General features: G+C 34.3%; 2 protein-coding genes across 5 annotated transcripts; both read left to right on the top strand.

Moving 5' to 3' along the window:
* The first annotated feature begins 13906 nt into the window (after window positions 1-13906).
* LOC129748281 (uncharacterized) lies at window positions 13907-46653 on the top strand. 3 transcript variants are annotated; one of them, XM_055742821.1, is made up of 5 exons: window positions 13907-14148; window positions 14209-14285; window positions 45893-46186; window positions 46260-46370; window positions 46437-46653. In XM_055742821.1, exons 3-5 carry the CDS (start codon window positions 45923-45925, stop codon window positions 46557-46559), a joined length of 498 nt encoding a protein of 165 aa, XP_055598796.1. In that variant the 5' UTR covers window positions 13907-14148; window positions 14209-14285; window positions 45893-45922; the 3' UTR covers window positions 46560-46653. The 3 variants fall into 3 exon arrangements, with proteins under 3 accessions (XP_055598796.1, XP_055598795.1, XP_055598797.1); XM_055742820.1 differs by lacking the exons at window positions 13907-14148; window positions 14209-14285 and adding an exon at window positions 45013-45204; XM_055742822.1 differs by lacking the exons at window positions 13907-14148; window positions 14209-14285 and adding an exon at window positions 45330-45459.
* A 12987-nt stretch (window positions 46654-59640) lies between these two features.
* LOC129749180 (uncharacterized) lies at window positions 59641-62936 on the top strand. Of its 2 annotated transcripts, none has more exons than XM_055744104.1 (4): window positions 59641-59759; window positions 60935-61228; window positions 61283-61393; window positions 61467-62936. In XM_055744104.1, the coding sequence occupies exons 1-4, from the start codon at window positions 59661-59663 to the stop codon at window positions 61548-61550; spliced, it is 588 nt and encodes a 195-aa protein (XP_055600079.1). In that variant the 5' UTR covers window positions 59641-59660; the 3' UTR covers window positions 61551-62936. The 2 variants fall into 2 exon arrangements, with proteins under 2 accessions (XP_055600079.1, XP_055600080.1); XM_055744105.1 differs by having other exon boundaries at window positions 61283-61397.
* Window positions 62937-63670: the final 734 nt, after the last annotated feature.

Here is a 63670-nt window from a genome sequence, read left to right as displayed (position 1 = left end):
TAAAAATGACAAAAATGACAAAAATGACAAAAATGACAAAAATGACAAAAATGACAAAAATGACAAAAATGACAAAAATGACAAAAATGACAAAAATGACAAAAATGACAAAAATGACAAAAATGACAAAAATGACAAAAATGACAAAAATGACAAAAATGCCAAAAAGGCCAAAATGACAAAAATGACAAAAATGACAAAAATGACAAAAATGACAAAAATGACAAAAATGACAAAAATGACAAAAATGACAAAAATGACAAAAATGACAAAAATGACAAAAATGACAAAAATGACAAAAATGACAAAAATGACAAAAATGACAAAAATGACAAAAATGACAAAAATGACAAAAATGACAAAAATGACAAAAATGACAAAAATGACAAAAATGACAAAAATGACAAAAATGACAAAAATGACATAAATGACAAAAATGACAAAAATGACAAAAATGACAAAAATGACACAAATGACAAAAATGACAAAAATGACAAAAATGACAAAAATGACAAAAATGACAAAAAATGACAAAAATGACAAAAATGACAAAAATGACAAAAATGACAAAAATGACAAAAAATGACAAAAATGACAAAAATGACAAAAATGACAAAAATGACAAAAATGACAAAAATGACAAAAATGACAAAAATGACAAAAATGACAAAAATGACAAAAATGACAAAATGACAAAAATGACAAAAATGACAAAAATGACAAAAATGACAAAAATGACAAAAATGACAAAAATGACAAAAATGACAAAAATGACAAAAATGACAAAAATGACAAAAATGACAAAAATGACAAAAATGACAAAAATGACAAAAATGACAAAAATGACAAAAATGACAAAAATGACAAAAATGACAAAAATGACAAAAATGACAAAATGACAAAAATGACAAAAATGACAAAAATGACAAAAATGACAAAAATGACAAAAATGACAAAAATGACAAAAATGACAAAAATGACAAAAATGACAAAAATGACAAAAATGACAAAAATGACAAAAATGACAAAAATGACAAAAATGACAAAAATGACAAAAATGACAAAAATGACAAAAATGACAAAAATGACAAAAATGACAAAAATGACAAAAATGACAAAAATGACAAAAATGACAAAAATGACAAAAATGACAAAAATGACAAAAATGACAAAAATGACAAAAATGACAAAAATGACAAAAATGACAAAAATGACAAAAATGACAAAAATGACAAAAATGACAAAAATGACAAAAATGACAAAAATGACAAAAATGACAAAAATGACAAAAATGACAAAAATGACAAAAATGACAAAAATGACAAAAATGACAAAAATGACAAAAATGACAAAAATGACAAAAATGACAAAAATGACAAAAATGACAAAAATGACAAAAATGACAAAAATGACAAAAATGACAAAAATGACAAAAATGACAAAAATGACAAAAATGACAAAAATGACAAAAATGACAAAAATGACAAAAATGACAAAAATGACAAAAATGACAAAAATGACAAAAATGACAAAAATGACAAAAATGACAAAAATGACAAAAATGACAAAAATGACAAAAATGACAAAAATGACAAAAATGACAAAAATGACAAAAATGACAAAAATGACAAAAATGACAAAAATGACAAAAATGACAAAAATGACAAAAATGACAAAAATGACAAAAATGACAAAAATGACAAAAATGACAAAAATGACAAAAATGACAAAAATGACAAAAATGACAAAAATGACAAAAATGACAAAAATGACAAAAATGACAAAAATGACAAAAATGACAAAAATGACAAAAATGACAAAAATGACAAAAATGACAAAAATGACAAAAATGACAAAAATGACAAAAATGACAAAAATGACAAAAATGACAAAAATGACAAAAATGACAAAAATGACAAAAATGACAAAAATGACAAAAATGACAAAAATGACAAAAATGACAAAAATGACAAAAATGACAAAAATGACAAAAATGACAAAAATGACAAAAATGACAAAAATGACAAAAATGACAAAAATGACAAAAATGACAAAAATGACAAAAATGACAAAAATGACAAAAATGACAAAAATGACAAAAATGACAAAAATGACAAAAATGACAAAAATGACAAAAATGACAAAAATGACAAAAATGACAAAAATGACAAAAATGACAAAAATGACAAAAATGACAAAAATGACAAAAATGACAAAAATGACAAAAATGACAAAAATGACAAAAATGACAAAAATGACAAAAATGACAAAAATGACAAAAATGACAAAAATGACAAAAATGACAAAAATGACAAAAATGACAAAAATGACAAAAATGACAAAAATGACAAAAATGACAAAAATGACAAAAATGACAAAAATGACAAAAATGACAAAAATGACAAAAATGACAAAAATGACAAAAATGACAAAAATGACAAAAATGACAAAAATGACAAAAATGACAAAAATGACAAAAATGACAAAAATGACAAAAATGACAAAAATGACAAAAATGACAAAAATGACAAAAATGACAAAAATGACAAAAATGACAAAAATGACAAAAATGACAAAAATGACAAAAATGACAAAAATGACAAAAATGACAAAAATGACAAAAATGACAAAAATGACAAAAATGACAAAAATGACAAAAATGACAAAAATGACAAAAATGACAAAAATGACAAAAATGACAAAAATGACAAAAATGACAAAAATGACAAAAATGACAAAAATGACAAAAATGACAAAAATGACAAAAATGACAAAAATGACAAAAATGACAAAAATGACAAAAATGACAAAAATGACAAAAATGACAAAAATGACAAAAATGACAAAAATGACAAAAATGACAAAAATGACAAAAATGACAAAAATGACAAAAATGACAAAAATGACAAAAATGACAAAAATGACAAAAATGACAAAAATGACAAAAATGACAAAAATGACAAAAATGACAAAAATGACAAAAATGACAAAAATGACAAAAATGACAAAAATGACAAAAATGACAAAAATGACAAAAATGACAAAAATGACAAAAATGACAAAAATGACAAAAATGACAAAAATGACAAAAATGACAAAAATGACAAAAATGACAAAAATGACAAAAATGACAAAAATGACAAAAATGACAAAAATGACAAAAATGACAAAAATGACAAAAATGACAAAAATGACAAAAATGACAAAAATGACAAAAATGACAAAAATGACAAAAATGACAAAAATGACAAAAATGACAAAAATGACAAAAATGACAAAAATGACAAAAATGACAAAAATGACAAAAATGACAAAAATGACAAAAATGACAAAAATGACAAAAATGACAAAAATGACAAAAATGACAAAAATGACAAAAATGACAAAAATGACAAAAATGACAAAAATGACAAAAATGACAAAAATGACAAAAATGACAAAAATGACAAAAATGACAAAAATGACAAAAATGACAAAAATGACAAAAATGACAAAAATGACAAAAATGACAAAAATGACAAAAATGACAAAAATGACAAAAATGACAAAAATGACAAAAATGACAAAAATGACAAAAATGACAAAAATGACAAAAATGACAAAAATGACAAAAATGACAAAAATGACAAAAATGACAAAAATGACAAAAATGACAAAAATGACAAAAATGACAAAAATGACAAAAATGACAAAAATGACAAAAATGACAAAAATGACAAAAATGACAAAAATGACAAAAATGACAAAAATGACAAAAATGACAAAAATGACAAAAATGACAAAAATGACAAAAATGACAAAAATGACAAAAATGACAAAAATGACAAAAATGACAAAAATGACAAAAATGACAAAAATGACAAAAATGACAAAAATGACAAAAATGACAAAAATGACAAGAATGACAAAAATGACAAAAATGACAAAAATGACAAAAATGACAAAAATGACAAAAATGACAAAAATGACAAAAATGACAAAAATGACAAAAATGACAAAAATGACAAAAATGACAAAAATGTAATTTGAATCATCGACGTTTTTCGGCGGATTTTAGAATCAAAAACGTTATTACCAGTTGTCCAGACGTTTCGAGCTACTCTGGCTTTCGCTCCTCTTCAGTGGACACTAAAATTATATTTTAAACAATGAATTTTTATCTAAATTTACAATATTTAAAATCTTACAAACTACTGGCCTTCGTCTATACTAGTTTGATTCGGGACATTTTGTTTTGATTTTCGTTTACATTTGTATGTTAGTGTTTGTGACAATTTTTTGATTACAGAGTCGTAAGCTGTCTTAAAATTACAGGAGTCTATCTGCCTATTGACTACATTGTTGTCACCTCTAATCTTAATGTAAAAAGTTTCAGCTGTGATTCTTGCATTATAGCCTGTAACTTTTTCTAAAATGTTTGTATTATCGAAGTCAAAAAGGTGACCAGTTTCCAAACTGTGCTGTGCTAGTCCAGTGCTTATTTGTTTTGTAGATACATTCGTTTTATGTTGTTTTAATCTTTTTTCCAAGAACTGACTAGGGTAACAGACTTATTTTGGACCGGGTACATATTTTGGACCACCTTGCAGCTTTTTTTCCAATATTTCTCTAATAAATCTTGTTGATCATGAAAAATTTTGAACAAATATAAGCTCCTTCTTATGATTCTAATTATATCTAACATTGCATTGAAATAAGTTAATAAGGGAGAGAAAATTGAAAATAAAGTTTTGGTTTTTCACAGTTGGGCCGAACCAAGGCCATTTCAGGAGGACGTACCATTATTGGAGTCAACTTTCAAAAGGTTTCCTGCATAGCTGTGATGAGTTTAACAACTACAAACATGTTCACAGCTATGATAAAACATTAAAAACTAGTTTGCAAGCTCGAAGAACCAAAAAAACTTGTTTTAATAGCTTTTGGACCCATGTCGAAAATAGGTCCTACTTAATTCTTGAGGGACTTATTTTGGACCACTCAACATAATCTGGGTATTAAACTGTTAAATGTTCATGAACGTAATAACACGCAAATGAAAAGGATTATGCACACTATTTCAATCGCTTATTAAAAATAAAATATAGGATTTATTTATTTTTTTTGGCATTATTGTATTTAATCAACTCGCTGTAGCACAAACTCGCCTTAAGACGGGGTTAAAATCGACATAAAACCAAGCCAATCATTGTTTTAACTTACTTTTTGTGCACTATGCTTTAAACCACTTTATTCTTACAATCCAAATTAATGGCAAGCAGTTGTCAAAAACTACAGCTTGAAGAAGCTTAAAAACATGATAAAACTGGACATGCACCAATTTTCAGGGTTGATTTTCGGGAAAAAAAAACGAAGACCACAACCAAGACGAAATATAAACCCCGTCTAAAGAAGGGGTTGGGAAAAAACGACAACAAATCGGCAAATATGCAACGAGTTTAATTTATGCAACAGTTGAAATATCTCAGTTAATATTAGAACAATTTTAACACAAAATGTATTCAACTATAGCTATACATGTTTCAAAAATTGGGAAAAAATTGTTGGAATATGTAAGAATTACAAGCGAAAAGGTAGTTAAAATCTAGTGTTGTTGTTATGTAATTATAAAACAAAACTGTTGAAAAATTTACTCCAACGATAATTGCTTTCCTAGAACAAAAGTTGTTTTATAGATAAAACTGATGTTTTGGGAATTTTATCTTTTTTAATCTATGATTTCTACAGAACTGAAGCCAAACCAAATCCACTAAGGTTTTGGAAGTCAAAATGCATCAATTGATGTCGCGGAGTTCATGATGTCAGACTTTCTTAACTTATGATTGGGTCACCTGAAGGAGATTTGCGTTCTGAAATTTAATCCTAAAGATAAGCCAACTGGCCAGTATTTAACACTGCAGAACAATTTCATCGAGATTGCAGTGTGCTGTTAGAATTTTCAAAACATTTGAAACACACTATATAACGGAGGAGTTTTTTTTGCTTTTGACTCTATACTTATCGAACAAACGAAACTCTACTACAGAAATAAAAAAATACAAGATTAACTGAATAATTCGCATAATTGGGCATCAATCGCTGTTGCAAAGCAAAATACAGAAGAAAAAAACCTTTAAGTTTAAGGGTGGTCCAAAATAGGTCCAAAGGGTGGTCCAAAATAGAAACCTGATGGTCCAAAATACCGACGGCAGTAATAATCGAAAAAACGCGGATTTGGGCTTAAATCTTGTTACATTGCAACAAACGACGATATGTTTCGATAGAAAAAGCCTTGTTCTTCGCAATGGATGGATAAAGCAGTCAAAATTTGTAACATGTACTATTTTATTTCAAAAAATAGCATAGCCACTTCCCAAAGCGGTCCAAAATAGGTCCGTTACCCTAGTTTCACCTATGTATGATTTGTTACATTTACCACAATTGATTTCATACACGACGTTGGTATTTTTGTTTTTGGGGATTTTGTCCTTAGTTTTTGTTAGGATCAGATTTTTAATTTTATCTAAAGGCTGGAAGGCGACATTAATGTCAAATTGCCATAAGTACCTTGAAAGTTTCTCCCCCAATCCTGAACAATACGGAATAGTTACAAATTTGCTTGAATTTCTATTGGTTATACTTAAAGTGTTATAAATTTTATGTGTTCGTTCTTTGACAATACTCGTAACAAAATATTGTGGATAGTTGTTTAAGTTCAAAATGTTTCTAACTGTATTAAGTGTTTTTCCCCTATATTTTGCGTGTGATAATCTTATTGCCCTGTCTACTAAAGCTATGACAGTATTCTTTTTGTGCGAATATGGACTTAACGAATTAAAGTCTAGGTAGAGGCCTTTTTCGTCTTTTGGGAACCATTCCGTTGTGATGCCATTTCCTTCCCGCCGCAAAATTGTATCGAGAAACTTGATTTCTCCATTCAATTCGCGCTCGATAGTGAACTGTAACCGTTGATGAAATCCATTGAAGGTGTCGACAGTTTCAGTCTGAAAAAGGCCGCTACCTAGACTTTAATTCGTTAAGTCCATATTCGCACAAAAAGAATACTGTCATAGCTTTAGTAGACAGGGCAATAAGATTATCACACGCAAAATATAGGGGAAAAACACTTAATACAGTTAGAAACATTTTGAACTTAAACAACTATCCACAATATTTTGTTACGAGTATTGTCAAAGAACGAACACATAAAATTTATAACACTTTAAGTATAACCAATAGAAATTCAAGCAAATTTGTAACTATTCCGTATTGTTCAGGATTGGGGGAGAAACTTTCAAGGTACTTATGGCAATTTGACATTAATGTCGCCTTCCAGCCTTTAGATAAAATTAAAAATCTGATCCTAACAAAAACTAAGGACAAAATCCCCAAAAACAAAAATACCAACGTCGTGTATGAAATCAATTGTGGTAAATGTAACAAATCATACATAGGTGAAACTAGTCAGTTCTTGGAAAAAAGATTAAAACAACATAAAACGAATGTATCTACAAAACAAATAAGCACTGGACTAGCACAGCACAGTTTGGAAACTGGTCACCTTTTTGACTTCGATAATACAAACATTTTAGAAAAAGTTACAGGCTATAATGCAAGAATCACAGCTGAAACTTTTTACATTAAGATTAGAGGTGACAACAATGTAGTCAATAGGCAGATAGACTCCTGTAATTTTAAGACAGCTTACGACTCTGTAATCAAAAAATTGTCACAAACACTAACATACAAATGTAAACGAAAATCAAAACAAAATGTCCCGAATCAAACTAGTATAGACGAAGGCCAGTAGTTTGTAAGATTTTAAATATTGTAAATTTAGATAAAAATTCATTGTTTAAAATATAATTTTAGTGTCCACTGAAGAGGAGCGAAAGCCAGAGTAGCTCGAAACGTCTGGACAACTGGTAATAACGTTTTTGATTCTAAAATCCGCCGAAAAACGTCGATGATTCAAATTACATTAAAGCGCGGCGATAAACAATATTCCAAATGACAAAAATGACAAAAATGACAAAAAATAACAAAAATGACAAAAATAACAAAAATGACAAAAATGACAAAAATGACAAAAATGACAAAAATGACAAAATAGACAAAAATGACAAAAATGACAAAAATGACAAAAATGACAAAAATGACAAAAATGACAAAAATGACAAAAATGACAAAAATGACAAAAATGACAAAAATGACAAAAATGACAAAAATGACAAAAATGACAAAAATGACAAAAATGACAAAAATGACAAAAATGACAAAAATGACAAAAATAACAAAAATGACAAAAATGACAAAAATGACAAAAATGACAAAAATGACAAAAATGGCAAAAATCACAAAAATCACAAAAATGACAAAAATGACAAAAATGACAAAAATGACAAAAATGACAAAAATGACAAAAATGACAAAAATGACAAAAATTACAAAAATGACAGAAATGACAAAAATAACAAAAATGACAAAAATGACAAAAATGACAAAAATGACAAAAATGACAAAAATGACAAAAATGACAAAAATGACAAAAATGACAAAAATGACAAAAATGACAAAAATGACAAAAATGACAAAAATGACAAAAATGACAAAAATGACAAAAATGACAAAAATGACAAAAATGACAAAAATGACAAAAATGACAAAAATGACAAAAATGACAAAAATGACAAAAATGACAAAAATGACAAAAATGACAAAAATGACAAAAATGACAAAAATGACAAAAATGACAAAAATGACAAAAATGACAAAAATGACAAAAATGACAAAAATGACAAAAATGACAAAAATGACAAAAATGACAAAAATGACAAAAATGACAAAAATGACAAAAATGACAAAAATGACAAAAATGACAAAAATGACAAAAATGACAAAAATGACAAAAATGACAAAAATGACAAAAATGACAAAAATGACAAAAATGACAAAAATGACAAAAATGACAAAAATGACAAAAATGACAAAAATGACAAAAATGACAAAAATGACAAAAATGACAAAAATGACAAAAATGACAAAAATGACAAAAATGACAAAAATGACAAAAATGACAAAAATGACAAAAATGACAAAAATGACAAAAATGACAAAAATGACAAAAATGACAAAAATGACAAAAATGACAAAAATGACAAAAATGACAAAAATGACAAAAATGACAAAAATGACAAAAATGACAAAAATGACAAAAATGACAAAAATGACAAAAATGACAAAAATGACAAAAATGACAAAAATGACAAAAATGACAAAAATGACAAAAATGACAAAAATGACAAAAATGACAAAAATGACAAAAATGACAAAAATGACAAAAATGACAAAAATGACAAAAATGACAAAAATGACAAAAATGACAAAAATGACAAAAATGACAAAAATGACAAAAATGACAAAAATGACAAAAATGACAAAAATGACAAAAATGACAAAAATGACAAAAATGACAAAAATGACAAAAATGACAAAAATGACAAAAATGACAAAAATGACAAAAATGACAAAAATGACAAAAATGACAAAAATGACAAAAATGCCAAAAATGACAAAAATGACAAAAATGACAAAAATGACAAAAATGACAAAAATGACAAAAATGACAAAAATGACAAAAATGACAAAAATGACAAAAATGACAAAAATGACAAAAATGACAAAAATGACAAAAATCGCAAAAATGGCAAAAATGACAAAAATGACAAAAATGACAAAAATGACAAAAATGACAAAAATGACAAAAATGACAAAAATGACAAAAATGACAAAAATGACAAAAATGACAAAAATGACAAAAATGACAAAAATGACAAAAATGACAAAAATGACAAAAATGACAAAAATGACAAAAATGACAAAAATGACGAAAAATGACAAAAATGACAAAAATGACAAAAATGACAAAAATTACAAAAATGACAAAAATAACAAAAATGACAAAAATGACAAAAATGACAAAAATGACAAAAATGACAAAAATGACAAAAATGACAAAAATGACAAAAATGACAAAAATGACAAAAATGACAAAAATGACAAAAATGACAAAAATGACAAAAATGACAAAAATGACAAAAATGACAAAAATGACAAAAATGACAAAAATGACAAAAATGACAAAAATGACAAAAATGACAAAAATGACAAAAATGACAAAAATGACAAAAATGACAAAAATGACAAAAATGACAAAAATGACAAAAATGACAAAAATGACAAAAATGACAAAAATGACAAAAATGACAAAAATGACAAAAATGACAAAAATGACAAAAATGACAAAAATGACAAAAATGACAAAAATGACAAAAATGACAAAAATGACAAAAATGACAAAAATGACAAAAATGACAAAAATGACAAAAATGACAAAAATGACAAATATGGCAAATATGACAAAAATGACAAAAATGACAAAAATGACAAAAATGACAAAAATGACAAAAATGACAAAAATGACAAAAATGACAAAAATGACAAAAATGACAAAAATGACAAAAATGACAAAAATGACAAAAATGACAAAAATGACAAAAATGACAAAAATGACAAAAATGACAAAAATGACAAAAATGACAAAAATGACAAAAATGACAAAAATGACAAAAATGACAAAAATGACAAAAATGACAAAAATGACAAAAATGACAAAAATGACAAAAATGACAAAAATGACAAAAATGACAAAAATGACAAAAATGACAAAAATGACAAAAATGACAAAAATGACAAAAATGACAAAAATGACAAAAATGACAAAAATGACAAAAATGACAAAAATGACAAAAATGACAAAAATGACAAAAATGACAAAAATGACAAAAATGACAAAAATAACAAAAATGACAAAAATGACAAAATAGACAAAAATGACAAAAATGACAAAAATGACAAAAATGACAAAAATGACAAAAATGACAAAAATGACAAAAATGACAAAAATGACAAAAATGACAAAAATGACAAAAATGACAAAAATGACAAAAATGACAAAAATGACAAAAATGACAAAAATGACAAAAATGACAAAAATGACAAAAATGACAAAAATGACAAAAATGACAAAAATGACAAAAATGACAAAAATGACAAAAATGACAAAAATGACAAAAATGACAAAAATGACAAAAATGACAAAAATGACAAAAATGACAAAAATGACAAAAATGGCAAAAATGACAAAAATGACAAAAATGACAAAAATGACAAAAATGACAAAAATGACAAAAATGACAAAAATGACAAAAATGAAAAAAATTACAAAAAATGACAAAAATGACAAAAATTTGCAAAAAAAAAAACAAAGAAAAGTTTCTAAAAATGGATTTATTACAAAAGTGACAACTTTGAAGGTAATTGACTTTTTGTGATCAACATAGAGAAAATGGACATGTATATTCCGTGTAAAATAAAACGTTCGCCAACACGACCCGAATAGGTGAAAATACGAAGAAAGTAACGTGTAAAAATCTCTTGTGAACCAGTTGTAAACATTGAATATAAATAAAATATTCCCAATATGTAGTTTATCTTGGTTTGTAGGAAAAAAAAGTTAAGTTGTTACTGTTAGAACAAATGTTCTAAATTGCGAACCCTCGCATTATCATACAGACTGGTTCCACTAGTCACCACAAGAGTACGCTACGCACGCCTTTGCTGCTTAGCGGGACAAAATGATACAAGAATACGAGCTTGGGAAATCAGCTAAGGTGTGTATTAGAAAAAATGCAACACTCCATTTTGTGAACAACTATTGAATGCATGAATAGAAATTGATGAAATGTTCAGTGAAACTACTAAATAATTTAATTTTTTCTTGTGTCTGTGGTTTTTGAGATAGCGTCCCATAAAGAAAATCATTGAGCAAAATTTTTGGACAGGATCGTGAAAAATCTAGGAAAGTCCCAGTGGGAGTTCTCAAAACTGCTAGACATTAACTATTCGAACTAAGTTCTTATGGTGAATATGAGGATCTTCAAAGGTTAGATAAAGTGCGACCCAACACTTGGAAAAATGGAAAAAAAGGTCAATTTTGCTGTCTGGTCTTCAAGGTAAAAAGGTTCAAAGGGTTGTTCATCCTTCACGACCACAAGTTTAACGTAGAATTAAAAAGACAGTGTTTTGTCACTTAATTTCTAATAATTAATCAGCGTGTGTCGTGAGAAATGTTCAGTCAAAAGTATTACAAAATTATTTCCGAATCAGCCACTTCCACATACAATTTTTGTGGATAATTTTTGCAAATAAAAAAACCGAAAATAATTGAAGACCAGCCCGATTTAAATTTGGGTAACATACGCGCACGCCTACTCTGATCAGAAGTTGACGAGCATCTGTCCTTTAATTGGATATGTCATATCCTTTTGTTTTGTTTTTTTTTTATTTGATCATAAGGATTTTAACATATGGCTATGGATGTGCACATGTCTTTAATTGACGTGACGCGAGATCGGTTCGCGAATTTCGATTAGCACCCTTGTAGTATTGACGGATCGTCAGAGGGGAAATTTTTTGAAAAATTTCGCGATGGACTGTAAAACAGACTATTTTGCGGGCTTCTGGAAGATCTGTGGGCTTGTGATATAGCTCAGTTGGTATGTCTGTTGCCTCCTGAGCCGATGTCAACGAGTTCAAGCCCAATAGTAAACATCGAACGCAGTTGTGCCGGATAAGTTTTTCAATAACGATCCGCCAACTGCAACGTTGATAAAGTTGCGAATGCCATAAAGATGGTAAAACGACTATAATCGTAACAAAAAAAAAGCTTCTGGAAGATCTGTTGCCATAAATTGATCGTTGAAAAGTCTCGCTTGGTCGGATGTTCCGGAAATAGGATGGAAAGGATAAAAATTGGAAAAATTGATGTCTAGTACTCAGTGTTCAACAAAACGCACTCATTTAGCAAAGCGCAGCGCACGCGAGCCACTCTCAAACTTTTCATCGGTTGCGTTCTGGCCAGGGTTGCCAACATTTTTTTGGCTTTCTTACAGAAAGGCATAGGGAACGGTCAGTTGGGGATATCATTAATTAAGGGTCCAAGACCCCACTTTACCAATCGACTCAGCTCGACGAGTTACGATGATGTCCGTTTATTTGTATGTTCGATAAAAACGTTCTTAACACATTAACTCCTATTCTAGGTTTCACGATTTTAATGAAATTAGTATCGAAAAATTGGATTTTTTTTCCTGTAGGTCGTAGCTCAAAACCAAAAAAAAACAAAATTGTTTAAAATTTGTCTATTCCATAGTAAATATCTTGCTTATGTCGGCTCCAAAAAAGGTAGCCATTTGCTCAGCAGCAGTAGCCAGCAATCGCTAAATTAATCACGAGGCGATCAAAAATTTGACAAAAAAACATCAAACTAGTGCAGAGATATGATCGCACGCCCTGAAACGTGTTAGACCAGAGAGCTAACCACTAGACCACCAGTGAACGCTTAAAGTAACGATGTTCAAACTGAAAGAGCTTGAAGCATTTTGATAGATAAATTCATCCCGGTGTCTTGGCGGATTTTCTGTTTGTCGGTCCCATCACAGCAAATGGCATTTCCTTAATGGTGGTTTTGAACAAGCAACGATACCACATGTTTTTTTTATCTTATGATCGGTACGTTTTTTTTATCTTATGATCGGTACGTTTTTTTTTATCTTATGATCGGTATTTTATCTTATGATCGGTATGTTTTTTTTTATTTAACTAGGAACTTAAATTTTGGAGTATGAAAACGGGAGCGTGTATTATGGCTTACCGGCAGCTGACAGCATTCGCGATGCTTCCACTTTGGTACACGGGTATTCACAAGTGCAAGTGAGATGACAATATTCTTATTGTCTTGCAAGCACCCAACGCTGATTCTAATGCAAATTTCGTCATCTCGTCGTTTAATCACCTCGCTCGAAGTGTACGCGTTCTCGTCGGCTCCGCGATTTTCGTTTTTTTTTAAAGTTGTGCATATTGTAATAACCAGTGAAACATATAGTGTTTTCGTTTATTGGCAGTGGCAACCTAGTTACCCACGAGTTTTGCCCTAACTGCTGTTATTATGTTCTGTGATTAATTCGAGTCCACTAGTTTAGCCCGAGATTTGAACCTCAAGCAGGGGGTTGCACCCCGTAAAAGTTGTCAGTGTTGGGGGTAAGAATAAGAGTGAGTATAGCAACCATATATTTGCATCGTCCCGGGTAACGATTCTGTTTGTTTATTCAGAAAAAGTTGTCCCGCGCGAGTGGAGATAAACGAAAACGGCAACAGTTTCTAATCGCGCTTGGTAACACATATTAAAGGTACGTGGGTTGTATTTGCTTTATGCGCTATTCTTATAATCGAATCAAACTACTATTTGAAGAATTTGAACCAAGTAAAAATTAGTACCCATACTTTGCCAACAACCTTCTAATACTATTTGAGCTATCCGGCATCAAATTCAGGTCAAAATAGAACTTTATGAACTACATTTTACCATTTTCAATAAATTTTTAAACTTCATAGTTTTCAAAGAAAAATACGAGGGGATGAGGCAAAATACAGTTTTTCGGGTACTTAACAAGTAATTTTACCCCACACTTGTTTTTTTAACATCGATTTTTTATTGTGGCAAAGCTGTGACACAAGACGATATTTTGGATTTCGGTACGATACATTTGTTCCGTAAAAACAAATTAAAATTGTGCTATTTTAAATGTAAGGTAAACGTACGAATATTAACATTTTTATTCGTTTTTGCGTAAGTTAACATTTTAAAAGTATAGGAGGCCTCAATCCACTAGCAGTGGGTCGTTATTTTTTGTTTATGTGTTATTCTTTTAATCAAATCAAACAACTTTCTTCACAATCAAGAAACCGAGGGAAAATGAGAAGGGGGAACTCGTCTATGGCCGGACACTGCCTACGGTCGGACAACATAGATTTTTCGAAAACACAATATCGTAATAATGTTTTAACATCATGAAAATAATGTAAATATGGTTTTTTTTGGCCAAGCTACCAGACAAGGCAATATGTAGGATTCCAATAGGATACATCTGCTCCGCGATTATTTTTAAAAATTGTGCTAATTGAAATAATTTCCAACCGTGCTTGGTAACACTTGTTAACAGTACGTGGGTCGTTTTTTTTTTGTTTATGTGCAATTTTTTAATCGAATCAAACTACTTTTTCACAGTTTGAAAACCGAGTGAAGATGAGTGGAAATACTCTGCTTATAGTTTTCGAAAATTATTATAATTTAATCACGCGTCCTTGTATTTTGCAAAGAAAGATTTTAAAATTTTCATATGCATCCTACTTAGAAGTTTTAAAGGCCAAGACGTTTTGAAATACTTGACTTGGTAAATAAAACAGCATACATTTAGGTAGTTCAGAGTAATTCGTTGTGGATCACTGATACATTTGGTATTAAATCTTTTTACAGTTGACATTTTATTGAATTTTTGAAGTGTACGTGTTTTTAAATTAATTCTGATTTAAAAATATTTATTGAATTTTAAAGAACCAAGCCTCAGTTGTGCAAAATTTTAAAGTACCCAAAATAGTTTAAATAACTCTGCTCGTAAACACTTCTTGTACGCATATGATTCTTCGATGAAGTTAATTGATTTAATCAAACTCAGGTCGTCATATTTATTGAACTTCAAGTGTATGCGTTTTTACATCTGCTTCGCTATTCGAAAAATAAAATGAATCGAAATTGTGGCAAATGGTGAAGTCATGTTGATTTTTCATGAAGGATAGCCTGTACAACTTGGCTTAAACATAATTTTGAAAGGTCCTGATTCCCAGTCGAAGCAGTTTTCTGTGCAACCCCTTTTTATCGACGGCTGATTGGAAAAATTCTTATTGGAAGGCTGTTGCTATTTTTAACTTGGCTTGGTGGCTAAGGAGAAACCTCGTTGTCACTGTTTCTGCATAAGAGAGAATCGTAAGTTATCATCATCAAATCCGAATCTGTATTCTGAATTTCAATTTTAAAAAGCTTTTTCTGAGGGTTTGTTTGTTTGTTTGTCTTCATTTAGCTCAGCCGTTTTAACAGGTAGAGAGCTGAAATGAGACATGGATGCTCATTAGGACCAGCAATAAATAATAATGATTTCAGATTTTTGGATAACTCCTTCAGGAGAGGGTCGTCCATACAGAACAAATACGGTTTTCGCGTTTTTGGTGTGATTTTTGGTAGGATTGATCTGAAACTTTGTACATGGGGGATTTTAGAAACAAAGCAATTGATTACAAGTACATATTGAATATTACGATGGGGTCGGCAAAGGGGGTCGTTCGAACTTTACACTGTTTTTGCAATATTTACGTTGTTAATAGTTATATTAAGAAAAAAATTTGTACATAGCAATTGTGAGACTCGAACAACCGATTTTATTAGTCAAATTTAGGGTACGGGGCCGGCAAAAGATGTCGTCTATATTACCTACCTGTTCACTGCGATATCGACGTTATTATGCATTGGATTGTGATGAAAATTTGCTTAAGGGACTGATTCCATGTATTAAAATTTGGATTAAGAGTCGAACGAAGCTTGTTTTTAAAGATAATCTAGAATGTTTCGCTTTTTTCGTGAAGTATCCCGCTTTTTCCTGAAACTATCTGGCTAGTTTAAGTTGTTATAAATTGGATTGATAAAAAAATTTTACACAATGGAGTTTTGAGGAGTTTTTTGTGATGTTGACTTCATTATGCTTCGGATTGAAAACAAATTTAACACATGGGAGTTCTGAAGAACGGCCAATCGATATCAGGTATCAAATTTTCAGTTACGTGTCTGTAAAAGAATTCGTCCATATCAACTGTTGCCTGTTTTGGAGCCTTAGACGTTTTATACTATTTTTATGAAATTTTTAAAGTTTTGTGATATGAATGTTTTATGCAATATTATCGAGAAAAAGCATTGTATTCAATAAATATGCAATCGCAAACTCATGTTAACATAATCATGGTTGGAGCTAGTAGACTAAATAAAGGAAAAAAAAAATAGACGGCTTACAAAACTCATCTCCAAATATATTCCCAGTCGAAGCAGTTTACTGTGCAACCCCTTTTTATCGACGCCGGGTTGGAAAATTTCTTATTGGAAGGCTGTTGCTATTTTTATATTGGATTGGTGGCGGAGGACAAACGTAATAGTCACCATTTGCTGCATTGCAAAATTAACAAATAGAGAAATCCATGAGAGAGTATCGTAAATTACAATAACATTGTTGCTATGAAGCAATTTCTGAGTCCAAGTTCTTAATATGAATTTAAATTTTTAATCTGAATTCTGAGATTGAAATTTTATTGAATACCGAATTTAAGTTTGGGTCCTAAAAGACTTTCAATCATCCCTCCTCCCTCTCCAATGTCATGCCGATTGGGTGCCCTTTAAAGGGAAAGCTGTTTTAATTGTTGATTTTCCTTTAAGCCACCATTTGGATAATGTCAACAATAACAATGAATCTCATTTCTGTATTCTGATGGCGTGTTCGTAAACTGATTTTTTGAGTGATGCATCATTTTTTTTTTGTTAGATGTCAAAGCACCTTTCAATGTTTTTGCATGGAGTTTGTTTCATTTCCGCAAGCCAGCATCGTTAGAAAAAAATCACTTCGATAGAAAAAATCAATTAACGGACACGCCGTGAATCTGTTTCACGCAGCTGGCTCGATTTTTTTTACATTTGGAGTGTATTGAAAAACAGTTAAAGAGTTCTTTTTATTTATCATCTCTCTAATCTCTCCTGCACCTACCTTTAAAATAAGATCTCTCTGATCTGGGTAAAATTTTGATCTTATTTTGACATGAGATGACAATCGCTGTAGGAGCATACCGGGTGTGAGCCAAGATCTGGCATTTGAGCAGATGAAACTTTGGGGGATATGTCCCTCTAAACTTTTGCAACTAGTTCACTGGAAAGGTGGACTGGTTTGATTTTGTTTTTAACAATACCCTCCAATTATTATGGCAGAGTTCACCTATCGTGATTGTCCGCTATATGAACGCATTGTGCTGGTATTTTTATTAAACTTATTCAAGTTAAAAAAAATGTTTTATTATTCATTAGATTAAGATATTTTTGCCAAATATATATCACAATATGCAATTTGGATTTCAGTAGGATTCATCTGCTCCGCGCTGTTTTTGTGTTGTGCAAATTGCTACATCTAGTGAAGAATATTTTCCAACTTCGCTTGGTATTATTTATGTATATTACTAGCTGACCCGGTGTGCTTTGCTACCCCTTTCAAAATCGAATAATATTTTCAGATTTTTTTCAAATTTTTATTGTTTTGTTGGCATCATTTTAAGTCAAACTATAACATAATTCAGAAGCAACCGCTAAAAAATGAGAGCTGCAGCAGAAGTTTCGGATTGCAACACAAAAATAACTTAAACTAATATTCTGAATCTTGATCTATAAATTTTGATTAAAGATCTGATAATTTTCATCTGTTTCTTCAAGCTTTGCCCTTAAATAGGAGGATCACAAATTAATCGAACGCAAACAATCTAACTTATAAAATATGTTTGTTTTTGCTTGATATGTTCTGGATTTATGCTAAAAAAATGATAAGAGAGCCCCCCCATGTCCTCCTCTTCACCCCCTGTTGAATGGAGGTCGTGATCTTTATAATACCAATATTTTTTCGTTCCTAAAAATCCTATTATATCAAATATAGTTTCATTGGTTGATAAGTTTTCAAGCTTTACAACAAAATTTCTATGGAACCCCCTACTTTCTTCCCCTCTCTACACTGTAAAGCGTAAGGGTCTATAACAATCGTAGAAACATATCTCGTAACCAAGTACCTTTCCGTGCCATATTTATTCCATTTGTTGGCTTCGTTAGCATAAATTGAGAACATATGCTAACAAAATTGTATTGGGCTCCCCTCCCTCTTCCTATGTACCTACTCACTGAAAGGAGAATGGTGTGTCAGATAATCATTGAATGATACCAAAATGATTTTCCATGTTCAGTTATACTGAAAATTGTAAGGGAGATCCCCCTTTTCCCCCTTTTCATCCACCTTTTTGAAGGAGTAAGGGATCCCAAACCATAAAAGGAACCTTCCGCGGCCTCCAATACCCCCACCTGTCAAGTTTCACGTAAATCGGTTCAGTAGTTTCCGAGTCTATAGGGAACAGACAGAAAGACAGACAGACAGACAGAAATTCATTTTTATATATATAGATATTAAGTTTGTTAAAGTATAAGAGTCCCCGATTCAATAGAAGTGGGTCACTCTTATTACGAATTAAGTTTCAAAGTTCAGATTCGAAATTAAGATCCAGAGACAGAATTCATAACCCAGATCAAGAGTTCTTCATTGTAATTGGAATTTACCATTGAAAAGTATTCTGAGGAAAATCGTGTTCATTATCGTCTAAGTTCTAACTCATGATCAGGTTAAACTATTTTCATAAAGATATATTAGATTTTCTGAACATTTAACCATGAATTTCTTTGTAATTTAACATGAAAACGTGTGCCCTTTAATAAATCAAGATTATTCCTCGAAAACCGGGACAAATACTGAAAACCAGGACACCTGGCACTCCTGGATTCCACTGAACTGCTGTTTTGTACCAAAACAACAAATTTTTGAGTATGAAATTGGGAGCGTATATGATGGGTTACTGACAGCTGACAGCATTTGCGCTGGTCTCTCATAGGTATACGGGTATTCATGAGTGCAAGTGAGATGACTATATTATTTTTGTGTTGCTAGCGCCCAACGATGATTCTTATGAAAATCTTTAGGTAGCCATTTCAATTCCCTCGAAGTGTACGTGTACGTTTGTTGTGTTTAAAAGTTGTGTTGAAAAGTTGTGCAAATTAAAATATCTTGTGAAAGATAGTTTCCAACTTTGCTTGGTAACACTTAATAAAGGTACGTGGGTCGTTTTTTTTTGTTTATGCGCTATGGTTTTAACCAAATCATACCACTTTTATCGTAAATTGAAAACCAAGTGAAAATGAGAAAACCGTCAAGTCTCCATCTACCGCCCCGTTAAGCGATTTTTCAACTTCAAACATGTTTAATACGAAAAAGTTGGTAGATTTTTATTCGCTTTCTTTTCTAATAATCTCAAAACTGATCTACTTTCAATAAAAATTTAGTGGAATGCGAAAACCGTATAACTAACTAAACCTGGGGTTGTTCAACTGGACCTGCCCACTCGACTTTTCCGGTACCGGTAGTGTTTTTTTAAAGAAAAACTATCTTACAAGACGTAAATAGTTCTTTGTAGTATTGTCCATATATGGAGCTGTCAAAACTATACTTTGGATCTTGAGAGAATAAATTTTGTGAAGTTTTTCTCGCAAATTTTAACAAAGTGCGTTGGCTGACAAAATGATGATTCCCGGCAAACAGCCTCATGTAACCGATTACTTTCATCATTTTGTAACATAACCAAGCTAAATGCTACTTGCAATTTACACATTTGACCGCCTATCATTTAACGCTTAAAACAAACAACAATTATAGAAAAAATCGAAAATTTTCCGATGCGAAGCTATTTTATGAAAATAAAACTGTCGTTTTAAATCGATTTCAGGCCAAACATGAACTATATAGTAAACAAAAATCCTTTTCGAACCATACTAATGCTCAGTTCGCTAAGAGGCATCGAATTTAATAGTTTTTCCGGAAACGAAAAACAAAATATTTATATTTCAGGCTATCGTTAGCATAATTTAGTGCTGTTTTTGGTCGAAAAATGATGCCAACACAGATTAGATGTCTTATTTATGGGGGAAACAGCTCAGTTTTTTTTAAATGCAAATAAAAGGGTGATATTGGGCGGTGAATGGCTACTTGAAGGTACATACTCTGCTAACAGTCTACGAAGATTATTATTATTTATTTTCACGTCTTTGATTCTTTTTCAACGATCTATTTGAGCCTTCCGGTGTTCAATTCAGGTTATGAACAAAATTGTTCGAATTTCAATAATTTTTTTGATTTTCAAGGAAAACGCAGTTTTTTCAAAATTTTCGGATACTTGTAGTAATTTTTCCACACATTTGTCTTTGTCCATTACAATTATGTTTTTTTGGCGGAGCTATCACACAAGGATTTTGGTAGGCCTCATCTGCTTCGCGAAAATTTTCCAAGCTGTGAAATTGCATTATCCAGTAAAGAATAGTTTTTAAACTTGATTGGGAACACTTATTAAAGGTACGTGGGAGTTGTTATTTTTGTTTATATGCTATTCTTTTAATCAGGTCACCGTTTTAATCACCTCGAAGTGTTCGCGTTCTCGTCGTCTTCCCGATTATCGTTTTTTTTAAAGTTGTTCATATTGTAATAACTATTGAAAGACTGTTTCCAATCTCTCTTGGTAACACTTATTAAAGGTACGTGGGTTGTATTTTCTTCATGCGCATTCTTTTAATCGAATCAAACTTATATTTCACAATTTCAACCCAGTGAAAATTAGTACATATACTTTGCAAACAGGCTTCGAGTATTATTCATAACTTATTATACGTTCTATTTAGGCTATTCGGCATAAAATTCAGGGGTGAAATTATGAATCCCATTCGAATTAGAATCGGTATTACGTATCTCTTTCAAGTTCTAAATTTTAACGTACAATATTTCGAGTAAATCGGGTAGTAGATCATCTTGAAACGTTCCATTCGAATCGAGCTCGTTCAAGATCGGTAATGCCAAAATCAGTCGAATCGAACGAAACTCGACTGTTTCGAGATTCTTAATCCCGCCCCAGGTCACAAATAGAATTTCATGAACTACATTTTACCATTTCAATAAATTTTTGAATTATGGTTTTCAAGGAAAAATACGATGGGGCGAGGGAAAATTGCAGTTTTCCAAAACTTACCGGTACTTAACAATTTATATTATATCAGCATCAACACGAGAAAAGGGTCTATGTTCATTTATGACGTTTCGAGAAAAACGCGTTTGAAAATTTGCAATCTTCTCTAAATCGCTAATTAAAATTCACGAGGAATCTTCCAAGTCAATATGGTCAAAACAGTGCGTAGGATCATTCTAAATATGTTTTTATCGATACGACGGTGTTATCATGGAAAAATAGCTCGAAATTGATTATGGACCCTAGCTGGAGTGTGAAATTCGTTTAAATGTTTCATACACCCTTTGCTTTGTACTGTATCTCTCATATGTGTGAGTGAAATGGAGATCAAATTTCCTCTACTTTTTGACAAAGGCTTATGGTTCTAGCTACAGGAGTAAGTGAATAGCTTTCCGCATTCTTCCCCTTTTAAGGTTTTTATCTCAACCGTTTGCTTTGTTGTGGAGTAAATTGTATAAAAAACAATCTGTGTGAGGATAATGTCATTTTAGGGCTCTAAATTTTTTAGATCCTTTGTTCAAACTGCACTATAAATCTTATGATAACTGAAAAGCTAAAAACGATTTTTGTATTAAGTAGAGCTCTTATTAGGCTATTTGAATCCACTGAAAACGGTTTTTGTTTATTTTGTCTTTTACATCCTTTTCACATGTTGGTGCTGATATCACTCCCTTTTTTTTACATTAATTTTTTTTGTGACGAAGCTATTACACAAGACGATATTTTGGATTTCGTTGGAATGAATTAAGCAATGTTCAATGTAAAGTAAACGTACGAATTTTTACATTTTTATTCGTTTTTGCGTATATTAACATTGTAGAAGTATACGAAATCTCAATCCAATAGCAATGGGTCGTTATTTTTTGTTTTACCTTATTCTTTTGATCAAGTTAAACTTCTTTTTTTCACAACTTAGAAATAGAGTGAAAATGAGTACCCATACTCTGCTTACAGTCTACAAACCTTATTTAAATTTAATCTCACGTTTTTGTATATTACTTTACGTTCCATTTGAGCTATCTGGTGCTATATTCAGGTCACAAATATAACTTAATGAACCAAATTTTGTTTGGTAAAAATAAAAATACAATGGAATAAGAAAAAGTGCAGTTTTTCAAAATTTTGGGAAATATCCACGAAAGATAGTTTCCAACCTTGTTTGGTAACACTTATCAAAGCTATGTGGGTCGTTTTTTTTTGTTTATGAACTATTCTTTGAATCGATTCAAACTACTATTTTCACAGTTTAAAAATCGAGTGAAGGTGAATCTACATACTCTGCGTCTTCGGAAATTATTATAATTTAATTTCGAGTCTTTGAATTTTGCAAAGAAAGATTGTCTAATTTTTCATATGCATCCTATTCAGAAATTTTAAAGGCCAAGATGTTTTGAAATACTTGACTTATACGTCAGATAATTTTCCTAGGATCACTTGGTAAATATTACAGCATACACGGAGTAATGATGAAATGTTCTTATAATGTATATTTTTTACTGAAAATGTTGAAACATTAAAAAATTATCCTTTTTACCATTTTTGGGGTACCAGATCTGATATAATGTTTCAGCGTTTGGTAATTTAAACTTTTTCAATTTCTTGATTTTAGCTTTTAAACATGACACGCAATAAAAAATATTCATTGGCATTCAAAGTGAAAAAACTTCGCTTATACCATAAGCTAAGAAACTTAAAAAGAGTCACTTTAGCTGCAAACGAGTATAGAAGGAAACTAAAAATGACTGTTTCTGAACAATCAATTGCAAGTTCTTCGATAGAAACACAAACAAATCAACATTGTTACTGTGAAGAATATCGACAAAGTGAAATGTCAAATTCTACAAAATTAATTGATGAAAATGCTAATCTTATTGGAAATGAAGATGCCTCATACAAGGGGCAAGAGCAACAAAGCAACCGGTTTCAATTCCAGAGGAAAATATTGGAGAAAAAAACAAGAGATATTGCAACATCTCAAATAGTACGAGAAAAAACTGCCAAAAGGATGCGAGAAGCTAGAGAAGATTCAAGCTATTACGAAAATGAAAAGAAAAAAAACAAACTTCGTGTTCGTAAGATAAGGAATGAGAACATGGAATACTATTCAAGAGAGAAAAACATAATTTTATGTAAATTAGCAGAAAAACGTTTAGCAAACGTAACCGTCCAAGCTGCGTCGAATCATTCTAACTTGTTGAATCAGCGTTTACAGAGAAGAAATGAAACGTATCGTGAGAATGAAAACGCACGCAGGAGATTATCACGACGGGAGCAAAGAATGAATGATTTCATAGCTCACAGAGACAAATACTACAACCATCTCATTCGTTCGAATAATATTCAATCTGAATTTATAAGAGAATTCATCGAAAAGAGAAAGCAGATGCCCAATTATGTATGCGCAAGCTGTGAGGGTTCATTTTTCTTAAAAGGTGTTCAAAAAATCACGCAAGAGATAGTCGATAAAATTTTTAAAAATGAAAACGTTCAAAATACTAACGATTCTCGCACTTTGAATTTTTATTTTCAGAACTCCTGTAATTTCCTATGTAAAACGTGCTTCAAATATGTAAAAGAAGGAAAAATCCCCAAGCTTGCCTCAAGTTGGGGCTTGAAACCACTACCTGTTCCCGAATGCATAACAAGACTTAACGATATTGAGGAAAGAATAGTTTCCCCTTACGTTGCTTTTCAGAAGGTTGTCCTCATGTCGAAAAGAGCTTGCAATCCACAACTAGGAATGAAAGGCAGTGCCATTCATGTGCCTAGTAGTGTGCCTTTAATGATTTCATCTTTGCCAAGACAACTAGATAATCTTGGAGTTATACCTATACCGGTGGAATTCAAACGACATATGGGTCATTCTTCCACATACATTAGCGGATTGGTCCGTGCTTCATATATATCAGAAGCTCTTGACTATTTGAAAGACACCGAGTTATACAAAAAATATGATATACAAGTGTCTTTTGATGATACTTTCATGGATGACATCAATCGGAACAATGTGATCAGTCTAAATAATAATGCAACTAATCCTGTTGTTAGCGACGAAAATATTAGGAACCATCAGATGGATATCGACTCAGAACAAGAAGTTAGTTCTAATTTACAATCAGATGATTTAGAGGTTGATGATGAATTTTATGAACATTTAGTTGATGATGATGATGAATGTTTACTTTTCGATTTCAATCAACAAACGGCACAACATGCCACTATTGTAATGGCTCCAGGTCAAAATCACTGGCCTGTTTCGGTACACATTCAACCAGATATTGAGTGTTTCTGTTTTCCAAAAATTTTCGGTGGTAAAAAAAGGCAAATACTCAACAAAAATATAACAAGATCTGATTTAATAAAATGGGAAGTTCGTTGCCACACAAAAATATCTGCATTTAGAATTTTGTATTTGGCCAAAATTAAATTGGAATCAGAAGTTCTTAGTTCAACCACACTTACACTGAAAAAGAAATTTAATGCTAAAGGTGTTACAGTTGAGGAAGCCTTAAATCCGCAGTTTATTGCAGAGCTAAGGCAGCATAATGATGGGTTGAATTTTCTGAAGCACATCAGGTGCTCTCCAAGTTTTTGGAGCGCTAAGAAAAAGAATCTTTTTGCGATGTTGCGGCAATGTGGAAAACCAATGTTTTTCTTAACTGTGTCTGCAGTTGAAAATAAATGGCCTGAATTGATACAAGGTTTGGTTTTGAAGACCACTGGGAAACAAATTTCGTTATTGCAAGCCCTTAACCTTCCGGAACAACAAAAACATGATCTTATCAAGGAAAACCCTGTTTTCTCAGCATTGTATTATGATTTTAAAGTTAATGAGCTTTTAAAACTCATGAAACAAAACGCTGGTCCATTTCATCCATATAAAGTAACAGATTTTTACCGAAGACGCGAGTTCCAAATGAGGGGCTCTCCGCATGATCACATGTTACTGTTCATTGGAGATGCACCCTGTTTAGATTTAGAAGATGAAGACAGTATCAAAAATTTTGAAAAGTTCGCTGATACATTTATCACATGTCAGTATGATTCTGGTAATCCACTTTGTAAATATTTGCGTCACAAGCATACTGACACATGCTCTAAAGGTAGAAGTAACAAAAATACATGTAGATTTCATTTTCCAAAATTTGTTCTAGCAGAAACGAAAATTTTAAAACCCTTACCCAAGAACGAAATCAGTATATCTGTAAAACGAAATCTACAGAAAATAAAAGAAAAGATGGAAGTTTTTTATTCTAGTAAAGAAAGATTAAATATAGATTTTGAAGAAATTTTGGTAAGTTTGGATTTGACCGATCATGAGTATGTAACCGCTTTAAGAGCTTCGATAAGTAAAGTTACAATATTTTACAAACGCAGTAGCAGTGAAGTTGATATAAACTCCTACAATCCAATAATTTTGAACTTGATGGAATCAAATATAGATTTGCAGCTCATTTTAGATGAATATGGTGTTGCAGCATATATTGTTGACTACATAGCTAAGTCTGAATCGGGGCTTTCAAAGCAACTTAAAGAACTAAATAATGATTTAGAGAAAAGAAATACTACTTATCTTGAAAAGTTAAGAACAATCGCTAACAAATTTATCAATTCGAATCTAATGAGTGTAAGCGAAGCTATTTATCATTGTTTAAGTATTCCTTTATCTCATTTCAGTCGAACTCATATATATATCAGTACCAGTAAATGCGATGATCGAGTAGTTTTCCTTAAATCGGAAAAACAATTAAGATCAATGAACAAAGACAGTACTGATATCGCTGGTAAAGATATCTTGACATACTATTCAGAACGGGTAAATCTACAGAACACTTGTTTAGCTGAATATGCTGCATTTTATTTTAAAGCTAAAGGAAGAAGTCGTCAAGATAAGAATAGATCAGAAGATTGTGATGACGAAGAGGACATTGAAGAAATTGAAGTAGATAGAGAAAATTCCAACCAGAAGAGAAGAAAAATAGCTCGAATTTTAAGATATAATCGATACAGAATCGACCAAGACCCCGACAATTATTATCGAGAGCAATTACTTTTATTCTACCCATGGAGAAATGAAATCGATGAAATTGAATCAGTGAACTGGTTGGAGGTATACAATAACAACCAAGATATTATTACCAGAAATCGTTCTAAATTTGAAATTTTGTCAGATGATGTAATAGACAGAGCTATAGAAGCTGCAATAGATAATAGAACAGATTTAGAAAATGAGGAAATTTTAGATTTCGAACAAAATCAGTTGTCCAAAGATCAAGAAATTGATATCCTTATTCAAGGCGGCATTGATAGACCCAAAACTATTACCCCATTTGTGTATTCGTCTCCTCCGAAAGTAAACAAATCAGATCTTTTTGAAAATTTAAGAAGGTTAAATAACCGACAAAGAGAAATTGTAGTTCATATTTACAAATGCTTTAAATTGAACAAATTACCTTTAAAAATTTTCATCTCCGGTTCAGCAGGTGTAGGAAAAAGTTTAGTTATATCAACAATATTTCAATTGATTACTTATTTTCTAGAGTATAGTATTGAAACTTCAGTATGGCAATCATCAGATTCTGTAAAAGTGTTATTAAGTGCTTTTTCTGGAAAAGCTGCCTTTTTAATCGGAGGAAATACTTTACATTCAGCCTTTGCCTTACCTTTGACTGAATCAAGAAACATTCCAGATTTACCCATGGACGTTGCTAATAATCTACGTCAACAGTTATTACATTGTAAATTAATTATTATAGATGAAATATCTATGGTTGGTAGTACCATTTTCAGTCGCATAGATACAAGGTTGCGACAAATCACAGGAGTGGATGAAAGTTTTGGTGGATTATCTGTTATAACTGTAGGAGATTTCCGCCAGCTTCCACCAGTCAAAGATAGATTTATTTTCAATCCTCCAAGAGATTGTTTGTTTACGATGGATCTATCACCGTTATGGGCTGATTTTGAATTTTATGAATTAACTGAAGTCATGAGGCAGAAAGACGACTTAGATTTTGTTAATGCTCTGAATAATTTTGCTCAAGGAACTATGAATGCAGCAGATATAAATGTTTTTAAAAGTAGAGAAGTCGCTGAAAGTGAAGTACCTAGCGATGCTATCAGGTTATATTATACGAATTCAGATGTTGACAAATATAACGCCATAAAAATTGCAGATTCTACTGAAACCGAAATTGTAAGTTTGGCTGAAGATAAATTGACAGGCAATTTGAAGGAAGCACAAATGTTAAAGAAACTTGATATTTGGAAAGCTAAAACAACCAGAGATTGTGGAGGATATCCATATTCTATTCAATTCAAAAAAGGTATCAAGTACATGGTAACCGCAAATTTAGATGTATCAGATGGGATTGTAAATGGTGCAACTGGAGTTTTAGAATATGTGTTTTGTAAACCACAGTCAAATAAACCTATAATAGTGTACCTTAATTTTGACTGTAAAAAAGTTGGCAAAAAAGCTCGACTTAAATTTCACGATTTCACTGAAAATTTGAATCTTAACAAAACCTGGACACCTATTGAAAGGCAAAAGTATAGTTTGACAAATCATTTTCAACGTGACTACCAAGTTACTCGAAACCAATTTCCGTTAGTTCCCTGTGAAGCGCTTACAATTCATAAAAGTCAGGGACAAACATATTCTAAAGTATGCGTGGACCTACGCAAGAAAGGGAACTCGACTCGTCAGTTAATTTATGTTGCTTTGAGTCGCGTTTCTAAACTATCTGGTCTTTTTATATTGGGAACATTTCCGGGGAATATGGCTGATAATCCTACACTCAACGAAATCGACACATTGGGGCTATGTGTCAGCCTATATAGATTTTTGCAATTTGTCTCCCAATTAAAAAATATGTGCCACACATATGTTCAGGAAATATTTCAGCCCGAAAATCGCCTAAAAATAGGCAGCAAATTTTTATTTCTAGATGTATTTCTATTCTACTTTTCGGCGTTTAAAGATGCAGTCATTTGTGATGTTTTTGAAATTTATTTTGTTGTTTATTTATTATAACAAAAAATATTTAAAAATTAGGTAACTAATTTTTTCACCTAAATTTACATTGTACTGCTGTTTTTTATCGGTGGCTCATCGTCCGAGTTGTCTGCTTCAAGCTCCAACCCTAATCCGAACCAGAAGTTTTGATATTTTTTTATCTGAAAGAAAATGCACATAAGTACCTTTTTTACATGAACCAGGAAAATAAAATTCTTAACTTACCTGCGTTTTGATAGCCGATCGCTCCTCAAGCCAACGGTGTAATAAAGATGTGTAGCACACTTACAGAGATGGAAAAAGATTAAATTTGACACAAACAAAACTGCATGCTTCTACGGCACTTAGTTTTTCCCAATTGCAGCCATTTTGAATGTGTGAAACTTTTCAAAGATGATAATTATAAAAGATATGTGTCAACTAATAATCTCCATAGACCATTCCAGTACAAGCTAATACTCAAACATAAATTTTATTAGTATCATATGGTTGAAGAAATTAAGGCACGTATGTGTGAAGAAACATATACTCTAAGTGTGGATTTTTTGCAGTGTACTATAAGAGCTTGTTTAAAAGAAATGGAAAGGTTGAAAACATACAGACAATTAACTTTATCGTTTGATAATTTAACAACTCACGCAGGATTGGTAATTGCTTATCAGAATTCTAGATCTTTAAGAGAAAATTTAAAGTATATCAACGCGGATGCATGGTATTTGAGATGTGATATAATTGTATTGTCCGAAACTGGTATTCTTACAAATGATGAAATAAACATACCCAATTTCTATATTGTTTATCGATCAGATAGACAGACGTTTCCATTTTTTGTTAAGAGTGGCATTGCCAAAGGTATAATATGCTACGCCAAAATTGGTTTAATAGTTTCAGTAGTAATCCATAAGACAGTGTTCAAAGCCAATACCCACAATAAATATGTTGGGCATACTGACTTAGTGTTTTTAAAACATAGAAATATTTCGATTCTTACGGGATATAAATCACCAAAAATTAGCTATAACGAATTTATATCTGTATTCAGTTCAATTTATAATGGCAACAATGAACAAACCATATTGATAGGAGATTTTAATTTCAATCTCAATAGTACATGTGATGAAACGAAAAAATTTGTAAATAATTTGAATAGAATGAATCTCTTCGACAAGTTAGATGGTTATGAACCAACAACAGATCTCGGTTCAAGATTAGATATAGTGTTTTCTAACATGAGGAATATTTCAACTGGTGTATATGAGTCTTACTTTTCTGATCACAAACCAATTTTTGCAATAATTCGTGAAACAGTATTGGAGATGGATACTGCTCAATTTGTGAACAGTGAGTATTTTAATAAATCTTCATCAAATACAGTTGACGAAAACATTTACGGTGAACTCTTTAGTGATCCTCCTGATGAATCTAATGATGAAGCAAATGTTCCGATTGAAACTGATACACCAGAGATGCACGAAAACGAAGAATGGTACAACCCAGAGCTTTTCGGAAATTTAAATAATGCATTATTAGATATTTTAATTTATTCAATAGATTTTAGCGCAGATACAGAAAACCGTGTCATGTCATTGCTAGACAATTATTCTATAACCCTTGATCTTGCTAATACGCATTTAAAAGTATCTCCAATTCAATCTTTCGATCGTGTTCGTGATATCGACAAGATAGCTTGCGAACAGTATTGTCAAGAATTCGTTGAAATTGAAATTCCGAAAGATGGAAACTGTCAGTTTCATTCGATTTCATATTCTTTGATTGGAAACAATATGTTGTCAAATGCTCTTAGAACGTTGGCATTCAAGAGCGTTTTACAAAATAAGTCTTATTTTGAAGGCAGGGAACATTTACTAGAATCAGGATCATTTTCTAAACTTCTTCGTATTTCTTGTGAAGAAAAAGCCTGGGGCAATGCAGATACTTTATTCGCCTTGAGCATTATTTTGCAGCGAAGTATCTTTGTGGTTATTAAAGGCAATCCAATGAGTTGTCTAGAAATCAAACCACCAATCGCATCGTTTACTCCAATTGTTATAATTTATGGATCATTACATTATAATGTACTTCTTCCAAAAAAACTACCTTCTAAGTATGATTTTCCGAATACAAGTATAATTTATGTAAGAGAAAATGAATTGTTTTTGTAAAATATGAATTTTTGGGCTGTGACGCTTCAGATTCCGTCAAGATGTATGTAGTTGATAGGTTGTATCGAATGGTGGAGGGCCTCTTTATTTATCAATAAAATACTATTAGAACTTTAGTTATATTGAATCATGGATAAAAACCACAATCTTAACATAACTTTTCTCCCTTCTATATGATTTTATATTTTGTATACGTAGAAAAACTAGTCATAGATGATGATGGTGATGATAATAATAATCATAATTTTAAATTTGTTGAACGTTCATTTGCAAATTGGAGTCTTTAAAGTAAATTAAAGAGAAGTCTACATATATTTGAGCACTGCACGTAATTTAACATTTAAAGTTCAAAATATGAAATGTGTCCTAGTACTACGTTAGCAAGAAATGCCGATAGTAAATTTTAATATAAAATCTTTAACATTTGATATTCATGAATTCATGCAATAAATATAAAACATCAATTATTATATTGAGATTAATTGTTCACAAATCATATAATTCATTCCGAAAAGATTATTCGATCAGCTCAAATAGTGTAGGGGAATGAGGTGGGAACATCATCATCTTCATCATCATCATGAATTTTTTCTATTAAAGTTTCAAACCGTCGTTGAATCATACGTCAAATTTCGGAATTGTTCAGATCGGTTTTCAATCTAAGTTGTCTATTCTATTTCTATTTCTAGTATATTTCTTCAAGGCATGGAATCGTTAAAAACTCACTTATATAAGCAAATTATGCAGTAAAGAAAACACTGAGATAGCATTGCTTCAGAAGATGAATATGTGCTTCAAGTTTTAAACCACAATGAATATTTAAATGATAACAATCAAAAGTCATAAGTCAAATAATGAATGATTTTGAAATGACCAAATTTAAATTAATGCATTCGGCATTAAAACACATTTTGCGACATGTCAAGCTCATATACTTAAATTATAAATAAAATCAAGAAAAGATTGCATCAAAAGACAACTTGCGACAGGTCAAGTTCTATTTAATCCATGCGACTGGTTATAAATCAAATTGTGATCGAAATGATGAGTTCTTCTTATTACAATATTCTGCACTTAAAAGTTGTGATTTAATTCGAAATGATCAAACTCAAATTCATCTATTCGGCACTAAAAAACAGCTTGAGACAGGTCAAGCTAACTAAGATGAGCTCTTAATGTGTGCGACATTTCAAGCTCATATACTCAAACTACAAAATAGAATCAAGGAAAGATTACATCAAAAGACAACTTGCGACAGGTCAAGTTCTATTTGATTCATGCGACAGGTCATAAGTCAAATTGTGAAATTGCACTTAAAAGTTGTGATTTAATTCGAAATGATCAAACTAAAATTCATCTAATCAGCACTAAAAAACAGCTTGAGACAGGTCAAGCTAACTAAGATCAATCCAAAGACAACTTGCGACAGGTCTAGTTCCTTTTGATTCATGCGGCAGGTCATGAGTCAAATTGTGATTGAGCTGAAGATAATCAAATATGAATTCGTTAAATTCATCTATTCAGTACTAAAAAACAGCTTGCGACAGGTCGAGCCGACACAGATATGTATCTTAAATTACTAAATACAATAAAGAAAAGATTGTAATATAACAAACAACTTGCGACAGGTCAAGCTCCACTAGATTTATGTAACTGGTCATGAGACGGATTGTGATTGAAATTAAAATGATAAATTACATATTCCGAACTTATAGAAAGCTTGCGACAGGTCAAGTTCAAATAGATATACATACATTTTCTTTAATTTCTAAAACACTAAAAAATATCATTATCAATTGACGGAACGAAGTTATATTTGAATCTTGCGATGGGTTATTAATTAAAAGGAAAGTGTAATCAAAAGGTTATGTAACAATTTTTTAAAATTTTATACACTATGAATAAAAGACAACAAAGAAATTTAAAGATAAGATGTTACCATCATATGATAGGTTTGTAGTTATTGACAAATTTTGATCATTTTATTTATTTTTATTGGAATTTGATCATTTTATAATTTTAACTTTTTCAGGAGTATTCAATTAATTTTTTTGGGTACTTCTATATAGGTGGACAGCGGTGACTGGGAAAACATAGTATGGAAGAAAAGGCAGAAGAGATGGCTCGGGAACAATCGATATTAACCGCAAGACCAGAAGATGAAAATGAGGCGTTAAATGATAAAAACACAAACATACTAGATTCGGATACAGATGAATTAAGACCTGGTCAAATCGGATTAGATAACGGCAAACTCTTGGCTTCAAATATTCGTCGCTCTGTATTATCATCAGATGCCAATCAATCCCGATATATGTTATCCGTGAATCACTTAGCACTTTCTTCCATCGTGATGCCGCAATGCAAACCACTCGCGGGTGACCTTGAAATACATAGACATACGTTTGAGTATTGGATTGAAATGTTCAATAATTATATGGATTATGCTGGTATCGTTGACGAGTCCACAAAATTCAATATATTCAAGGTAAAATCAAACAAATTCAAAATAACTGTCCAGTCATTATTATACATGTTTTTTTTTCTTTATCAAACCTACATTGTTCTAGGTTAAAGCTGGAAGTCACCTTTTACGGATTTTCAATAATACCAGTTCTGCGACCGGGGATCCTGATGCTACAACACATCCGTTTTCAAACGCCATAAATCGGCTAACGGCGTACTTTGGTTCCATATCAGCCGTTATGTTAAATCGTCGAACTTTTTCTTCTATTTCCCAAGCGCTTGATGAAGCCGATTTAACTTTTGTCAATCGCGTGGCAGCTACTGCTAAACTTTGCGATTTTGAAAATCGAGAGTTTTCAGAAATAGTCGGAAAAGTGGCAGAACACGCTATTCACAAGGAAGTGAGAGTGGCTGCTATTAAAATGATGGGTAAACAAGGAACATTTACCCAATTAATCGACAAAATTCGAGAGATTGAAGCAATCCGTGTTAATGAAAACTGTTTTGCCATTAAACATGGGAAACAAGAACCGTAAGTACTGGCACCAATTGGCCTAGACACCATTAAGCAGATTTAATGGTCAAGTAACAATTTCTTTTCTCAGGGCAAAACGAAACCATCAAACTAATACAAGACCATTGAGAAATCAATATAAAACATATCCGAACAACATTTGGCGTCATTCCCGAGAAGGGTTTCAATTACGCGGGAGTTCGATCTACCGATATGGAAATGAAAGTTACAGACCCATCAACAGCTTGACGAAAAACAGGTTTGATTCCCGAAGAGGTGGCGAATACCGTGCTCTTACACAAAACAGCGGAGAGAGTGGAAATCACCAACTCAGACAGCGTACTTCCAATGGCTTTATCGCAGAGCAGAGGAACAATAGATCGCAGACCAGACCAGATCGTTGTCAAGGATGCGGAAGTGTTTATCACTTCTATGCGGATTGTGGTACAGCTGAATTGATTTGTAGAATCTGTAATGAGATGGGCCACATCGGAAGAGTTTGCCCAAACTCAAATAGACAACCGAAAGGTTAAAAATTATATGTTTTTGAAAAATCATCCTTTCGAAAACCTAATGAGTCCGGTTGGTATGCGTATTCTGGAAAAAACTCGATGCACGAACTGGATTTACTTCCTGTGTGGGGAAAACGCTTTTTTTTAGTGCACTACGATATTGTCACGTAGCGTTGTCACATCCAAGTTAATAATTTTAATTAATCTTTTTCATCTTTTAGAGACATTTACATTTCAACAAAATCTGTATCAACAACGTTGAACACTTTGATAGGCTGATTACAGTAATATTTGCATAGTTTTTATTACCTGAGCTTTATTCCACATTTTCCCCAAAAAGTGTACTTAAAATATCTATTTGGAGTATTTGCAGTTCGATAATTTATAGTTAATTAAAATGCCATTATATGTACTGTATATATTTCGTATTTCAAACCTAGAATATGGATATGAATTCTCGTCTTTACTTCAAATAACAAACACTAATAGTTGACCAGGGAGGAGGAAAAACATGTTTGAAATTTATGAAAATTTGATAAAAACCATTTAAAAAAATCACATTTTATCAAAGAAAATCAATAAATTTTAACAAATTTATTAAATTATCATGTTTTGACATTTTTTATTTTATTTTCGTAACGCTTGGCGGTTCCGTACAATTTACCTGTTTTTTCTCGTTACAGTTTTAAATTAAGTCATTGAGCCTTACATGGATTTTACGCCCGTTAGAAGAGTAAGAAAAGTAAAAACTTAACAGGGATGGTACAATGTCAACATGTTAGAAGATGGTTGAAGCTATCCGCATTAATGAAAATTGTTGTATTCTTAATCATGGGAAACAAGCATTTTTAGTACTGGCTGGCACCAATTGGCTAGACACAGTTAAGCAGATGGAAGGGTCAAGTAACAATTCTTTTCTTGGGGCGAAACAAAACTACTGAACTAATGCAAGACCATTGAGAAATTAGTATAACACATACCTGAATAACAGTTGGCGTGGTTCCTGAGAAGAATTTCAATTACGAGGAAGTTCGAACTACTGCTATTGAATTCTTAATGTAGTTACAGACAGATCAACCTTTTGACGAAAAATAGGTTTAAATTTCGTAAAGGTGGCGGACACCGTGCTCTTACATAAAACAGCGGACACAGTGGAAATCACCAACTTAGACAGCATACTTCCAATGGCTTTTTCGTAGAACATTGGAACAACCTATCCCGGGTTAGACGAGTTAGTTGTCAAGAATGCGATAGTGTTTATCATTGCTATGTGGATTGTCACTGTAACATCTGCAACCAGTCTGGAGTCAGTTACCAATTTCAAGTGGTGATTTTTGTTTCACTTCGAGTCTTCATTCCTATATTCGAACTCTTAACATTTGATTCTGATGGTGATGATGATGGTTATGATAAAATTTGTTGAATTTGTCAGTAGAATAAACTTAAGAGTTGCCTATATGTATTTGAGCACCGTGCGTTTATTTGACGTTTAGTTCCAAAATCTACTTTTCCAGGTACTGCAAATGATGGTTTGTTATATTTGATCATTTAATTACTGGTTTTATCGACAAAATTTAAAGAATTTAGAAATGTAATCAGTAATAAAAAATATTGAAAGCTTTCTTCTTTCAATTTTATATAAATATACCTAGATTATTTTCTCTGCATCAAACTGTTTGATGTGATTGTAAACATAAAACGGATGTAAAATAGAGATATTCGAATTTGTATTCTGTATCTAAATTCTTATTTATATAAACTTTGAGCTCAAGTCGATGTAGGGGAATGAGGTGGGATACTATAGTCATCGTCATCATTAATCTTTATTAGAGGTTATGTTCAAAATTTCTAAAAATACTCATACACATTAAAATATGGTTTAAAAAATTATTGATTTTTGATATGCACCTTGAATTCAATTTTTATTGAAAACTGATTATAGATATTTTTAGTAAGGTAAATTTTTTTTAATGGAAATAAAAAGACAAACCAAGCTGTGTTCACAAAAGTTTTTTTTGCATCTGTAAAATCTGTAATAAACAGATCCTAACAGTTCAGATAGCCGTGTATGATGCGTTGTTCAATTTGACTTCTTATGCATAAACAAAGTTTTTTAAGAGCTTTTATTTATTTCAGGTGTGTATATAATATGAACACTCTACGTAGTTGCATTAAAAAATCGGTGTTTGAAAACAAGACTTTTATTGAAAAAGTTGAAGCAAATAAATCACAGTGTGAACAAGAAACTGATCAGCCTAAAATGGATGTAAACAAACGACAGAAACGTCGTAGTCGAGCTGCCAATGACTCACTTGTAAACAGCATAAATTCAGCACCTAAGAAAAAAAGAAAAGTATCCATTGATTCAATACCTGATGAATTTTTTGATCTAAAATTTACATAAGAAGAAACAAAATAAACATGTTTGTTTGATTAAAATATTTAAGTTTGGTTGGAACAGAGACAATGTTAAGAGTAAAGATGTTAGATTAGGAGAAAATATAGTAATTAATGAGATTATCATTGTAAATCAATATTGTATGACTTCATTTTATTTATTTTTCACGAGAAAATATTCATTTTAAAAACTAATTCTTTTGGATGGTGATCCATCCCAGTTAAAAAAATTACTCATATTCATATTTAAACAATACATTATCTTAAAGTTCGCTGTCTAACACAAAGTATTGGAACGAAATCAGTAAAACAGTAGCAGAATTTTCCAACAAAGCTAGTACATAACGAATCGCACACTGTCTTTCTTTATAGCTGTTCACAGTGTTGAAATTTTCAATTTTAATGCAGTTCGTCACCGCCTCCCTCCAGCGTAAGCTAATCATCGTCGTCACTGCCTTTCACTCTTTAGGAAAAAGACTTTTAGAACCTCAATTTATCTCTATCCGTTTTGAAAAATCGGTTATCAATAAGATTTCAAACTCAGAATTCAGATTACAAATTTAAGTTCATATTGAGAAGTTGGGCTTAAGATATAGTCCAGTTGGCAAGTCTGTTTTCTCCTGAGCCGATGTCCGCGAGTTCGAGCCCAAGAGTAAACATCGAACACAGTTGTACCGGATAAGTTTTTCAATAACAATCCGCCAATTGTAACGTTAATAAAGTCGCGAATGCCATAAAGATGGTAAAACGACTATAATCGAATCAACAAAAAAAATTGAGCAGTTGGACTCAGAAATTACTTCATAGCAACACTGTTGTGGTAACTTACGATTCTCTTTCTTTGGTTTGTTTTTTTTTAATAATTTTTAAATGCAGCAAATGGTGACTACGAGATTTTCCCTCCGCCACCAACCCAAGATAAAAATAGCAACAGCCTTCCAATGAGAATTTTTCCAATCAGCGGTCGATAAAAAGAGGTTGCACAGAAAACTGCTATGAGTTGATTTTTTAAACTGTCTATTCTTTCTTTATTTTTGTTAAGCATAATTTATGATATACTAGCGTCAAGCATAATTATGTCAACATGAGTTAGCGTATGCATATTGAACTCGATACATTTTCTCGATAATATGGAATAAAACATTCAATAACTCTGTTTCTCGTTCTTAAACTTAAGATTAAAAGTTATCGTTTTTCAGGTGTGATTTTCGATTCACTTTGAGTCTTCATTCAAATTTTGAAATTATATTCGAACTCTTTTAACATTTGATTCTTATGGTGATGATGATGGTTATGATACAATTTGTTGTTTTTGCAGCGTTTTGCTGTCAGAAGAATGAACTTAAGAGTTGTCTACAGGTATTTGAGCATCTTGCGTATATTTGACATTTAGTTCCAAAATCTTCTTTTCCAGTTACTGCAAATGATGGTTTGTTATATTTGGTCATTTAACAACTGGTTTTGTCAACAAAATTTAAGAAATTGAGGCTCTTTGTTCTTCAAATTTAATCAGTCAAAAATATTTTTTTTGAAAGCTTTCTTCTTTCAATTTTATATAAATAGACCTAGATTATGTTCTTTGTATTACAAAATTTTTTGTGATTGTAAACATAAAAGCAGATGTAAAATAGAGATAATCAAATTTGTATTCTGTATGTAAATTCTTATTTATATAAACTTTGATGATGAACTGATCAGCTTAAATCGATGTAGGGGAATGAGGTGGGACACAATAATCATCATCATCCTTAATCTTGTTGTGTTTTAGAGGTTGTGTTTTAAATTTCGGAAAATACTCATACACATAAAAATATGGTTTAAAAAATAATTGACTTTTGATATGCAACTTGAATTCAATTTTTATTGAAAACTGATTTTAGATATTTTTAGCTAGGTAGAAAATATTGAATTGAAATAAAAACACAAACCAAGCTGTGTTTACAAGTTTTTTTTTGGCATCTGAAGAATAACAGATTCTAACAGTTCAGATAGCCGAGTATGATGCGTTATTCAGTTTGTCTTCTTATGCATAAACAAAGTTTTTTAAGAGCTTTTATTTATTTCAGGTGTGTATACAATATGAACACTCTACGTAGTTGCAATAAAAAATCGGTGTCTGAAAACAAGACTTCTATTGAAAAAGTTGAAGCAAATAAATCACAGTGTGAACAAGAAACTGATCAGCCTAAAATGGATGTAAACAAACGAAAGAAACGTCGTAGTCGAGCTGCCAATGACTCACTTGTAAACAGCAAAAATTCAGCACCTAAGAAAAAAAGAAAAGTATCTATTGATTCAATACCTGATGAATTTTTTGAGCTAAAATTTACACAAGAAGAAACAAAATAAACATGTTTGTTTGATTAAAATATTTAAGTTTGGTTTGAACAGAGACAATGCTAAGAGTAAAGATGTTAGATTAAGAGAAAATATAATAATCAATGAGATCATCATTGGAAATCAAATTTGTATTACTAATAAAAATGAGATTATCATTGTAATCAATATTGTATGACTTCATTTTATTTATTTTTCATGAGAAAATATTCATTTTAAAAACTAATTCTTTTGAATGGTGATCCATCCCAGTAAAAAAAACCACTCATATTCTAACAATACATTATCTTATAGTTCGCTGTCTAACACAAAGTATTGAAATGAAATCAGTAAAACAGTAGCAGAATTTTCCAACAAAGCTAGTACATAACGAATCGCACACTGCCTTTCTTTATAGCTGTTCACAGTGTTGAAATCTCAATTTTAATGCAGTTCGTCACCGCCTCCCTCCAGCGTAAGCTAATCATCGTCGTAACTGCCTTTCACTCTTTAGGAAAATCTCTATCCGTTTTGAAAAATCGGTTTTTTATATTAAGTTTAGTCATTTTTGCTATCGATTTTCCATAATCATAATCTTTTTTTATAGATTAATAGTGTATAATTCAGAAATAAGAAATCCATTATTGTGTCCTTTATTTCCAAAGATAATTGACACTCTGTAAGAAAGCCTCCAATCCACTGATAAGTGTATTAAATCGGGTTTTTTAAATCAGGGAACTGGTGAAATACCAATCAGGCGAAATCAGCCTACGTTAAAGTAACGGATATTTCGCTCAAAGTGATGACCTTTTTTTTGGTCATTGCTCCACATTTTCACTCTAATATGTGTTGTGAGCCTACTTGGTTGAATAATTCCACTGAATCAAAACAATCGAAAGATTCCCTTAATTCCCTTTTTTAAATAAGAATTACATGGAATCTTTCGATTGCTTTGATTTAGCCACATTTTCACTTTTTCACTTCAGCAATGGTACCTAATCCAGTTCCTTACTAACTATACATTTTTTCTAAAAAAATGCGTTTTTTTATAATTATTTCAGATGACCGATAGAAAATTTGTTCACCTTTAATATGCAAAAAAGAGACCACAAATTACCTTATGCACAGCAAGAAAAATTCGTGTAAATTTAGATCGAAAACGATGCACGAAAACAGAACATCGATTTTGATGTAAAATTCTATCACGGTGTATTTTTTCCGAGGATGTAATTTTTGAGGCATGTAAATTTAGATCGAAATCAATGCACTAGATTGGATCACAAAAGCCGTCGTGTAAAAATACACAGGGATGTAAATTTTAAAATTAATTATCGTAAATATTGATATTTGTTCTACATATTAAGGGTTTTGCTTTTGTCTTGAATAAATACGCCGCATGTATCATTTTTAATTCACATTTATTTCCAAAACTGAACATAAAAAACACCATTCGGAAAGCGTCAGGCTGGAATTGTTGCATCCGATGACTCCCAGCACGGGGATGTTTTTCGAATCAGCATGATCAGCATCCTCGAATGGTTCCGGAAATCATAATTTTTCGGTCAGCATCCTGCACACTTGAATTGTTCTGACAAAAGTTTCTCCGGATAATCACTGGCCGGATATCAGCCGCTGCGAAAAATCTGACCTTGCTATAATGGAGAGAAAACTAATCAGTTTCAACCATATTCTTCATTTCACGTCTTATATACTTACTACTAAGCCTCTTAAAGTGCTCCTGTAGCTACGCCTTTGAATGACTCATTTCCGAATAATTTTCCGACTTGTTTACTTTGTGCCCGACGTGCAAACTAACTTGAAATATAAAAAGACACAATTTAAAAATTTGCATTCAATTTTAAATCAAACAGATATAATTTTACACTGTTTGTGATATAAATTTCATTGACCGGTTGATTTTTGCATGATGCAATGTAAAATTAAATCAAAACAGTTTATTTCTATTCAATTTTGGAAAATAGACTAATATTACATCGAAAGAAGTTTAAAATTACATCTTTTTGTAATTACACTCAAGAAAAAATAGATCACTCGTGTTTTAGATTCCGTGTACTTTTAGAAATTTTTTGCTGTGTGCAGTTTGAGATATTTTAATCTAAGTGAAAGTACTCTTTTATTTTTTTCCAAAATTTAATATTTGGAGCTTAACTCAAAAACTGTTTTACTGAGATTTTTTTGAATTTCAGTTTTGAATTCAGGGCCCAATTTCACGATTTTTTTTTTAAATTTTGTAACTTGTGTTATTGATTATCATTAATATTAACATATCGTCACACAAATTGCACATGCAATCATTACATTACTAGGTCTCTCCACTGAAATTTTCATCAATTTCCATCTATAAATTCTAGCGTTATTCACAAATCAATGAATGTGTTGCATTTTTTTCGAACATATTTCTTATTCCACTCTTGCCGATGAAATCTAGCCGGTGCATTTTGGCCTAATTTCTTTTGCTAGTTCCGGGGCTGTCTTAAAACAATCAATAGTTTTTTGTTTTACTTTTGTACATGAATACATACAGTTTTGAACTGTTTTCAACTGAAATGTTCCTTTTATTCACAGAATTGTACAGTCTGTAAAAAAAATTCAAGATGGAATTTATTTTAGTATAATTCTTCGTAAATAAATAGGCATTGCATTTCAAAATCACTCTCTAACTGGACCCACTGAGTTTGTTCACTTTGAGCGTCCCGATCTACTAGGACTTGTTGTTGTTACGAAACTTATTTAACCTGCACAGATAAGACCCACAAGAGAATAGCGCCGATGCCGACGCCGACGCCTATTTAACACTGCCAGACGTACTTACTAACTTACTTATTTAGGTACTTACGTGAGAGATTTGTTTGTACACGGCAAAATTTAAAAACTCAATAGTAACTTTTTTGTACGCAACTCGGACAAAATGTTCAGGGGCTCTATGTTATGTTTAATGCATTAAACTCAACTCTAAGTTTAGCATATTTAACTCAACTTTAAGTTTAATGCATTTTACTCAACATAAAGTTTTCCGATTTTTTCTCGCTGGTGCGTAGAAATTCATAATTGTACAAAATAGTGAATTTATTCGAATATAATAAAATAAATAGAAGGAATTTAATTCTTATTTGATTTATTTACCAATTCGTTATACATTCATTGCTTCCGAACTAGTTTATACATAGTACCTTCTTAATTAGATCTTCTTGACGGCAATGACGGCATTGGTGGCAGCAGCTCCAGCATACTTAGCAGTGTCACACTTGTTGGATTCCGTTGACGTGACCATTGTGCTTCAGTTAATCTCGTAATTCAGTCGCTTGAAGGACACTGAAACACACTCCTGCGAAGGCGGAGTGTTTCCCCAAAATTTCCGCATTATGTAGTCGGAAAAACTGTCCTGCTCCGAAGTTCAAATGAAACCATCTGTAAGAAAAAAGGGGTATTGCAATAGCCCGTAATTCCGTAAATATTTAAATTAGGTACTTTACCTGATCAGATTGAGGTCCTCCCCTTAAGTAATAAAAGCTTTATATACACGACTCGAACAGTTTGTCAAGTCAAACACATAGATGCCACGTCGTCCATTTTCTGCTCCTTGGGCACTTCCGCTAGCGGTTCCTGTAGATTCTGTAGGAACAGATTATTTAAATGTCAGTTGATTATACAAATCTGATAACTACTGACCTAATTTGGTTGCCTCCGGAGAAGTACAGAAATATACTCCGAACTCGATCGACTTGCGAAAAACTCCTTTTCCGGAGGAGCGGATGAAGCATCGGTAATAATGGTAGTCGACCGATATCCTTTACCAGGGATGGATTTCTGGTCTTACCTTTCCAAGAGGAGAATCTAATCTTCACCGATAGAACTTGTCGGACCGGAAAATATTCTTCGCGATTCGGTGCGAACAACCGATCAACCGCGTCAACAACCACCGCCCAAAATTAAAACAAAATGGAAATCCAAAAGGACTCACCCGAAAGTTTTATAGATTAAGCTTTTGGGATGCATAGAAAATAAGAAATCAGAAGAATGCAACTGAGAGTAAATGTCAAAAAACTCTCGGTTGCGTAAAATAACTTACTCGGTATGTTTTTGAAATTTTGCGTGTATCGTCAAGTGACTTGTGCGATGATGAGAACGCGAGAAATGAGCTGACCGGCAAAACAATGAACCAAGGAATATTTAAATAAGGTAGTGTCGAGAGCCATATTGGATTTTTTTTTGTGACGTCACAAAAACGAATGTATCGAAAATTTATATGCGAATGTCAGAAGTTTCAAAGAAAAACATGTTTTAGAACGAAAATGAATTCCAATTTCATTTTGATTGTGTTGTAAGACCTCTATTTCACTATGTTATGAAATTTTCTGGTCCTTTGAAGATTGCATTGTTTTTTCTTATTTTAATAATGAACGCAATGTCATCTTGAAGCTAAAACGTTCAAAAACGGAGAAAAAATCTACTTTTAAAAGGTCTAGCTGGTAGTTATTGAGTGTTCAACTGATTGTCATGATTTTTATTCAATCGGTTTACCTTATTCAATTCTTATGTAGAACAATTAACATCAATTGATTATTGTTAACTCGATTTACTAAAATGCGAATAAATAAATGTGGTTTTATATAAAAGTTCGTTTTTTGATAATTTTTTTGTAATAAGGTTCTTAAACTGCACTGACTTGATCATTTTCATGGAAGACTTTGAATTAATTTTAAAGTTTTGCAAATTTCAGTACGGAAAATCCACCATTTTTTCGAACTTCGATGGTCTATTTCATACAAAAACTACTCGAAAATCCATCTTTTTTCGTACCAATCTTAAAGAGCAGGAATCCTTCTAGAATAACAGGTATTAAAAGTGGAACATTTCCAGCAAATTGTTCAAATTATCAAAGAAAAAGGCAAATTTCCTAGTAAATTAACAGATTTTTCGTGATTGTGACGTCGCAGTGTGTACTAATACTAAAGCAGGGCTGCCTCGACACTACCTTCTTTAAATATTCCTTGACAATGAACCACGATTTGGTAGGTACACGAGATAGTTTGGGAAATTGGAATCTCAAATCAGTGAACAAACTAGAAATTGCATATGAACCTTTCTCTCTAAGAATGTGAACAAAAACATCCCACTTTTGATTTTCTTTTGTAAACCACGCATGGAAATAACCATGCCTTGGCGGCATGTTCTCGTTAAAGCTCTCCAAGTTATGAAACAAGTGTTTTTATATTTAAGGTTATTGAAAGCGTGACCCAAGTGTAGAACCATATGACAACAAGTTTTTTTATAACTGGACTGCTAATATTTCCAACATATGTTTTTGAACCATTTAAATTGCATTATTAAGCTTTTAAGCCAATTAGTCTTCCACTTTAAATATTCTAACTTAATTGTAGCATTCCACGTGTATAACTAACAGCTTATAGTTTATTGAGAGCTATTAACTTATAGTTAAACTATCAAGAGGCTTGACTGGAATCATTATTAAACATGGCACATTTGGAAAAAAAAAATGTAAATGTTATCAAATTTATATAATCTAATTCGCCATAGCCGCTCACAATGTTTAAAACTGTACTGTCTCTGGATTGTACTGTACTATATAAGTTAATTATTTTTGAAAACTTACTAATGACTCGGTGTACAACATACCGTATAATCTGAGCCGACAAACGTTTACTTGACAGCATCTCAAACGTCTCAGATCTTGCTATTCGATTACATACCGCTGTATGCGAAAGATCAATCAACGATTAACTAAATAGAGCTGCAAGTTATTCCCACGGCTGTGAATGCAAACTACATCGTAGAAAAATCATGTTTTAAAGCGTCGCTAGCCGTTGAACCTTGAAGACAAGTTTTATTTGTTTAGTTCAGTGTTCTTCCTGTTTCGTCCCGAAAAAAATGTTATCCCGATTAAATTTGAGCATCGCTGGATTTCTTGTGACCACATTTTTTGGAATCGTGGTGGCTTGTGTAAGTTCGAAACGAGCTTAAGAGCATTTAATTCAAATTTGAACCTTAAGAGACGTTACTATATAAACTCAGTTCCAAGCTTTGAGAAGCTTTATATGCGTAAACATTATCAATCAATGATGCTATTAATGTACCGAAAGGCAAATTCGTTAGACCAAGCCCACCGGGCATTGCTATTTTGGTCGATATTTAGATGTCTTGATCGGTTGCGTTTCTATCTACTAACTGATTTTCGCACGCATTATTGCCAGCCAGGTTGGTATTTGTGTTTGTTTATTTTCTAATAGTGACGACCGGCTGCGTTACTATCGGGTTGCTAACGAACGCATCCTGTAACAACCCACTGCTCGAATGCTTTTTCTCGAATCAAGTTAGCGACTGTTGGTGCGATGATGGGTTGATAGATATGTTGCTGAATGTACTTGATTCGAGGTTTAGCAACCATTGGTGGGCTTGGTCTTATCTAAGAGGACAAAAATGATGTTTATGACTCTTTCCATGGCGACCGTAAGAACACTAAACAATCTTGAAAAACTTTTTTGATGAATACCCAGAAGAAATGTTGGTTAAAATAATTGCTCTGCTATTTCTGATATTTGATGCTGATTTGTTTAGATTTAACAGATTAATTTGTCTATCACATAAACATATTGAAAACAAAAAACTAATACCTTCTGATGTCTTTTAGCACGGTGGTTACAAAGTGAAAATCATCAAAATGGAGAACTGCGCCGGTCCAGAGGCGATCGTCAAAATTCAGGACAATTTAACTGCGGTACTGACTAGGAAATGCGACTTTAAAGCGCAGAGTTGCCTGGACCACAAGCCTTTTGCCGAGGCCGAAGCCAAGTATACGATCAAAATCCATGGTATTCCGTTCATCAAGGGAACGGCTGATCTTTGCCAAAAAGTACCCAAATGGTCCCTGGCAGCTCCCGTTGTGTGGGCGTTCAATTTCAACAACAAGTGCCCGATGGGTGAGGTGGGATTCCGTGAAATATATAAACGAGTATCAATTATAAGTCTGTTTATTATTCCTATTTCTCAATTTATAGGGAACTCTTTGCACCGATAAAAAACGTGTTTTCAACATCAGTCCGTTCAAGCAGTTTCTGCCATTGATGGTTGGCAGAATAGAAATGCAAATTGACGTGAAACACGATGCGGTAAGTTAAAAATCTTGAATAATTTCATCAAATCAAAAAAAAAATTGACACAACATCTATTTGTAGGGCAAAAGTTGCATCAGATCCGAAATAGAGCTGTTTAAAGAAGAAATACCGGAAAGAGCGACAAAACCCGTGATGAAAACTCAAAGCATCGATACAAATACTGCTACAAACAGTTCATCCTAAATAATGTGACATCAAAATTTAAGCTTTATAGATTGCAATATTATTTCCAAAGGAAAATTAAAACTACAGAGAAAGCTGCTTCCTCTAGAATCAATATTTTTGGTGTTTAAATTATAGTAAAACAAGGAAAATCATCTTAAACCCATGACAATAAGGATGGCGCTAAGCTTTGTGGAGATTTTCCAAATTTACGTGTTTCTTTTAAATCTAAAACAGTTCACAATGCACAGTGTTCCAGGACGAAATTATATCTCGACAAAATTATAACAATAACAAACAGAGATAGACAAAAAGCGTCTTCAGCAAAAATGCTCATCAAACCATGTGCTTTAATAATCTTTAGTCATATATAAGGCCGTGCCATTTTTGCATGATTTACGCTTAAAAACTGTTTTCAGTGAAAAGATAAAGCCAAACAGTCTTCTACAAAGTTGTAGCCAACGGTTTTTAAGGCAACTTTACTGAAAATACTACATACACATGATTTTTTTTAGTAAAAAGTTGTACAAACGAATAAAATTTTCTATGTCGGCATTATTTAGTTCAATTCATAAATATTTGATTGTGAAATTATGAGAGATAAATTATTTTTAAAACTTGAGGAGAAAAATTCCAAAGTTAATTTTTAACACAAATTCTCACACTTTGGATATAAGTCAATCCGATCTCCAATAGTTTGTAAGAAGAGTAAGTTATGGTCAAAACAAATTTGCATATTTTTTTAAACGGTCGGACTTTTTGTTGAAAATCATCAGAAAATGAACATCATCAGTCGAAAAGTAACCTTGTTTAGAAGCTAACTGTACGGCTATCGTGTCGCGAAAGAATCGTTGTTTTCTAAACGTCCAAAGCGCATTTAGTTTATCAACCTGCTTAATATTCACGGACAAGAACGTTGCAGTGAACGTACGATAGGAAAATAGGAGAAATAACCCCGTTAAGTAGTTTTTCTTGGGCAATTCGTATAGTCTCTAGCTTCTATTGTTTGGATCAACCAAACAAACGTGCTTCCTCGTCCATCCATTTTGATTGAATCAAGTATCAGAGACGAAAAACCTTTCTGCACCAGAAAGTTATTGAACGAAATTTCGGTCTAAGGGGACCATGGAGGATAAACCCCGAGGGGGTAGACGGGCTTCTACAGATGTAGACAGTTCACCTATACCCCCCTACGAAGAGTGTCTCTACGGAAAGAACGTGGAACGTTTGAGCTTTTAAAAACAATAACCCGTTTGGATCTTAACACCACAGTCTAGGTGGTTGACCACCCGACCCTGAATAAGGTTCAGGGACTGTGTTACCAGGCGGACACTGTAGACCTGTCACCCAAAAAGCCCAAGCCCAAAAAGCAGCGAAGCCGCGTTAGGGAAAAAGGTGAAGCTATCGTAGTTAAGGCGCCAGAGGGTACGTACGCGGACGTGCTTCGTCAGATGCGGACCGACGACAAGCTTGCTGGACTAGGTGAAAACGTGAGGAGGATCCGTCGTACTCGTTCCAGTGAGATGATCCTCGAGTTGAAACGAAGTTCAGCAACAAAGAGTGCATCCTTCAAGGTGCTAGCGGAGGAAGTTCTAGGCGAGAAGGCGGAGGTGCGTGCGCTATGTCACGAAGTAACCATCCGTATCAAAAACTTCGACGAAATTACGGCAGAAGATGAAGTCAGGACAGCGTTAGTCGATCAGTGTAAGATCGGTGAAGATCAGATCTCGATCCGATTGAGACAGGGTCCTCCCAAATCCAGAACACAGGTTGCAATTGTGAGGCTTCCAGTGGTAGCAGCCAACGCAGCCCTCGAGTGCAGACGGCTAAAGGTGGGATGGTCAGTTTGTCAGATAACCATCTCCCAGCAACCAGAGGTAAGCTTTCGATGCATGGAGTACGGCCACAAGTCGTTTGACTGCAAGGGAGTTGACAGACGAGGATTATGCTGGGGGTGCGGAGAATCTGGTCACATAGCGGCTAGCTGCAGTAAGCCGGCGAAGTGTCTTATTTGCACTGGTGACCATGTAACTGGCAACCCAAGGTGTTCTGCCTACCAAAAGGCGCTAGCAGCGATACCAAGGGCTTGGAAGTAATCCAAATCAACCTCAACCACTGTCACGAAGCAAAACAGCTTCTGCAACAGATTGCGGTGGAAGAGAAGCTAGACATAGCGTTAGTAGCAGACCCCTATTATAGAGCCCTGAATGGCACAAATTGGGTGACCGATAGTGGTCACAAGAAGTGGTCACATCGAATGAAGAAGGCTTCGTGATAGCCAAAGTCAATGGGATCTTCTTCTGTAGCTGCTACGCTCCACCGAGGTGGACCTTGGAGAAGTTTTGCGCTACGATGGATAGGATAGTCGAGTTGCTCACAGGCCGAAGCCCCGTTATTATCGCTGGGGATTTCAATGCGTGGGCCCAAGAATGGGGTAGTTCCCTTACGAACGCCAGAGGACAGAGTCTACTTGAAGCACTTGCAAGGCTGAATGTGGACCTGGCGAACGTAGGTAATACTAGAACCTACCATAGAGAGGGACGTGAATCCATTATAGATATCACATTTGCTAGTCCCAGATGGACAAGTAATTGGAGGGTTAGCGAGGACTACACACATAGTGACCACTTTGCGATTCGTTATCGTGTGGGTAAAAGTGCACAGTCAGTCAGAGGAGAGGTAATGACAGGTGAACGACGCTGGAGGACAAAACAATTTGACCGGAATGTCTTTGTCGAGGTTTTGAAATGGGAGCAAAACCTGTCAAACTTGTCGGCGGAAAACCTGACGAAAGTACTCACACGTGCTTGTGACGCAGCAATGACGAGGAGAGATAATCGTAGAAACCCACATCCACCAGTTTATTGGTGGACTGCGGAAATCGCGATTTTGCGTGCCAGCTGCCTTCGCGCTAGGCGAAACATGCAAAGAACACGAACTCAAATGGAGAGAGACGAGCGTAGGCCGCTTTTCAAAAATGCGAAAAGAAACCTCTGCAAGGCAATTAAAGAGAGTAAAAAGGCATATTTAAGGAAACTTTGTCTTGATGCCAATGACCGACCATGGGGCGATGCCTACAGGATAGTTATGGCAAAAAACAAAAACGGTAGCACACCACCTGAAATGTGCCCCAACAAACTGAGGGAAATAACGAGAGAGCTGTTCCCTCATCATGATATCAATAGCTGGCCGCAAGTCCCGTACGACTGGGATACAAGCAAGGAGGAGTTAATATCGTTGGAAGAACTGCGCGACATCGCCAAATCCCTTCAACTGGAAAAGGCTCCGGGTCCAGATGGTATCCCGAACATTGCAGTTAAGGCCGCGATTATGGAATTTCCCGAAATGTTCCGACCGTCACTGCAAATTTGTATAGAGGAAAGAATGTTTCCAGATATTTGGAAACGGCAGAAGCTGGTTCTGCTGCCCAAACCAGGAAAGCCATTGGGGAACCCATCGGCATACAGGCCAATATGCCTACTGGATACGGTTGGAAAGATTCTGGAAAAGGTGATCTTGAATTGTATCCAGCGGTACACCGAGGGCGAAGGCGGATTGTCCAACAATCAATTCGGCTTTCGAAAAGGGCGAAGCACCGTCGACGCCATTCGAACTGTCATCGAAACGGCTGATAAAGCCAGACTCAAGAAGAGAAGAGGGGACCGTTTTTGTGCGGTAGTAACATTGGACGTGCGTAACGCCTTCAATAGTGTCAGCTGGGCAGCGATTGCTTCTTCGCTTATTAAAATGAGGATACCGAAATATCTCTGCAAATTAGTGGAAAGCTATTTCCAGATCCGCAAGCTTCTATACATGACGAGCGAAGGATTTCAGGAAATGGATGTTACAGCTGGAGTGCCGCAAGGGTCGATACTGGGCCCGGTTCTGTGGAATATTACGTATGATGAGGTGCTGACATTAAGCCTGCCAGAGGGAGTAAAGCTGGTTGGTTTCGCGGACGACGTCGTACTACTAGCGACGGGTTACTCTACAGAAATCGTCCAGCTAAGAGCTTCAGAGGCTGTAGATGCGGTAGAGAGCTGGATGCACTCCAAAAGTTTGCAGTTGGCTCACCACAAAACCGAGATGGTCCTGATATCAAACCTGATTTCACCGCAAACAGGCAGGATTACAGTTGGATCATGCACTATCGAATCAAAGCGTGAGCTTAAATATTTGGGTGTGATGATTGACGACCGGCTCAGCTTTAAAAACCACGTTGAGTATGTGTGCAAGAAGGCGGCAACAGCAACGGCCGCACTCACGAGGATAATGACGAACAACTCGGGGATCCGAAGTAGTCAGCGAAGGATAATTTCGAGTGTAGTTTCGTCAATCCTTCGATATGGAGGGGCGGCCTGGAAATCTGGTCTTAACATCCGGTGTAACCAGCAGAAGCTGAACAGCGTACAGAGGCGAATGAATTTGCGGGTCATCAGTGCATACCGCACCGTTTCGTCGGAGGCTGCATGCGTTGTAGCGGGAGTCATGCCCATCTCGGTTTTGTTGGTGCAGGACTCATATTCCTACGAAAAGAGAGGCACGCAAAACGTAAGAACAAGAGCCAGAGATAGCTCCATGGCCAACTGGCAGCACCTGTGGGACAGCTCGGAAAGAGGAAGGTGGACCCATCGTTTGATCCCAAACATCAAAGAGTGGATGGAGAGAAAGCATGGCGAAGTGGATTTCTACATGACGCAATTCCTGACTGGTCACGGATGCGTATCATCATAGATTCGGACATGCGGCCTCGCCGGTCTGCCTAACATGCGGTGACGTGGACGAGACACCGGAACACGTGGTATTCTATTGTCCAAGATTTGAAGAGGAACGTGCCAACATACTCGCCGCCTGCGGACCAGAAACGACAGCGGAGAACATGTTGCCGAAGATGTGTGATGACATTAACAAATGGCAGGCAGTCAGTGATGGGCTCGCCCGGATAATGACTGCTTTGCAAAGGAGTTGGAAACTGACACAAATTGCGATTGACGTAGGATAACGTAGGTTAACTTTACTAAGCTTAAAGAGTCCGAAGCTGTGAAATGAACTACGCAAAACAATCAGCGTAGCCGATGGGACCACAATGTGAAGATGATGTTGGGCGGGCAGGATGATATTTAATTTAAATAAGAACCTCTTGGCGAGTGTTGCGAAAGTAGCGCTATGCGTGAATTAGACACCCCCTACCGAAGTATTGCCTTAGGGCAGGTACCGGTTTGGGAAATAGTCTGACGCCCCAGGTGGAGTTTAGGGCATATGTATATACGGATGAGTATATAACGAGTTGACCCATTGTTCCCATGTAGACACGGCACTCGACGTGCATTGGGACCAATTCGTAAAATTCCTTCTTCGAATTTACCACCTGGGTAACCAAAAAAAAAAAAAAAAGAAAAGAAAAAGACCTGTCACCGGATGAGCTGCTGAATGAGTTAAAATCTCAGGGTGTTTTAGCTGTTCGTCGGATCACACGCAGAGAAGACGGCAAATCTGTCAACACTCCGCTTATCGTTCTCTCCTTCTCGGGCACACGACTCCCGACTGAAATCTTTTTCGGCTGGACTAGAGTACCAGTTCGTACATACTACGAATCTCCGATGGTGTGCAAAACCCCGAAAACGGATAGTATCAAGCCAGTCGAACAAACCCTCTTTCGCGACTGGAGTGATTGGTAGTGCCGTAGCCCACATTCTTCGAAAAGCTGCAGAAATCCTGGAACTGACAAAGAAAATTAGAAAGCTAATGTTACTACAGACTATTTGCGATAATCTCGAAGCAAAATTTGATAAACTCAAAGGGATGTACGAACGAAAAATGCAACGAATATAACGCCCTTCAGTCAGAAATCAAAGCGTCGAATACTTTCTTGAAACCTTCGGAATCATCCGCCAAAAAACCTGTGATTGTTTCTGCACCTGAAATCGCTTATAAAAAAACACGGTCCAAAAGCAAAACAAGATCGGCCTACATTGATATACCGAACAACGATCAAACCAAAAACACCCCTAAAGGGAAACGAGGGAACCGCTCTCCGCCGAATATGGAGCCAAAAAAGTTCATCAGTACCGCCGCTAATCAGAAAAACGCCGATTCAAAAATGATCCAACCTAACAGCGACTCATCTGATTACGAAATCCCTGAAACTCCTGGAACAAATTCGACACTCGGAAGAAGTCCAAACGAAAACAGTTTATTTCGTCTTGAACGTGAATAATACTTTCTCGCACTTAAGACTTAAGCACGGCCACAACACTCCACCCATCTTAAAAAAACAACAACAACAACGTCAGTAACACCTGGAACGGAACTCAGATACTTCAGTTAGCAATGAACCAGCCACCGGAGAAACTACAAACCACTTCAACCAATCCAGCTACTCCAAAACCATACAACGACACGCTTCAACCCGTTTCCACCCCGAGCCACAGTCTCCAGGAGACTGCCGGTTTGGGGTCACGAGTAAGTACCCATGTTTATACTAACCGAACCGAACCCAACGCTGTAAACCATTACAGATCCAACACATGCAGCAACTCGGCCAACAACCAACACCTACTAACGTCATCACCCAGCTGGGATCCTGACGAAGGCGCAAGCTCGAGACGCTTCCCATCAATTACACTAGTTTACAAAATTTTAAAAAAATCGTGAACTTGATTAACTGACCAACATTTTTAATGTGAAATCGGGCGCTGAATCCGAAAATGAAATTCAAAAAAATCTCAGTAGAGCCGTTTTTGAACTATGCTCCAAATATGAAATTTTGAAAAAATTAAAAAAGTTCTTGTACTTAGATTAAAATATCTCGGACGGCATAACAGTAATTTGAAATCCCTCTTTTGCATATTGAAGGTGAATAAGTTTTCTATCGATCATCTGAACACTGTTTTTGCGTTTGACCAACAGTATTGCTGATATTAGTGACTTTATGAGACAAAAAATTATAAAAAACGCATTTTTTAGAGAAAATTTTGTTTCAACGAATGTTTTAGACTCGATGGTAGCATTTAAAAAATCTGATTTTCTTTTGCGCTTAAATATCAATTCAAAACAAAGATTTCAAGTGGTTATTTATCAAAATCGGTGGAAAATTGAAGAAGTTATTGCTACTTTACAATAACTGAAATTTTTGGAGTTTTTAATAATTTAACAAACCGCAGTACACTTATCATAGTATAGGAAGAATGAAACATGATAAATCTCACTCGCTCCAAGTCAAAATTATTTATTAGCTTACCAGAAGGTCATATGCCAAGTTTCAGGAAGATCTGTTCATAGGGAGGGGTTGCTTGAGTCTCAAACGTGAATAAAGTTTTGTGATATTTCGCCCGGAAGGATCGAAAAATACTGGTTTTTCATCAATAACTTTTTTCATCACTAGTTGATTGTTTTTTATGGTTGATTTTCTTAAAGCCTAAGTTGAGACAAATATTTCACCCGAAGACTGTAACTCGATTGGATTTGAAACAGAAAAGTTATTGCGGTTCAAAGGCCGCAAACTTTGTCCAACACGCAATGAGTACTTTTTACGCATTGCGTTTTATACGAAAATTTTCGACCAAAATACAATCTTTGAACCGCAATAACTTTTCTATTTCAAATCCAATCGAGTTACAGTCTGCGGGTGAAATATTTGTCTCAACTTAGGCTTTTAGAAAATCAACCATAAAAAACAATCAACTAGTGATGAAAAAAGTTATTGATGAAAAACCAGTGTTTTTCGTTCCTTCCGGGCAAATTACCTCAAAACTTTATTCACGTTTGAGACTTAAGCAACCTACTATGCTATGGTCAGATCTTCCTGAAACTTGGCATATGACCTTCTGGTAAGCTAATAAATAATTTTGACTTGGAGCGAGTGAGATTTATCATGTTTCATTCTTCCTGTACTATGATAAGTGTACTGCGGTTTGTTAAATTATTAAAAACTCCAAAAATTTCAGTTATTGTAAAGTAGCAATAACTTCTTCAATTTTCAACCGATTTTGATAAATAACCACTTGAAATCTTTGTTTTGAATTGATATTTAAGCGCAAAAGAAAATCAGATTTTTAAAATGCTACCATCGAGTCTAAAACTTTTGTTGAAACAAAATTTTCTCTACAAAAATGCGTTTTTTATAATTTTTTTTCTCATAAAGTCACTAATATCAGCAATACTGTTGATCAAACGCAAAAACAGTGTTCAGATGATCGATAGAAAACTTATTCACCTTCAATATGCAAAAGAGGGATTTCAAATTACTGTTATGCCGTCCGAGATATTTTAATCTAAGTACAAGAACTTTTTTATTTTTTTCAAAATTTCATATTTGGAGCATAGCTCAAAAACGGCTCTACTGAGATTTTTTTGAATTTCATTTTCGGATTCAACGCCCGATTTCACTTTAGAAATGACCTTCAGTTTACTGAGTTCAAAAATGCTGTAAACTAGTGTTACCAACGCAACGTTCCGGAGCCCATCAGAACCAGAAAATCCGGGCCTCACGAATCAACAACCTCCTCTGAGCCAACCGGACACAACCGACTATAGTAGCAGCCATAAACCGAGAGCGAAAGTCATAGCTATCCACTGGAATATACATATGTGGTCTAAGAGGACACCTGGCAGAGCTACAAAATCTCATACTCAACGACAACCCCTCGATAATAGCCCTACAAGAAACTAAATGCAGCATCAATGATTTCCCCACCTGTAACCTCAAAAAGGATTACTGCTGGAAACTTAAATCTGGATCCACCTGCTCATCGCAACATGGAGTAGCTCTGGGTTACAGACAACAGTTACAGATCTGCAGTGGGTGGCAGCTTCTGTAAATCATCCTATCCAAACAACCTTCGTATCAATCTACCTCACCCCCAACGGCGCCCCTGAGCAATGCTTTTTAAGTCTTCAGGATATCATGAAAGCGCTTCCTTCACCTGTCGTACTGATGGACGATTTCAACGGCCACAGTCCGTTATGGGGCAGTTGTAAATCAAATATGATGGGAGAAATGATTGAGCAGTTCATTACTGATCACAACCTCGCACTTCTTAATACAGGAGATTACACCCGTTTGGGTCCGGTTTCTGGATCTACCTCTCCACTGGATCTTACGTTAACATCTTATTCATTGGGAAACAAGTTCATCTGGAATGTTGACGAGGATTGCAGGGATAGCGACCACTTTCCAGTAAAACTATCTATAAACTCAGACCACCAATCAACTACAATTCGACACCGTTGGATATTGGAGCGAGCTGACCGGGGAAAATTTGAAAAACACATACAGGAAGCTTTACCACCTCATTTGAAGTTAAATAGTAATGAACTTGTCTCGATTATTAAAAACGCCGCCCACAAAAGCATTCCAAGAACATCCGGAAGTATAGGCAAGAAATCCCTAGCCCTGGTGGAATCCGGAAATAGCTACACTGATTAAAAGTCGACGAAAAAAACTGAGAACCCTAAGAAAACTAGCCAACCATGATCTCCAAAAAAGGGCTGCTTTGAAGGACTTCCAAAACATTCGCAACGCCACACGAGCTGCAATTCGGGAAGCAAAAACTTGGTCATGGGAACAGTTTGTACAAGGTATCAATCCCAATACACCTACCCAGGACATCTGGAGAAGAGTTAATGCTTTACGTGGTTAACGTCGTCTTCATCAGTCTTCCCTTCTAATAGACGGAAAAATAATTGAAGATCCCTTAAAAATAGCGAATATTTTTGCAAGTGATTTTGCTGCAACCTCCGCTACCGAATATTATACTGACAAATTCCAAATCCGTTAACGTGAAACTGAAAAAATCCATGTATCGTTTGAGGGAGGAGAACACTTAGCCTTTAACACTGCCTTTGGAATCGAAGAACTTTTATGGGCACTGGATCGAAGCCACGGAAAATCCGCCGGATCAGACACCATTAGCTATTCCATCCTGAAACGTCTACCGTATGCTGCAAAATTGGCTCTTTTGAAAGTCTTCAATTGTGTCTGGAACTCCGGTCAGCTACCGGCTAATTGGAAGCACGGCATTGTAATTTCGATCCCTAAACCAGGTAAAAGCACAGAATACCAGATAATAATCGCCCGATAACATTGTTGAACTGCATTGGGAAAGTTATGGAAAGAATGGTGAATAGATGGCTAATCGGAAAGTAAAACTTCTTTCTACCGGTAACAACACTAGTAGCTTTTACTAGCGAACTCGCGACACTATTTTTCACCACCTACAAGTGAAGCCCTTTCACTTGAGCGGTCACAAGTTGAAATCGAAGTTAAACTAATTTTTCGCGGTACTAACCCTAGTAGCTTGTACTAGCGAAGTCGCGACACTATTTTTCGTCACTTACAAGTCAAACCCTTTCACAAGAGGGGTCGCATGTTGAAATCGGAGCTAAACTAATTTCTCGTGGTACTTACCCTAGTAGCTTGTACTAGCGAACTCGCGACACTATTTTTCACCGCCTACAAGTCAATCCCTTTCACTAGAGGGGTCGCAAGTTGAAATCGGAGCTAAACTTATTTCTCGCGGTACTAACCCTAGTAGCTTGTACTAGCGAAGTCGCGACACTATTTTTCGTCACTTACAAGTCAAACCCTTTCACAAGAGGGGTCGCATGTTGAAATCGGAGCTAAACTAATTTCTCGTGGTACTAATACTAGTAGCTTGTCTCCGGTCTCAGGTCCAAAATCTCATGTCTCAGGTCTCATGTTTCATGGCTGTTGTCTCATGCCTCATGCCTCATGTCTCAGGTCCCATGTCTCAGGTCCTATGTCTCTTGTCTCAGGTCTAAAGTCTCATGTTTCATGGTTCTTGTCTCATGCCTCAGGTCTCATGTCTTAAATCTCATGTCTCATGCAGAGGTCTCAAGTCATATATCTTGTCTCAAGTTCCAGGTCTCAGGTCTTAAGTCTCAGGTCTCCGGTCTCAGGTCTCGTGTCTCAGATCTTAGGTCTCATATCTCAGGTCTCAAGTCTCAGGTCTCAGGTCTCAGGTCTCAGGTCTCAGGTCTCAGGTCTCAGGTCCAGGTCTCAGGTCCCAGGTCCCAGGTCTCAGGTCTCATGCATCATGTTCTTAGTCTCAGAGCTAAGATTTTCCCAACTTCAAAAAGATTCTAAGTGTTTTCCTTTGAAAAGATCTGAAAACCGTGTCAATTCGCGAAATCCGTGTTAAAAAAAGCCGTGAAAAAAAACCGCGTAAAAAACCGTGTAAAAAAAACCTTGGTGTATTTAATTTTCAATTCTTTGTTTTGGAATTTTATATTTGAATCTTGTGTATCTGAATATTCACTTTTATACCCATTATTTATTGAGTAGGCATTTCAAATTTTTCCTGTACGTATCCAGGGGGGAAAGTTCGGGAATTGAGTTTCAAAATTTTAAACTTAAAACCGGGTAAATTTTGGGCAAATCCAGCTAAAATCTACGTATCTATTTTCCATAAAACAGCAAAAAAAGCCGAAAAATAAACAAATAAAAAATGATTTTTATCGAGGTACATCAACGGTGATCCAATCTTACAATTTTCTCACAGTTTCGAAAACTGCATGCATATGTATAATCCTTGAAAAAAAAACGGAATTTTTAACTAGATATCCGGGCAAACGGACCGGACCTTGTATTCCCAATTTTTTTCTTCGAAATTCTGGGTTATCTGGAATAGCTTTATTCAGATACATTAAAATACAATTAAATACAATCAAAGAAAAAAAAATGGGATTTTCAAATATTAATGTTTTGCCCCAGAGACACCGTGATGCAAAAGCAACAAGTCGAAAAAACCGATTTAAAAAAAAACTGCGAATTGATTCTCAGATTTTTGCAATCGAAAATTAATTTAAAAGAAACAGATTTTTGGATGTTCTACCACAAATCAGAATACGAATTAAAGATCCAATCCGGGATTCATGGACTTCTGTAACAATTTTTTTCAATCGATAAATGCTCCCAAATTTAGACTAATTTGTTTTTTTTTATTTTAAATTCCTCACAAAGAGTTTTTGTTTTTCAAATTAAAATTTGTTTATTTTTATATAACGAGAAACGAAAAATATTTATTATATTTAAATGAAAGAGTTGTTGGGTAATACAATCAAATGAACTGTTTTGATTTTTTAAACCAATATTTGAAAAAAAACAAGGACGAATGAATTTTTAAAAAAATTGTCTCAAAAGATTTCAAACTGCATTTTTATACTAAACAATTTTTTTTAAAGTTAATTTGGAAAATTTTACAAAAAAAAAAATATTCAAACGTTTTATCAGCATGCGCATAGCTTAAATATTTTATTTGTCACGATCAGCATTTTATTTGAACTAAATTTTTATTCCCTATTTCTTGATATTTTCAGGTAACAATTTTTTATGGTTTAAACTGCTAAACGAAACAAACAATTCTATCTACTTAGCTCAAGCTACATACTTACACTTTCTAGGTCAACATTTGTTTAGCTTAATAACCGGCATTATCACTTTATCTTCAGGCACTGTATCGATAATTGAGTTTGTTCTCGTTAACAACCTGTTTTAATTAACGCAGCACCTGCCATTCATCTTTTGACCCTACAATCATGCACTTAACGCCTCGTGAGAGTTTCACCAAATCACGTGCGAACCTTACTTAACTAGTCTCCGAGGGTATACAACATTGTTTCCTTTTAAAAATAGCGCTCGCTGTAAAGAGTTTTTTTTGATGAAATTAAAAAGCGATTATAAAATTTCCCATTGGTATCTTAAATACTGAATTGTTAACAATTTTGAATTACAACCTCACATCATAATAGTTGGAACAAATCTATTCATGAGATTCATTCGTCAAACAAATTGCTCTCAGCTGAGGTACTTCAAACTTACTTTGATTGATTCACTGTGCAGGAACCTGAATTGTTATTTAAAACAGGGAATGGATAATTGAAGAATCACTTTTTATTTAGAAAATCGTTCCAAATGCTGAATTCAAACATTAGGTAAACCTATTTTTATTTCAGTGAAATACCGATACTTTTCTGGTTATATTTTCTTTAGAAGTGTCAGTCAGAACCGCTATTATCAGAAAAACTATTACTACTTAATGTTTTCCCGTCAAGACAGTAGTTTTATTTCTTCTCTAGACTCGGTGAGGTTGTACTTGAATTATGATATCCTTGAAGTGTGAATCTAGTGTTATCTTCTGGTTTTATATAACTAGCGTTGTGATAATTTTTAGTTCAGTTTTTCCTTCAGTTCACGCATGTGTAAGTTGTTTTCTTAGGCTAAGTTACTTACACGAAACTAGAAAAAATCTCAAAATCAGAGTTTTACGATCGGAAATGCATGAATATAGAGATAAATATTATTGGTACCGTAAAACGGGGAAACTTTGATCACCGGGGTAACTTTGACCAACAATAAATTTTTCCATATTATCATCAATAACTCAGCCTATAGTTTAAATTTTTGAAAACTGTTTTACACGTATATGAGTATCAAGTATGCAAAATTTGGTTTGAATTTGAAAGTTTTTTTCTGTTTGTAAAATTGTAATTTCAAAATCCTTAAATACCTGTTTTTTCAAGGCTCGCAAACAAACAACTCTCCTGATGATACCAAAAAGTACTTAGAAGCAAACGGTTTGTTGAATGTGAACAAACAACTTTTTTTCTTTGTATATGTATAGTTATAGTGCTATTGATATAGTCATTAAATGTTAATTTTTTTTTATTTAAAAATTAAGGACATTTTCCAAGAGTAAGCCCGTATTGGAAAAATGGGTAAGAAACCTATCAACTGGAAAACTTTGAAGAAAAAATGATTTGATTTGATTTGAAATTCGTTTATTTGGAAGGGTGCCGTGCGCTAAAAGAAAAAATGAAAATGGAAATAATGGGAGTGCATAGGAGTATATGTAAAGGTAGAATTTCATTTGTATTTTGAAGCTGAAACTATTTAGCAATTGTTATAATTTTTGCCCCTAACTGTATGCAGCATCATTGTTATTTACGTTAAATAGCAAAGCAAAATTGATAAACGAGCATTTGTAAATGTTATGAAGGTGTTTTGTACCTTTTATTATCAATAAAACTTGATAAAACCGTCAAAATCGAGACTGATCAATGTTACCCCAAAGCATCAAATTCTGAACAGAGACGGAATCGATTTTTAAATCAAATTTAAAGAAGTCAAATAAATTTCTTCAACCATGTTTTACATTCATAGGAGTCCAGTACTGGTTTTAAAAATATGAAACATGCCACATTCCCCTTACCAGAAAAAATAATCGAAAAATATTAAAAAAAGTGATCAATCTTACCCCGGACTGCGGTAACGTTGTTTTGATATTTTAGGCAATTTTATCTGAATCGCTCATTTCAAACATTTTTTACGTTTTATAAATTAACCGTTTGAACTCCTTTTCTGAACATTTCTGCAGAATGGCGGCTATAAATTACGAATTGAAAAGACGGAAAACTGTGCCGGTCCGGATCCGGTCGTAAAAATTGAAGAAAACTTCAACGTCAGCTTGAGCAGAAGATGCTTGGTCCGATCGCATGGCTGCGTAGAAATTAAGGGTTACGAAAATGCTACAGCCGTATATATTGTGAGGGTATTCGGGATCCCCGTTATAAAGGGCGAACAGGATCTTTGCGCAAAAATAAGTAAATGGTCCCTGGCGTACCCAATTCTTAATACTTTCAATTTTCCCAATAAGTGTCCGGTGGAAAAGGTAAGTGTTAGAAAAAGAAATCGAAAAAATGTGTGATGTTAACTTATTTTTTAGACTACGATCTGCGCGGATTCTAAGCATGTTGTCAACGCAAATCCATTCAAGCAATTTCTTCCATTATTGTTCGGAAAACCTGTGCTGGAAATAAACATTAAGCACAATAATGTAAGTATGTTTTTTACTTAATGAAAAATTATGAACGAATTCAAAAATATATCAACGTAAATTTAATTTTCAGGGAGATTCTTGTATCAGAATGCAAGCTGAAATGTACAAAGAAAATTATTCTAAAAAGAAAAGCGCGGAATCCAATAAAGACTGATGAGGAAATCGACCAAAACCATGACATATGTACATAAATGCATCAAAATTGAAAATGAAAAAAAGGCAAACGTAACAAAACACGAGGTCACTCACAATTTTCCCGGATCGGGTACTGATTAAAGTGTCCATTTCCCGGCCATTTTATCGTTCCCGGAAATCGAGAAATCTGACGATCTTTTTCCCGGGAATTCCCGGGATCCCGGGAAATTTTAAGTAGTATCTAGTATTGCAAAATATTTCAAACTTTCTTAATGCGTCAAAAATTCAATAAGCAAACCAAAGACCCAAAAACAAAGTACTTTAACCGAAAAACTGGTCTGATTTTAGCTGCTAGGAAAAATATTCAGTTATGCTTCCGCTTCTCCAAATCCGAATTGCCGGGCCTTACGCCTGCCATCAGATTATGTACAGCCACCTTGTCCACCTTCTTCGCCGCAGAAAGCCATTATTTATTATTTTCATAGTATACCGTCTCACGACATAACTTGACGAACATAATTCCTATAATTCAGTCGGTCCATGGCAACCATTCTCCAATTTCTCGGGCACCCCACGTTCGCCAGATCATGCTCCACTTGGTCTAACCATCTCGCTCGTCTTGTTCCCACCGGATTCGTAGCGAACACCTGTTTTGCAGGACAGTCGTCAGGCATTCTCGCAACATGTCCCGCCCAGCGTACCCGGCCAGGCAACCTTCACCACCTTCTGGATACTGGGTTCGCCGTAGAGTCGCGCGAGCTCGTGGTTCATACTTCGCCTCCACACTCCGTCCTCCTGTACGCCGCCAAAGATGGTTCGATCGTGACCTTGTTATTACTGGACAAGCGGGTTCGGTCGGTCTCGGATCCGCAGGCCAGCATGTACCTCGTCTTGGACGTATTAATCATCAAACCAATCCTTCCTGCTTCGCGTTTCAGTTTGCTGTAGATGTCTTCCACCGCCGCAGATGATCTGCCGACTATATCAATGTCATCGGCAAAGCAGATAAGTTGACTGGATCTGTTGAAAATCGTGCCCCGCATTTCGCCCACCGCTCGTCGAATAACACCTTCTAGCGCCACGTTGAACATCATGCAGGATAGACCATCACCTTGTCGAAGCCCCCTGCGCGATTCGAATGAACTCGACAATTCACCCGAAATCCGCACACAGCACTGTGTTCCATCCATCGTCGCCTTGATCAGTCTGATCAGCTTCCCGGAAAAGCCGTTCTCGTCCATGATTTTCCATAGCTCGTTACGGTCGATCGTGTCGTATGCGGCTTTGAAGTCGATGAATAGATGGTGCGTAGGGGCTTGGTGTTCCCGGCATTTTTGGAGGATTTGCCGTAATGTGAAAATGTGGTCCGTCGTTAACCGTCCTTCCATGAAACCGCCTGATGACTTCCCACGAATCTGTTTACTTGTGGCGTTAGGCGGCGGAGTAGGATTCGAGACAACACTTTGTAGGCGGCATTGAGAACCGTGATCGCTCGGTAGTCCAATTTGTCGCCCTTCTTGTAGATGGGGCATATTACCCCCTCCTTCCACTCCTCCGGTAGCTGTTCTATGTCCCAGATCCGGACCATCAACCGGTGTAGGCAATCGGCCAACTTGTCCGGGCCCATTTTGATGAGTTCAGCTGCGATGCCATCCTTCCCAGCCGACTTGTTTCTATTCAGCTGGCGAATGGCTTCCTTAACCTCACTCATCGATGGGAGTGCCTCCTCTTCGTCGTTGGCTACGCCGGCGATGTACCTTCCCCCACCGTCTTGATCTACTGCATGTGCGCCGTTCAGGTGTTCATCGAAGTGCTGCTTCCACCTTTTGATCACCTCACGATTGTCCGTCAGGATGCCCCCATCCTTATCCCGGCACATTTCGGCTTGCGGCACGAAGCCTTGGCGGGATGCGTAGAGTTTCGGATAGAACTTTCGTGTTTCTTGGGAACGACGCAGCTGCTCCAGCTTCTCGAGCTCCTCCTCATCCAGGCGGCTCTTTTTCTCCTGGAAAATTCGGACTCGCTGCCTCTTTCGCTGTCGGTTATTTTCCACATTTTGACGGGTGCCTCTTTGCACAACTACTGCCCGCGCGGCATTCTCTTCGTCCATCACCCTCCTACACTCCTCGTCGAACCAGT

Source organism: Uranotaenia lowii, chromosome 2 (genome assembly GCF_029784155.1).
Source record: "Uranotaenia lowii strain MFRU-FL chromosome 2, ASM2978415v1, whole genome shotgun sequence".
NCBI lineage: Eukaryota > Metazoa > Arthropoda > Insecta > Diptera > Culicidae > Uranotaenia > Uranotaenia lowii.
Note: the sequence above shows the minus strand (reverse complement) of the source record. Positions and strands in the feature narration are given on the sequence as shown.

Bases quoted from the DNA above. Each gene is read 5' to 3' on its own strand.
- LOC129748281 (XM_055742820.1), top strand. From the start codon at position 45,133: ATGTTATCCCGATTAAATTTGAGCATCGCTGGATTTCTTGTGACCACA. The intron at 45,205-45,892 runs GTAAGTTCGAAA...GATGTCTTTTAG, and splicing joins TTGGAATCGTGGTGGCTTGT to CACGGTGGTTACAAAGTGAA. The intron at 46,187-46,259 runs GTGGGATTCCGT...CTCAATTTATAG, and splicing joins ACAAGTGCCCGATGGGTGAG to GGAACTCTTTGCACCGATAA.
- LOC129749180 (XM_055744104.1), top strand. From the start codon at position 59,661: ATGATATCCTTGAAGTGTGAATCTAGTGTTATCTTCTGGTTTTATATA. The intron at 59,760-60,934 runs GTAAGTTGTTTT...ACATTTCTGCAG, and splicing joins TTCCTTCAGTTCACGCATGT to AATGGCGGCTATAAATTACG. The intron at 61,229-61,282 runs GTAAGTGTTAGA...CTTATTTTTTAG, and splicing joins ATAAGTGTCCGGTGGAAAAG to ACTACGATCTGCGCGGATTC.